Source organism: Gopherus flavomarginatus, chromosome 1 (assembly GCF_025201925.1).
Source record: "Gopherus flavomarginatus isolate rGopFla2 chromosome 1, rGopFla2.mat.asm, whole genome shotgun sequence".
NCBI lineage: Eukaryota > Metazoa > Chordata > Testudines > Testudinidae > Gopherus > Gopherus flavomarginatus.
This window is the reverse complement of record NC_066617.1, coordinates 211,980,251-212,052,339: the sequence shown is the minus strand read 5'-3', so window position 1 is coordinate 212,052,339 and position 72,089 is coordinate 211,980,251. Positions and strand designations below refer to the sequence as shown.

The 72,089-nt window shown below is 45.8% G+C and overlaps 1 protein-coding gene across 1 annotated transcript; it reads right to left on the bottom strand.

Annotated features, from left to right (window-relative positions):
- Window positions 1-31,801: 31,801 nt before the first annotated feature.
- DIPK2B (divergent protein kinase domain 2B) lies at window positions 31,802-60,050 on the bottom strand. Its single transcript, XM_050936648.1, has 5 exons — window positions 59,655-60,050; window positions 49,036-49,300; window positions 40,789-40,962; window positions 33,957-34,245; window positions 31,802-32,743 (listed from the first exon to the last, which is right to left on the bottom strand). Exons 1-5 carry the CDS (start codon window positions 59,879-59,881, stop codon window positions 32,403-32,405), a joined length of 1,296 nt encoding a protein of 431 aa, XP_050792605.1. The 5' UTR covers window positions 59,882-60,050; the 3' UTR covers window positions 31,802-32,402.
- Between the last annotated feature and the right edge of the window lie 12,039 nt (window positions 60,051-72,089).

Here is a 72,089-nt window from a genome sequence, read left to right as displayed (position 1 = left end):
TTTAGTTCAGCTAGAGCATGCCCCGTGCCCCAGGTTTTAAGTCGTACAACACTGGTAGGTGATCTGTGCCACTGAGTGATCTGCGCATGGACTGTCTACGCTTTTTGAGGGAAACCCATCTCAGCAATTGCTGCAAGATTTGCAAGTTGTTTAAGCCTTGGATCAAGAGACAAAGGGACATTAGGCTCCAGGCCATCCTGATGGAGTCAGTGCTGACTCCGGCTCCGGTGCGCTGCTCCAAGTTGGCACGGTGCACTGTGGTGTCGGTGCATGGCAACCCTTCGGCGCCATCAACTAGTTGACACCACTCCCCATCCATGGGGCATGCCAAGAAGGCTAGGAAGAGGCTTTCTTCACTGCAGCACCGGAGTAAACCCAGGACAGAGGCTAGACCCAGGTCAGGCAATCTTCGATCCTCGAGGCCTTAGACCCAAGTCAAGCGGAATTGCCCAGCCCATTCGGAGCAGGCCTCTGTGGATGTCCAGATGCCCTCCACACCAGAGGCCCTGCAGGTGATCCAGAACATTATGTCCATGCCAGTACCAGAAGCACTGCCGATGCCACGGCTGCTGGGATCTCCGCAGTCGCCCCCGTCTTGGTACCGGTCTCGATCGAGGGAACATTCCCAACACTGTTCTCCGCCCAGCAACCATTCAGGGCAAAGTCCATGTGGATCACTCTCGACGCCCACCAGCTGTCTGTTTGGGTTCTGTTTGACTGAGACTCTCGGCACCGCTCCATCTCGAGGAGCAAACACCAATGGGACTGAGGTAGACATTACCAAAGGTCCTTATCTTGGAGGGGCTATCACAGCCGGTCACAGCACGAATGTTGACATCATTCCTGTTCGGCATCCTGCTCCAGGATCCCACCACAGCAATGCCTCCAAGCCCTGGGCGTCAATCACCAGCATCTCGCCATCGCAGGTCCGCCCACCAGAGCTGATTGCGGAGCATCTGTTACTGATGGTACTGGTCCTCCATGTTGGGATCGCAGTCCCGTGGTCAGCATTGCTCCTGGCGCTCCTCTTAGTCCAGGGACAGTGGCAGGTCGTATGTCAGCCCGACCTCCCTTTATAGTCGTCCATCGATGGGCCAGGCCAGCCAGGCCGAACAGCCAGCTCCGCCAGTGCCACAGCAGGTGCAGTGGTACCAGGCCTTGTGACCAGTCTAATGGTACCAGTGGGCACATGGCCCCCAACGCAGCCCACAGACCTCTGAGGAAGGAGTGGGTGGGACGTACATCCTCAGCATTGAGCCCGGAGACTGACCAAGTCGTGGACATGCAAGGTACCGTGCCGGCCTCCTCACCCTCCCTGGATGAGGTGATTACAGCCCCTCCTCCCTCTGTCCCACAGGAGGACTTTAGGGCCCACCAAGAACTCTTTTAAAAGATGGCATCAAGCTTACACCTTCAAGCAGAGGAGATGGAGGAGCCCTCGGGCTCCCTGTTTAATGTGCTGTCCTCCTTGGCACCGGGCAGGGTGGCCTTGCCCGGTGAAAATTTCAAATGCCCTGTGGCAAACCCTGGCCTCATTGACCCCCATTTCTAAGAGAGCAGAATGCAAGTATTTTGTACCCACCAAGGGGCATGAATACTTATACACCCACCCTACTCCTAACTTCCTGGTGGTCGAGGCAGCCAGCCACAGGGAATGGCAAGGCCAGCCAGTCGTTACCCCGAAAAATAAAGATTCAAGGAGGCTGGACTCATTTGGAAGAAAAATGTATTCATCCCTCAAGCTTCCAGTTATGGGTGGCAAGCCGCCAGGCTCTCTTGGGCTGGTATGAGTTGAATCTGTGGGACTCCCTGCCCAAGTTCGAGGACTCCTTCCAGGAGTGTGATAGGAAGAAGTTCAACATGCTGGGGGAGGAAGGTTCAGTGACTGCTAGGGAAACCCTGCAGGCAGCTTCAGATGAAGCGGATATGGCCACGCAGTCCATGGCCTCCGCGGTGTCCATGAGACGGGCTCCTGCTCTCTGGGCTGTCCAGCGAGGCACAGACCTCCCTGCAGGATCTCCTGTTTGATGGCAAAACTCTGTTTGCGGAACAAAAGGATACAAAGCTGGTGGCGGTCTACCTTCAGGCGCTGGGGGGTCCAGATCTTCCCCTATCTGGACGACTGGTTGGTCAAGGGCAGCCTCCCTATCACAGGTGCAGGATCACATGGTACTCCTTCTGTCCAAGTACACCGCTTTGGGCCTTTTGGTAAACAACACCAGGTCCACGTTAGTTCCAGTACAGCGCATAGAGTTTATTGGGGTGGTCCTGGACACCTCGTCAGCCAGAGCCTCCCTCCCACCGGACAGGTTCGAGACCTGAAGGGGCTCATCAACATGGTCACAATGTTCCCGGTGACAACAGCCAGACCATGCCTCCAGCTCTTGAGTCATATATCAGCGTGCACGTATGTGGCCCGTCACGCCAGACTCAGGATGAGGCCCCTCCATCCCAGGCCAGAGACAGGATGGACAAAGTCCTCATGGTAACCAAGCCAGTGATCACCTCCCTACGGTGTTGGCCCTCCAAAAGAAACATGCTCCAAGGGGTCCCGTTCAGGGGCAGAACCCCATCGCTGGACCTGTGTCCGTGGCGTCAGACGTGGGATGGGGTGGGGGCTATGTGGGGAACTTTCAGACACAAGTTGTGTTGTCGGCTCAGTAACTGACCGTCCACGTAATCGTCAAGGAGTAGAGGGCGGTACGGCTGGTGTGCATGGCCTTCTGCTTGCACCTGGAGGGCTGGGTGGTCAAGGTCCTCACAGGCTCAATTTTCTACAACACCAGGCAAGATGGGGCCCGATCCTCTGCCCTCTGCCTGAAGTCCTCAGGCTGTGGGATTTTTGTATAGCCCACGACATCTGCCTACAGGGCTTCCATCTGCCAGGCGTCAGGAATGCACGGGCAGATCTCAAGTGTGGGGAACTCTGCAGGTGGACTTGTTCACAACTCGGCAGAACCATTGTTGTCCCTGGTTCTGCTCCAGGGGGGCGCTGGGATGGGGCACTATCTCCGATGCCTTCTTCCTGTCCTGGTCGGGCCAATTTCTCTGTACCTTTCCCCCATTGCCGCTGATCGGCAAGGTCCTGGAAAAGATAGACACTGGCTGCCCTGATCCAGCTTATTCTGGACTACCTCCTTCACCTTAGAACCCAGAGCCTGGCGCCCTCCTCAGTCAAGGTGCACCTGGCAGCCATATTGGCCTTCTGTCCACCAGTGCAGGGCCACACAGTATTCTCCCATGCTATGACTGACTGATTCCTTAAGGGGTTGGATCTCCTCTTCCCATATGTTAGGCCCCCTGCCCCGCAGTGGGACCTAAACCTGGTGTTGGCCCATCTCATGGGGGCCCCATTTGAGCCGCTAGTCATGTGCTCCTGGTCACACCTCTTGGGTGGGCTTCCTGGTTGTGATGTCATCAGCTAGGCAGGTCTTGGATCTCAGGGCCCTGACCTCCGAGCACCCGTACAGTGTTTTCATAAAGGTCCAGCTCCGCCCACACCCTTCGTTTCTCCCAAGGTGGTCTCTGCCTATCACATGGGTCAGGACATTTTTCTGATGGTCCTCTGCCCCAAGCCCCATGCGTCCAGTGAGCAGCACCACCTCCACACGCTAGATGTGTGACGGGCTCTGGCTTTCTACCTGGAGCAGACTAAGCTGTTTAGAAAGTCCTCACGACTGTTCATTGCCTCAGCCAAGCGCATGAAAAGTTAGCCGATCACTCAGCAGCTCTCCAACTGGATCACTTTGTGCATCCGTACCTGTTGTGACCTGGCAGGAATCCCTCTGCCACCGATTGTGAAGGCGGACTTAAGTAGGGTGCAGGCCTCGTTGGCTGCCTTTTTGGTCCATGTCCCCATTGAGGACATTTGTAGGGCTGCCACATGGTCATCTCTCAGACCAGGGAAGACGCCGCGTTTGGAAGGGCCGTTCTCCGTCCCGAGAGTTTGTGAACTCCTTCCCACCTCCAACAGATATAGCTTGGAATCACCTACTGTGGAATATACATGAGCAATCACTCGAAGAAGAAAAGGCAGTTACCTTTTCTGTAACTGGTGCTTTTCGAAATGTGTTGCTCATGTCTATTCCACATCCCTCTCTCCTTCCCCACTGTCGGAGTTGTCTTGCAAGAAGGAATTGAGGGTTGGGGGAACACACAGCGCCCCTTATACCGCACCATGGAGGCGCCACTCCAGGGGTCACTGAGGCGCTTTCTTATGGGTACTGCTAGGGCAAAAGATTCCAGCGCTGGTGCACATGTCAAGCACACACACCTACTGTGGAATAGACACGAGCAACACATCTCGAAGAACACCAGTTACTGAAAAGGTAACTCTTTTCCAGACAAGGTTACACTCAGGCCACATCCAAAATTCATCCCTAAAGTAACCTCTCCTTTTCATATGAATCAGTCAGTCCACCTTCCAATCTTCTAACCCAAGCCTCACCAAGACACTAGGGAGGCTATACCATAAATGTTAGGAGAGCCCCTAGCATTCTACCTCAATAGGACAAAGGCCTTCAGGAAGTCCCCTATTTGTTTTTTTTCTCTGTGGCAGAAAAATCCAAGGGCTCAGCAATATCAGCCCAAAGACTCTCTAAGTGGGTCTCAAATTGCATCAAATAGTGCTATCAAATTTGTAACACGACTCTCCAATTCGATCCATATACCAGGTGTGGCCAAACTGTGATTCATGAGCTGCATGTGGTTCTTTTACAGTTAAAGTGCATCTCCTGGAGCCCCGCATGGACTCTCCCCACCCCATTCTCCACCTACAAAACGGCTGGGGGGGAGCTCAGGGCTTCTGCCCTGTGGCAGAGTGGTGGGACTAAGGGCTTCTGTCCTGCAGGGAGGAAGGTCTGAGGGCTTTAGCTCTGCGGGTGGGCTTCAGGGCAGAAGCCCTGCACACTGACAGGCATGGTTGTGCATGTCTTGCAGCTCATGAACTTATGTGGCTCGGAGGGTCAGCAAGTTTGGCCACTCCTGCCATATACTTTCCACAAGATGGATCTCATCTGTCACTGTCTTCAAGGATGTCCCTATCTCAGAGATCTGCAGAATGGCGACATGGGCGTCAGTCCACACCTTTGCAGAACACTATGCAGTCACTGGGGACTCTGCCTCCGATGCCCTCTTCAGCTCCAGAGTACAGTAGTCTGTAACTAACCTCACTCCGAAGTCTCAGCTTTCCCAAAGGAGTACTGCTTGGGAGCCATCTACATTGGAGCACCCACAGGGACACTACTCGAAGAAGTTGTTACTCACCTTGTAGTAATGATGGTTCTTCAAGACGTGTCCCTCTATGGGTGCTACACAACCCACGCTCCACCCTTCTACTTCGGAGTTCTGTGGTAGAGAAGGAACTGAGAACGGTTATCCCATGTGTCCTGGCTACCTCATGATGTAGCACGAAGAGAGACAGCTCATGTGCGTGCCCAAAATACAATGCTACCAAACTTCTGCGATCAGCAGCACAGGGATCCAGATCCACCTACAGTGGAGCACCCATAGAGGGACATACCTCAAAGAACTATCGTTGCTGCACAAGGTAAGTAACTTCTTAGGCTCTAGCTTAGTTTCCAGCAGTTGATATAGCAAGCCCACTACAAGCAGCTAGGGTCAGGATTGGACCTGGCTGATGGGCAACCCAGCAGCCTGTTGGATGTTTTTTGTACAGAGGTTTTACATCTCATCTTGGTTCATCTCTCTCTGCTTAGTCTAATGGTGTTAGCCAATGCAATTGGGAGCTTGGATATAAGGTGACTACGTTTTTAAAGGGAAAAAACGACATTTCAGTAATTGTTCATTGAGTATCTAGTTGTTACAAGGATGAAGAAAACATTCAAACAGAATGAGGGCACATCTACACTACAAAATTAAGTCAAACGAAGTTAGGTCAACATACAGTTGCTGCAGTAATTAAATTGCTTGTGTCAGCAGTGCACATCCTTACTAGCAGTGCTTGCATCGATGCAGAGAGCAGTGCACCATGGATAGTTTTCCCAGTGTGCAACTTGCCACCATCTAGAGCAGGGTATTTTGGGGGAGGATTTGCAAAGCATCCTGGGGGCAAACTACTCATGCAGGAGCGACTGGGATCATGGTTTGAACATCCCGTGATGCAGTTTGCACCTTCCCATACTATTATCTGCATCCCATAATGTTTATGCCTCTTTTCAAAAGCCCCACAAACCGGTGTGTCTGCCATCTCTCTGTGAGAAGCATGGATCCTGCACTACTCTTCAGTATTGTGCTAACCATTACAAACACAACGCACCTGGTCCTTCAGTATTTTCAGCTGCCAGAGGAACCACGAGGGATATGATGATGCCTTTCAGGCTTCCTTGCTGACAAACAGAGAAACAATTCAAGGTGGTTGTTGATGTTCATGGAGCAGCTGCAGACAGAGGAGCTCTGGTTCTGGGTCTGAGAAGCAAGCACTGAGTGGTGGGATCACATTGTTATGCAGCTTTGGGATGAAAAGCAGCGGCTGCAGAACTTTTGGATGTGCAAGGCCACATTCATGGCAGTGTGTGTGGAGCTCGCCCCAGCCCTCCACCTCAGCAACACCAAAATAAGATCTGCACTGACAATGGAGAAGTGTGTGGAATCTAGCCATGCCAGATTGCTACTGATTAGTTGGGAATCAATTTGGAGTTGGGAAGTCTGTTGTGGGGGTTGCTGTGATGTAAGTGTCCAGGGCCATTAATCACATCCTGCTACAAAGGACTGTAGGTCTTGGCAATGTGCAGGACATTCTGAATGGTTTTGCAGCAATGAGGTTTCTGAACTCAGGTGGGGCAAAATATGGTACACCCCTCCCTGTTTTGGCACCCTACCACCTTGCCATGGAGTACATCAACAGAAAGAACTACTTTCCTATGGTATTGCAAGTGACAGTGGATCAACAGGGATGTTTTACCAACATCAGAGTGGGCTGGTCAGGGAAGGTGCATGATACGCGCATCTTTAAAAACACAGACCTGTTCAGAAAGATGCAAGCAGTGATATTCTGGACCTGCAGATTACTATTGGGGATGTTGAAATGCCAGTAGTGATCCTGGGAGACCCAGTGTAGTCCTTACTCCTGTGGCTCATGAAGCTGTACACTGGCCACCTCAACAGCAGCAAGGAGCACTTCAATTACAGGCTCAGCAGGTGCAGAATGACTGTTGAATATGCCTTTCGCAATTTGAAAGGGCTCTGGCCCTGTCCACTCTGTGACAAAGTTCCTCCTCTACCTTGGTGGGTCCTGCGCTTATTGGCGGATTTGTTCACCTCAGTGATCTTCCCTTCTGGTGGAACCAACAGTCTGGGTCAACTCCTCCTGTGTCTGATCAGGAGTTGGGAGGTTGGGGGGGGAACCCGGGCCTGCCCTCAACTCTGGGTTCCAACCCAGGGCCCTGTGGGTTGCAGCTGTCTATAGTGCCTCCTGTAACAGCTGCATGACAGCTACAACTCCCTGGGCTACTTCCCCATGGCCTCCTCCAAACACCTTCTTTATCCTCACCACAGGACCTTCCTCCTGGTGTCTGATAACGCTTGTCCTCCTCAATCCTCCAGCAGTACACTCTCTCACACTCAGCTCCTTGTCCTCTTGCTCCCAGCTCCTCACACACACTCCTTCTCCTCTGGCTCCTCTCTGCCTGACTGGAGCGAGCTCTTTTTTAAACCCAGGTGCCCTGATTAGCCTGCCTTGATTGACTGCAGGTGTTATAATTAAAGTAGCTATCTACACTGCCTTCTAGAAAGATCTTAATTGGCCCCAGGTGCCTTGATTAACCTGGAGCAACTGCCATTTGGTTACCAGGGTACTAGGGATTTGTTTAGCCTGGGGCTAACATACCTGTTTCTCAGTACTTTACAGTAGCCATGTGGCCTTGTCCCATCACAACTCAAGAGATTAGACTTCAGTGAAAAAAAAATATCCCTATGGTTATAGTTGCCTGCTGAGCGCTTCATAATATATGTGAAGCAAAGGGGGGAAAGTTTCCACAAAAGTGGAGCATGGAGTTAGAATGCCTAGCTGCTGATTTTGAGTAGCCAGTTACCAGGGCTATAAGAAGAGCTCAACAGGGAGCTGTATGGCTCAGCGAGGCTTTGAAAGACCATTTCAATAGTGAGTCACGGTAATGTGTGGTGGTGTTATGTGCCCTTTTTAGCACCCTGGTATGAACATTGTAATGAGTGCTGTGTGTGTGGTTATATAACGTTACAAATGAACCTATTACTATTATCTTTGAATGATGTCAGCCCCAGCCACCATATGTTGTAAACTAATAAAGATGAATTAAGTTTCCATAAATAGACTCTTATTCCAAACACATGCAAGCAAACATAATTGTAACTGAATGAAACTGTATAAATACCAGGGGAAAACTTTGAAGAAGAAAGAACCATCATTATCATTATAAAAACACATACACTGACCTGTGAGAGAGACGATTGTTGTATGTGTGCCTGTGATTGTGTGTACTCTCCCTTGGGGTGGAGTGGTAAGGGTACTGCAATATAAAAACAAACTGCATACGCACCCAGAGGTTCCTTCCCCTGCGTTGGGCTCGCTGGTGCTGGACTGTTGGGAGTGACTCAACTGCTCCGGCGTCAGAAAGAGGTCCTGGCTCGTCGTGCCACTGGAACCCCTAATTGCCTGTCCCCCATACTTCTCCCTTTCCTCATCCAACACCACCTTCTCCTCACTATGCATTGTGGGGGCCTGTGACTCCATCTCTCCCAAAGTATCCATGAGGCTCTTGGCAGTGGTGGTGGTCTCCCCCACAGTAGGATGGCATATAGCTCCTTCTTGAAGCAGCATGTTCGCGCCTCCGCACCAGAGTGGTTTTTTGCTTCCCTTGCCTTCTGGTATGCCTGCCACAGCTCCTTGATTTTCATGTGGCACTGCTGAGTGTCCATTGCATCCCTTCTCCCCTGTACCCCAAGCGATCTGCTTATATATGTCGACCTTTCTGTGGCTGGTTAGGAGCTGTCTCTGCGTCAGCTGAGCAGTTGCTCTGTGAGCTCTCCATGCCTACCAAACAGGAAATGAAATTTCAAAAATTTGCAGGGCTTTAAAAGGAAAGGGCTGCTAGGCAGTGATGGTCAAAATGATGACCAGAGCGGTCACAAAGGGGCATTGTAGGACACCTCCTGGCACGGCCATCCCTAGAGGGGTGTGGGGCCCGGAACAACCCCCGCTCTCCACCCCAGGCCCTGCCCCCACTCCACCCCTTTTCCCAAGCCCCCTCCCCTGCCTCTTCCTGCCCCCTCCCCACCCCCATTCCACCCCAAGCCTCCGCCCTGCCTCTTTTTCTAGCTTCCGCCCCCTCCCCTGAGCAATGCTGAGAGCCAATGGGACAGAGGGGCAGGCTGGGGCCGGGTTACTTGCTGCTGCTGGCGCTAGGCCCTCTGCTAGCCTCCCAGGCCACCCTGGACCCTGCATCTCCCTGAAGCAATGGGCCCCGGAGTGGTTGCCTCAGTCTGTCCTATGGACGGGACAGCTCTGGAGGCCACTAAAGTCGTTGTTACTAATGCAGTGCCTACACTGACACTGCATCAACCTAAATACATAAGCCTAAGCGCTATGGCGCTCTCAGGGGTGGAGTTATTAAGTTGGCGTAGCAGGCAAGTTATACCAGTGGGAGTCACATTTTACCATAGACACTTACAGAGTTTGGTCAATGTAAGATGCCATGTGTTGACCTGTATGTCTAGTGCAGACCAGAACTGAGTGTAACTTAGAGACTTTTCTCCCTTTACATACTTTAGTGTTTCACAAATTTTTGAAAGCAGTGCCCTTTCAGGAAAACGAAGCCGTGCCATGTGCTGTTAAAACATTTCAATTTATACACCTTCCATAACCCACCACCTTCCCACCCCCATTTGGGCAAATGCTGATTTAGATTTTCATACTTTCTCTCCTTTCTTACAGTCTTTGATAAGCACGGAAATACTTTAAATTTTAACATTAGCTATCATCACGGGCATCTGATTTAGTACCCCTTGAAATTAATGGGACAATTCACACCTTGCAGCTATTGTTTCAGCGTCTTTGCAAACTCAGGCATTTTCATTCGCTTTTTCTTCTTAGTATTATAGGGTTTCTGTTAGTTTTTTCTTCCCTGTTCAAAAAGAGAAAAAAAAATTGTTTTACTTCACCCATCCCTCACACACATACTGGGAATTGCCCCCAGCAGAGGGCAGGGCATGTCTGGCTCCCCCATGTTTAAGAAATGCCTCTCCTGCAGGGAAGCCATACCAGTAACAGATGGACATTCCTACTATGTATGTTGCCTTACAGAGGCCCACATTCCACAAGCCAGATCCTCTCTTCCCCCCCCCCCCAAATGGGAACTAAACTGAAACTATTCCTTATGGAGGGAACTTTTCAACCTGCGACTGACCTAGGTCCTGAGTCTTCTCAGTGATGCAAGTAATTTCCGCAGCCTTCTACCTCTAAAGTGCATGAACTGAGGAAAAAGCCTTCAGATTCCTCATGCAAAACCTCCAAAAAGAGAACTGTTAGCCCTCACAGTGAGACCCTCCAGCACGTTGTCTTTTCAGTACCAACAGCTCACTTTCTTCCACTGATCAGAAATATGCACACAAAAATTATAACAGACAATATAGCATGCAAGTGTTACATAAATAGTCAAAGGGGGTGCCAGACCATCCTGCCTGTGTACAGAAGAGCTAAAGCTATGGAATTGGTGCATTCACCACACTGTCTTAATATCAGCAGCCTGCCTACTGGGAGTACAGAATATAACAGCAGACGGTCTCAGTTGCAAGTTCTCACATGACCATGAGTGGGAAATGAACCCAACAGTGCTCCATAGCATATTTTATCAATGGGGGCCCCCGACAATAAAGTTGTTCATTGTTTCCCTGAACAGGAAATGCCCACTCTATTGCTCTAGAGCTGGCCTCGGGAAACACTCATTAAGGGACGCTCACCTTCCATGGGACAAAGGAATCCTATATGACTTTCTCCTCTTCCCTCTGCTGCTGAAGGTCCTGATAAAAAAATAAAAAGAGCAAAAGCAAATTTGTACTGATTGCTGCCATCTGGCTCCCACCAAGTCCACAAATCCCCCTTCAAACCCAATCCTTACCTCCTATCTCAGAACAAAGGACAAACTTTCCATCTGAACCTGCAGATCCTCTGGCTCAAGGCTTGGCTCCTTCATAGTTCCAACACATAGAGAGCTGATGCTCTGAGGAGGTGCAGGAAGTGCTATTACATAGTAAAAAATTGGTTACCCAACGCACTTACCTGCAAAAGTGGACTAGATTTCAGGTTTGGTGCAATTCCAGACGAATTACCCCAGCATCTTCCATCCTCCCTATGGTGTTGGACTACATACTGGATCTCAAGCCATCAGGGCTATCGCGTTTTTCCATCAGCAAATAGAGGGATACTCTGTTTTTGCCCACCCAACTACAAGGAGATTCCTCAAGGGCATAGTGAGTCTCTATCCCCAACCTAGATACCGCACTCCAATGTGGACCTAAATCTAGTGTTAAAGAGCCTGACTAGACCACCCTTTAAACCTATGGCCAATTGTTCACTTGCATACCTGTCAATGAAGACTTCATTCCTGGTGACCATCGTGGTGAGAGGGATAGGGGAGATAGCAGCACTAAGGACATCCTCACCCCACCCCTTCACAATATTCTTTAAAGACAAATTTACTCTTAGCCCACACCCAAAGTTCATCCCTAAAATGACCTCATCTTTTCGCCAATTCATCTTCCAACCAATTCATCTCCCAACCTTTTACCCTAAGCCTCACCGTGACAACAGGGAGACCATACTACATTCCCTACACATTAGAAGAGCCCTAGCCTTTTATCTGGAAAAGATGAAGGCCTTTAGGAAATCTCCTAAGCTTTTCCTCTCCATTGCAGAAAGATCAGCAATATCAGCCAAGAGACTCTCTAAATGGGTTTCTAACTGTATCAACCGCTGTTATCATGTTTGTGAGGAGTTACCTCCATCCAGAATCCCCCCACACTCCACAAGATTGGTTTCCACCTCTTGTCACCTTCCTCAAGAATGTTCCTGTCTTAGAAATCTGTAATGGCAGCCAGTTGGGCGTCTGCACATACCTTCACAGAACACTATGTGATTATTGGAGACTCTGTTTCCAGCTCGGCAGTGTTGTAATCTATAACAGACTCGACTCTGAAGTCCCAACCTCTGAGTGGTAGGTGCTGCTCAGGAGTCACCAACAGCAGAACACTCATAGGGACACTACTCGAAGAAGAAGAAGAAGAGGAGGTTACTCACCTTGTGCAGTAATGATGGTTCTTCAAGATGTGTCCCTATGGATGCTCTGCAACCCACTCTCCTCCCCTCTACTTCAGAGTCCCCCAATTAGGGACTGCGGTAGAGAAGGAACTGAGGGTGGTTTGCCTGCACAGCACTAATTAGGCTCGAGGCAGACCATGTGAGGGGGAGAGTGCATGTGCAGGCCAAATGACACCTCTACGAAAGATGTCCAGTCAGAAGCACAGGGATGCAGACATACCTACAGTGGAGCACCCTTAGGGGGACACATCTCGAAAAACCATGATTTCTGCACCAGGTGAGTAACTTCCCTTTCCTCAGGTCAGAAACTGTTTCTTACTCTACGTAGAATGCCTAGCACAATGGAGTCTTTTCCTTTTCCCATTTCTCCTTTGGAGCTTCTAGGCACTCCTCCTCCTCTTTATCATCATCATCATCATCAGGGTAAATACCAAAGGGACATGTCTTTGAAAAGCAAGTGCTCCTTGATGCTTAAATTCACTTAAAGCCGGCCCTGGCCCAGACAACCGCTCCTCCGTGATCATCCTACTCTGAGACCTTGGAGTCAGAGGTGGACTCCTATTGTTCCAGTAGGTCCAGATCCCGTTGTGATCACCAGCCCTACCTGGCACTGTGGCCTCTGCAGTGGTAGCCTTCAACACAGTGGCCCTTTTGGACACCCTGGGCGTATCACCAGGGACAGGTCCAAGTCAGCCTCATTGTCCTTGGCATCCTTCACCTCCCACCCCGCAGCAATTCTGGTACCACTGGCAGCGGCACCGCCAACACCACTGTTGCCCCCTACAGCTCCGGCACCAATCCTCCCATCAGCAGCATGGCTGGTGGCTACAGCATCAATGCCACTGACATCGACAATATCGGCACCGCCGGAAACAACAACTTCAACACTGCCTGACTTGGCACCAATGTTTCTGTCCCCCATGGGCCCAGCACCACAACTTTTGGAATAGCATGTGCCACGAGATCTATGGGGTGCTGAAGGGAGCGAGCAGGGCCCTGCTGCCAGGCCTCTCCTCCTCATCCTCCCCAGATGAAGCTGTGGCAGGGACATCGATGGCCCCAGTTCTGGAGGATAACAGCGTCCTCCAGCAGCTGTTACATCGCGCTGCCCAGAACATGGGCATATAGGCGGAGGAGGTGGTGGAGTAATCCAATCCAGTCGTCGACATCCTTGTACCCCTCAGTCCCTCTCATATTGCCTTTCCCTTAATAAAGACAATACAGCAACAACAAAAACCCTGTGGCAGACCCCTGCATCTCTGGCCCCTATGACTAAGAGGAATGAAAAGCTGTTTTGTCCCTTCTAAAGGATAGGAACGTTTATACACCCACCCACCCCTGACTCCCTGGTGATTGATGCAGCCAATCAGCGAGAGCACCGGGGCTACCAAGGCCCCTCCCCTAAGGATAGGGAGGCAAAAAGACTCGTGAGCAGATACGCACACAACACCTATGCTGTGATGACCAAGTTTGTGGAACTGCTGCCACAGGACTCACGCGCAGAGTTCTCAGCATTGGTGGAGGAGGGAAAGCTGGTCTCCCAAGCTTCCCTATAGGCAACATTGGACTTAGCAGATGCAGCTTCAGACACAATGGCCATGGGGTTTGTAATGAGGAGCATAGACTCCGATTTCTAATGGTGCCGGTGGGTGCTTGACCCCCTCTGCCCCTGGCCTGACTCCACCCCTTTCCCCACCCCCATTCTAACCCCTTCCCCAAAGTTTCTGCCCCCTCCCTGCCCCTGTTTGACTCTTTCGCCAAGTCCCCACCCTGGCCCTGTCTCTGCCCTGCCTCCTCCCCTGAGAACACCACATTCCCGCTCCTCCCCCTTCCCTCACGGAGTTTGCTACAGCTGTTTGGCAGCAGTAGATGCTGGGAGGGAGGAGCGGGGATGTGGGGTGCTTGGAGGAGGCGGTGAGGCGGAGCGGGGAGCTTGGCTGCTGGTGGGTGCAGAGGACCCACTAATTTTTCCCCATGGGTGCTCCAGCCCTGGAACACCCATATAGTTGGTGCCTATGATGAGGAGGGGTTCCTGGTTGCAGGTCTGCCCCATGAGGTCCAGCAAACAATCCAGGACCTCCCCTTCATGGGTTCAGCCCTCTTTTCCGATAAGATGGATAAGAGACTCCATAGGCTGAAAGACTCAAGAGCAGGGGTTCTCAAACTGGGGGTCAGGACCCCTCAGAGAGTTGCAAGGTTATTACAAGGGGGGTTGCGAGCTATCAGCCTCCACCCCAAACCCTGCATTGCCTCCAGCATTTATAATGCTGTTAAATATATTAAAAAATGTTCTTCTTTGAGTGATTGCTCTTGTGTATTCCACAGTAGGTGTGCATGCTTGCCACGTGCATCGGTGCGGGAAGCTTTTCCCTTAGCAGTACCCATAGGGGGGAGTACCGCTGTGACCCCTGGAGTGGCTCCTGTATATATTGTGCTATAAGGGGAGCCGCGGGCTCCCCCCACCCTCAGTTCTTTCTTGCCGACAGTGAAGGTAGTTGGAACTTTTGTGCTCAAGCTTAGGGCCTTAGTTTGACAATAAGAGGATGGTCTCGAGTCAGACCTGTGGCTTCCTGTCAACTTCTTCCTGCAGTGGCAGGCCTCCATGACAGACAAGAAGGTCCTGGAAATACGTTCGCTGTTCTGCTGCAAGCTGCATTAGGGGCTGCCATAGAAACAGAGAAATAAGTCAGGTGGCTCCAAGCAGCCTCCCACAATAGCAGATGTATGTCCACGGTAGGGAACAGAATGTCTTTGGAGTCCTATAGCTTTTCATCTTGTTGTTGCCCTTTCCTCTGCCAGCCTGTGTACCTGCTCTACTCTCTAGTCCATCCAGTCCCTTCTGTTCCTGCCCATCAAATTAAATCTGGGTTTTATAACCATTTAGAAACGGTTCATCTGGTAAAATCTCTCAGGCACATAGGTGCTGGAGTACAATATCCTGTTTGGAGACTCACTGCTTACATATTCCAGCTACATCAAGCACAGTAAAAAGCTGTTCTGCTGATTCTTTGTGCTCTGCTTCACTTTGGCTTTTATCATATTTTCTGAGACTTCCTGATCATCCACTGTTTGTGGTTTGGGCTCCCTTTAAGGAAAAATAATCCCTTTCACTGGAATTTACTAGTATTTTAAGATTGGTGTTTTTAATCTGGAACCCTCTTCTGTTTCTCCTTCCCAAAATTAAAGAATGGGGACTCGATGATTCATTTTTTAACAGTGGGAGTTCTTTTTTGGCTCAATTCGGTCTGGTGCTTCCTTTGACAACTCAGTCCTTGTTACACTTTTCAGGTAATAAAGTCTAAGGTCTAAGCCGAACGTAGGTGCAGTTCACTTTCCACATCCTCTGTAGTGAAGACATGCAAAGAAACTATTTAGCTTCTGTGCAATGCCTCTTGGTCTTTTAACTCCATAATGGTTCAGTGGACACACTAACTACACCGTCTGTTTCCTGGTTTTGGTATACTGAAATAACTATTTGTGTTTGTCTTTGGCTGTTTGCTCTTCCAGGTCTTTCTTAGTCCTCCTAATTTCCCCCTTAAATGTTACTTACCGTAATTTATGTTCCTTGATATAGCTTCATTGGGACTGGATTCTGTTTTCTGAAGGAACAGGAGTACTTATGGCACCTTAGAGACTTACAAATTTATTTGAGCATAAGCTTTCGTGGGCTAAACTCCACTTCATCGGATGCATGCAGGGTATGAAGGGTACCTGTTTAACTCAAATAACCTGCTTGAACCTCGCCATTTTACTGTACTGTGGGGTGTTTTTCTTGCCTTCCAGCTTCCTGGTTTTAGAGGTTTCTGTGCCTTCTTGTGTCTCTTTTATGATATGCTTCAATAGCCTCCTTGCTAAGTCAGGGACAGAAGGAGAGTTGCAAACCACCAATCCATACCAAAAGTAGTCCCGGTGTGTGTGTGTGTGTGTGTGTGTGTACGTACACACACACACACACACACACACACACACACACACACACGAAATTCTGAAAAATGTTCCAAAACAAAACATGCCCCACAGGTCCCTGGCAGCCACTGGCTGACGTTGACTTAGTTGGTGTCAGCTTTGCTGCTACCACCCACCACAGAAGAGCAGCTGGGAAACTGACAATAATCGTATAAGTTTCAGTCAACAGTGTCTGCAATTTTGAGGCACCCTATTATGTGGGCTGCCCCAGAGCTGAGGACATGCAGTGCAGCTGGTTTACCAGGCTATGGGAGTCAAGCAGTCGGAGGAACCATCTGTCCCAGGCATCTGTAAATCCCAAGGTCCCTGGGACAATCCGCCAGGTGAGGATACCCAGGAGCTGTGAATGCTGGAAGCCTGCAATCCCCAGCAGCCCATCAGGCAGGAAACCAGGCAGGGTTCCATCAGAGGCCCACCTGAGGTTTGTTAAAAGTTCAGTGAACTGATACATTTCCACAAAACATTTCAGGTTTGACAAATCAATGTTTTCCAAAGAAATTCTCTTTTTTTCAGAAAATGTCTGACCAGCTCTGGTTCTGGGCCCCTTCTGGAGAGGGGGTTAGAACGTTCAAGTCTATGCAACTGAACTCAACATTTTCAGTTCAAGAAGCTGTGTGAACCAAACATGGCGAGCTTTGCACAGCCCAACATTCTATGCCCTATGCCCAAATTCCCAATAAGAAAAATAAGCTTTAACAAAACAAGGTGGGTGAATGGGCTGTGAGTATCGTGTGTATTTTTGTATAAGGAAGCAATTTTCACAAGTTCGGCTCCTGGATTTCCCCAATGCCTACTTATAAATATTAAGTATTTTAGGCTGTGTTCCCAAAGCTAGCACCAAATCGGTGGTGTGTTAAGGCAACTCTTCTTCATAGCTGAACAAAGATGAAAACAAAGAGCTAGCAGTAAATGCACATTACTCTTTGTGCAGTATTTTTAATAATTCAAAATGAAATAATACTTGGCTCTCATATAGTCCTGTTCATCTGTAAAGCGTGATGTGTTAAAGTAACAGGATTTTTTCTTAAATGGACAATGTTTTGTTAGACCTAATATTCTATTGTCTGGTACTCTAAAAAGTAATGTCACTTGCTCAAGAAAAAAGGTTAAATATCTTCTGAAGTTCTTTTGATGTTCTTAAACTATTCTGGCTACAGAATTCTGCTGTGTTTTATTCAGATTTAAGGATCTGTAAAAAAAAATTCTTCTGCTTCTGAAATTTACAATTACTGCTTTCTTATGAAGTTACATCTGTTCACTGCTTTGCAGGGGGGACCTGGGTGGATTGGCAATTATTAAAATTTTGCCATTTTGCTGCGTATCAAAATGTCCCTCGATAGGAGTTTCTGTGTGACTGTGCCTCAGAGGAGGAGGAATGTATTCGCAGGGCACCAGTAAGTGTAATTTAGCTTCTTTACCTTGTCTACCTCTGTCATGGTATAATCCCCCACTCTGAACCTTAGCGTCCAAAAGATGGGGTACCAGCATGAATTCCTCTAAGCTCAATTACCAGCTTAGTACTTGTAGCGCTGCCACCAACCAGGAATTCCAGTGCCTGGTACACTCTGGTCCCGCCAATACCTTGCCCGGGGACCCCCAAGACCCAGTCCCTCTGGATCTTAACACAAGGAAAGTAAACCCTTTTCCCTCACCGTTGCCTCTCCCAGGCTTCCCCTCCCTGGGTTACCCTGGAAGATCACTGTGATTCAAACTCCTTGAATCTTAAAACAGAGAGGAAAATCCACCTTCCCCCCTCCTTCTCTCTCCTCCTCCCAGACTCTCCCTGAGAGAGAAAGTAATCCTAACACAGAGAGAAATTAACCTTTCTCTCCCCCTTGCCTCCTTTCTCCTCACCAATTCCCTGGTGAATCCAGACCCAGTCCCCTGGGGTCTCACCAAAAAAAAACTATCAGGTTCTTAAACAAGAAAAGCTTTTAATTAAAGAAAGAAAAAACAGTAAAAATTATCTTGTAAATTTAAGATGGAATATGTTAAAGGGTCTTTCAGCTATAGACACTGGGAATATCCTCCCAGCCTAAGTATACAAGTACAAATTAAAATCCTTTCAGCAAAATACAAATTTGAACTCCTTCCAGCCAAATACACATTTGCAAATAAAGAAAACAAACATAAGCCTAACTCGCCTTATCTACCTACTACAGAATAGTACTTACTATTCTGGACATATAAGAGACTGTATCAGAGAGATTGGAGAGAAACCTGGTTGCACGTCTGGTCACTCTCAGAACCCAGAGAGAACAACCACCAAAAACTAAGAGCACACACAAAAACTTCCCTCCCTCAAGATTTGAAAGTATCCTGTCCCCTGATTGGCCCTCTGGTCAGGTGACAGCCAGGCTCACTGAACTTGTTAACCCTTTACAGTCAAAAGAGACATGAAGTACTCCTGTTCTATTAACCCTTAACTATCTGTTTATGACAGCCTCTCTTAGCACAGGGAGATTCAGACTGGAAAGCTGGGTCTTATTAAATATTTGACACAATCCTATTTGTTGCTAGAATTTTTAGTAGATAGTGTTGCAGACATATGCATGTGTGATTTTGGAGAGTATGAATGTAAAATTAAAATTAACCATTTATGTGGATTTTCACTGGGACTATATCTATGACTGTTCCCTTCTGTTGGAATTTTTTCCTTGATTCTTTTTTGTTGTTGCTTTAAGTGAGATGTGTAATGTATTTGTGACAGGGATTTACCACAAGATACACCCAACACAGTCTTGGTGTGTGCTACTCAGGCCCTTTAATCTATCTAGATTTTCCAGAAATTTAAACGCTATATTTCTGGGTACTGGAAGGTTAACACAGTGGCATTTCTGTGAGTGAGAATTTGAACTAGGAAGTAATTAGTCTTTTAGGGTTTGGGCAACTGTCCTAATTCCTTGCCCACCTGCTCAGGAATTTTCAATTTAACCCATTAGAAAGTATCCCATTTGCTTCATTAAGTGGACATTTTGCTCTCTCTAAATCACTGCTTAAATACTGGTAATAGTTAACACATTATAACTAGGACAGAATGTTTGATACAGTGGCTGTACCTGATGCCATAGTTCTTCCAGTGGGCAATAGCTGCTTCCTCTCTTCTCCTGTCCCTAAGCAATCATCTCCTTGCTTTATTTTTTAGCAGATATATTTCCATACAATCCATGTTATTTTCTTTTAAATGTATCCACCCTGTAGAAACTTGAGGGAGAATAATGCTTAAATCTGTGGAAGCATGTTTTATCCAGAGCAGAATGAATGCCCATAGTTGAATTTGCCTCTTGTTCTTCATATATACAAGCGTACACAAATAATAGCAGTGTGGGAGGCTACAATCCTGTCGGAGAAGCTCTGGTCATTCTTACTGGTCTGATTATTTTTCACAGAATGTAAAAAGCAGGTAAAGTGCATTTTAAGGTATTGTTAGAGAAATTAAATTGACGTGCCTTTATCAAATTGAATGTTTAAGTCTGAAAATAAAAACAAAAAGGTTGGCATGACTGATGGTCCTTTTAAAACACACAATGCACTGAATTTTATATATGTCATGTCTATGGGGGTTAGTCATAGAAGCTTTCTTCATATGTAATGGAACAAATGAACAATGTGAGGCAAGGGTTGTAGTTATGTACATTGTTGCTCAGCAGTAGTATAGGATTTTAAAACCTGCTTCGCAAGTTCCCATAAAAGCTGTGCTGCCCCTGGGAATATAGTGATGTATTCACTTTCTCTTTTAAACCACTGCAAAAGTCTTTGCCCTTTCTAAAAATCACAGTTGCGGTTTATACTTTAAGCCACAGAAAGAAGATGTTAATGCTTGTGACTCTGGCTGATCCTGAGGAGTTTTAACTTCAGAACTGACCGGTTTCTAAGGTGGCCTGGTCCACGCTACGCAGTTAAATCGATTTAAACAGCATTAAATCGATTTAACGCTGTACCCGTCCACACTACAATGCACTTTAAATCGATTTTAAGGGCTCTTAAAATCGATTTCTGTGTTCCTCCCCAACGAGAGGAGTAACACTAAAATCGATATTACTATATCGATTTAGGGTTAGTGTGGACGCAAGTCGACATTATTGGCCTCATTCTTTTACAGTAGCTACCCACAGTGCACCGCTCCAGAAATTGACGCTAGCCTAGAACCATGGACGCACACCGCCGAATTAATGTGCCCTAGTGTGGACGCATAAAATCGACTTTATAATATCGGTATTATAAAACCGGTTTTAGTTAATTCGAAATTATGCTGTAGTGTAGACGTACCCTAAGGTTCAGTGAGGCCTGTGCAGGCATTATCAAGGAGGGTTTGTGACTGGAGGAGGTGGAGTCAGGTCAGTTCTCTTGAGCAAAGCTAAGCTTGTCATCTGTCTCTGATAAGGAAAACTTTTCTTTCCTAGTTCCCATGGTTCCACTGGTCCTGCTGATTACTCCTGGGGCCAATGTGAGCAATCAAAACCCCCCCAACCTCGCTGCTAGAGTGGTAATTAAAAAACAACCTGCTGTATTTCAGCATTTCTCTGGTGGCGAGTGTGGCCCCCAGGAGTAAAGAGTATAATTGGAAGAGGTTAAATTCTCTGGGAATAAACATTTCCTCAGTACAAAGTAAAGCCCTGTGGAGAAAGAAAAACATCCTCAAACTCTGCTCCAGAAGTGGAGGAACCAAAAGACAGCAAGAAAAATCAAACTATAGGAACAGATATTCTTTTCTAGGCCGAAAATTTGCTTATTCACACTGTCCCTTTTTCTCTTACAGCTTTTCTGTGGGCAATATATATTCAATATTTTCCCCTCATTCATCCACCAGAGACCACTCTTCATCGTCTTGCGTTCTCTTTTAGGAGGCTGCCTCTTTTTTCATTATGAAAGGTGTAGTCTTGTTTGGTGGTTGGATTAAATGTTGCCCACTCAAGCCATGGCTAAGAGCCAACCCTTCTGGGCAGTTCTGTAGTTGTCTTTTCCCGTTTTCTAAAACATGATAGACTAGACATTGAGTTCTCAATGGAAGCAGTCACTGGGTGTGGCTGTTTTCATCTAACTCTCCTGCTCCCTGAAATTGATTTTAGTTAGTTTGGTTTTTACTTGGGGATTGCTACAGAGATCCTATTAGTTCTGAATTAGTCACTGAGGGGATAAAAATAGCAAAAATTACCAGTTAATCGAATTCATGCATCTAAGTGAACAAGTTCAAAATCATGGAGTGTTGCCAACTCTCCTGATTTTGTCATCAATTTTATGTTAGTCTTAAGGCCCTCGTTTCCAGATTCATATGACTGAAAGAATCTCAGCTCGCGCTCTCTCTCTCTCTGTTTCTAGAACGCCTCGTTATGGGCAATAGCTTGCAAACATGATCCAAGTGCATCCAGAATGCAAATAAAAAGCATCTACAGTTTATTATTCTTAAAAATCTCATGATATTTTGGGCCTGACCTAGGATTTTATAACTCCTGGGGGTTGAGAATTCTGAGAATATCCCATTCTGCAGAGAAATAATTAAAGATACAAATATTTTGAAAGAAGTGGTTTTGCTATATGGGTTAGGTTTTCCTTAAATTTAAATGGGTCTTTTTGTTTCCCATGATGTTTGTGACCTTGAGGGGAAAGGCTTATAGTCTGTATGACTATTATTGCTTCCATTATGGGGAAAAATAGAATTACTTTTGACAGATGTACTAGTTGCACAAGTATGGAAGGTTAAACTGGTGACGAGCAGGATATGGTGAAAAGAAACTTTAGAAGGCTGTCAAACTTTGTTCTTCTTTCTCTATTTAGACAAGCAAGAATAAATCTATCATTTCTGAGTTAGTCATTCAGTGAGAGATACAGAAATCTAATTTACAGGTTTAAAATTTAAATTTTCATGAATAATTTTAAGCACTTCCTTGCGTGCAAATAACTCAAAAACCGATTCAGTTCTAGGAGAGCCAAATGTGGCATGTGTTTTAGTACTAAATGAGTGCCGGTTGCTTTTCCGCATTTGGGAGGAGAAAAAACTTTCATTTGAGATGTGTAAAGTTTACTTGCAAATGATGATGTCACCATGTGCATCACTCCATGTTAATAATATTCAGACAATGTACGTACACTCAGTCCTGGAGTCTTAAAAATGCACCCGTCCTAAAGCAAGGGAGTTTGTCTTTATAACAGGAGGCTAATGTTGTTTAGCTGCAATTCATTCCCTGCATGGCATGTGACATCCTAAACCCCCAACAATAGGAATCCTCAATGCTTAGCTGTCATAACTCCTGTGCCCTCAGTCTGGGAGAGCTTGGATGCTGCCATCTGGATGAGCGACTAAACCAGCATAGTACTTTGGAAAGAATCAAAGGATCTATCCATGTTACCACTGTGGAGCTGAAATCACTAAAGTTCACAACCTACTCAAATGTCCAATCTTGTCTCTAAGAGACAATTGTAGTAAATTGGAGCCCAGCCCCGAGGCAAGAGGAAAACCAAGGACAAGGTAAGCCTATTACTCGGGGGGGTGAGGGGGGGAGGAAACTAACAGAAAACATGGAAATGGCAGAAGTGCTAAATGACTTTTTTGTTTCACTTTTCACCAAAAAATTTAGTAGTGGATGTTTAACATAGTGAATGCTGGTGAAAATGAGATAGGATCAGAAGCTAAAATAGGGAAAGAACAAGTTAAAAATTAGACAAGGTAGATGTCTTCAGGTCACCAGGGACTGATGAAATGCATCCTATAATATTCAAGTGTTATAAACAAGATACAAAAAGTAGCTTTTATACTCTATTCCACACTGGAGTATTGTGTCCAGTTCTGGGAGTCACATTTCAGGAAAGATGTGGACAAACTGGAGAAAGTCCAGAGAAGAGCAACAAAAAATGGTTAAAGGTCTAGAAATCATGACCTATGAAGGAAGATTGAAAAAATTGAGTTTGTTTAGTCTGGAGAAGAGAAGACTGAGAGAGGACATAACATTTTTCAAGTACATAAAAGGTTGTTACAAGGAGGAGGGAGAAAAATTGTTCTCCTTAACATCTGAGGATAGGACAAGAAGCAGTGGGCTTAAATTGTGGCAAGGATGATTTTGGTTGGACATTAGGAAAAACTTCCTAACTGTCAGGGTGTTTAAGCACTGGAATAAATTGCCTAGGGAGGTTGTGAAATCTCTGTCACTGGAGATTTTTAAGAGCAGGTTAGACAAACATTGGTCAAGGATGGTCTAGATAATACTTAGTCCTGCCATGTGTGCAGGAGACTAGATTAGAAGTCCTCTTGAGGTCCCTTCCAGTCCTACAATAATGCAAAAGGCTTTGAGATATGCTATGTAAGAACCCAGGATACACAGAATACTTGGCAAGAGGGATTTTTCAGAGCCAGCTGATATCATCAAGGACGACATTTTATGATCACAGTAATATTTATAGCAGCAAAGAGTCCTGTGGCATCTTATAGACTTACAGACTTTTTGGAGCATGAGCTTACATGGGTGAATACCCACTTCGTCGGATGCATGTAGTGGAAATTTCCAGGGGCAGGTATATATATGTAAGCAAGAAGCAGGCTAGAGATAACGAGGTTAGTTCAATCAGGGAGGATGAGGCCTTCTTCTAGCAGCTGAGGTGTGAAAACCAAGGGAGGAGAAACTGGCTTTGTAGTTGGCAAGCCCTTCACAGTCTTTGTTTAATGCCACAGGACTCTTTGCTGCTTTTACAGATCCAGACTAACATGGCTACCCCTCTGATAGTAATATTTATGTAACCTCTGGCACATAAGCCAACCTCAGAAGTCAATCCTAATCCCTAAATGTTGGCTATGTTTGAACAGAAAAATTAACATGACGAGTGGGAGCAGTACAATTGAGCAGGATTTCAGCTTTCTCTAATTGAAAAATAAACTTGCATATCTATGTGATGGGAATATTGCATGGTTCATAATAGAAGTTATCAGGCTTGTTTTACTTTCTGTACTATTGTATATTTTCAGTACTGAAAGGTAGAGATTCCAAAAATATTTGCATGTATGTTGCACATTTTAAAAAAGCATATGAACAGAGGAAAGTCATTCAAAATACTAATGCTGTTTTATTCTACTTCTCTCCCTTTCCCTCTCTCCTTCCCAGCCAGGGACTGACTGACAGAGAGACACAGGCATCAACTTTCCATTATGCTGGGGGTGCTCGACCCCAGGCCCTGCCCCAACTCCACCCTTTCCCTCAAGGCCACACCCCTGACCCACCTTTTTCCACCCTGCTCCTTCCCGCCCCGTTCCATCCCCTCCCCTGAGCATGCCGCATCCTCGTTCCTCCCCACCAGCCTCCTGCACACCACAAAACAGCTGATTGCGGCATGCAGGAGGAACGGGGAGGGAGGGGGAGATGAGGTACTGACAGGGGGACTGCCAGTGGGTGCTAAGCACCCACCATTTTTTCCCTGTGGAAAACAGAGTTGGCACCTATGCAGAGAGAGATCATATTTCCACTTCTGGAAAGCATTTTACACTGGTAATTGTTGGTCCAACAGAAAACAAATCCATTGCATTACTTAATGGAAGTGTGTCGTCTTTAACACAATAAATGAATAAGTTAAAGTACAATATGCTGTAACATGCTCCGTTCAAAGACCCACTTGAACAAATGCTGTTAGCATATGCTGTGCATTCAACAAAAGAATGATCTATAAAAGACCATTGTACATTAGTGGTTGGGACAATGCTCTGGTAGCTATCTTTATCTTAGAGTTGGTGGGCGGGTAAAGGGGTAACTAGCTTAGCATTAAGAACGTCATTGAAAGAACCCACAAGAGAAGAGGCAATTCTTGATTTAGCCCTAAGTGGAACACAGGATCTGGTCCAAGAGATAACTATAGCTGAACCACTCAGTAATAGTGACAATAATTTAATTAAATTTAACATCCTTGTAGGGAGGATAATACACACACACACACACACACACACACACACACACACACACACACACACACACACACACACACACACACACACACACACACACACACACACACACACACACACACACACACACACACACACCCATCACAGTAACATTTAATTTAAAAAGGGGAAATTCCCAAATCTGAGGACACTTGTTAGATGCAAATTAAAGGAGCTGTCGCAAGGGTTAAATGCCTGCAAGCAATATGAAGACTATTTAAAAGCAGCATAATGGAGGCTAAGGCTAAATATATGCCCCTGTGACACTCTGTACTTCAGGGGTGGGGGATGACACCCTTCACCCCCAAGTTCATCCTTATAATATGATTGTGTGGTAGCCAATGCAAAGTTGATCATGTTGGGTGTCTTCGGAAGGCTCATGATGCACTGAGCATTGTTGTTACAGTAGTTGTTACTGTAATTGTTACAGCAATTTTATAGTAATGTTATAGGTTGTAATTTCATCTATATAGTTATGAGGCTGAAAATGTGTCCTCATAGCCTAAAACAAGCCCAGGAAAAACCTCTGCAAAAGCAGAGGGGCAGTTCACACCTCATCAGGGCATGTATGGGACAAACCCAGCCCAGCCTCACAGGCGCAAACGACACTGGCCTAGGCAGCAACAAAGGATCTGTTGGACTCTTGAGTGAGTCACCCCCCTCCCCCTCCCCTGGTCCTTTGGTCCCTTTGGGACTGTGATGAGGTAATGCTCACCTGACTTTGAAGGTGGGGGGGAGGGTAAAGCCGAGAGTGAAGAAAGAACCTGATAAAAGGAAGAGACATTTGCCATGCTCTCCCTCTCTTCCACCTCCATCACCCTACACACACCACCACCAAGCAACTGAAGCGCTAATCAAAGGGGAGAGCTTTGCTGAAGGGTGGGCAACCAGTCAACCTGTGGTGAGAAGCATCTAAGTTGGTAAGGGCATTGAAAGTGTGAAGATCAGCTTAGAATGTGTTTTGCTTTTATTTCATTTGACCAAATCTGACCTGTTATTCTTTGACTTATAATCACTTAAAATCTATCTTTTGTAGTTAATAAATTTGTTTGTTTATTCTACCCGAAGCAGTGCATTTGGTTTGCAGTGTGTCAGAGACTCACCTTGGGATAACAAACTTGATACATATCAATTTCTTTGTTAAATTGACAAACTCATATAAGCTTGCAGCATCCAGCAGGCACAACTGGACACTGCAAGACAGAGGTTCCTAGGGTTGTGTCTGGGACAAGAGATATTGGCTAGTGTCATTTGGTTGCACAATTCAAACAGCTTACATGCCAGAGGCTGTGCATGGACAGCCCAGGAATGGGGGTTCTCACAGCAGAGCAGGGTAAGCCTGGCTCCCAGAGTCAAGAATTGCAGTGACTATTAGATCACCGGTCCAGATAACACCAGGGGAACGTCACACCCCTCAAATCAGAAAAGACAGTAAGAGGACCAAAAGAATGTCACCATGACTAAACAGCAGAATAATGGAGGCCATTGGGGGCAAAACAGCATCCTTTCAAAATTTGGAAGTCAAATCCTAGTGAGAATAATAGGAAGGTGTGCAGACCTTTTACACTTCACCTGTAAAAAAACAAAAAGCAGGCCAAGAAAGAATTTGAGAAGACACTAGTTAAAGACAACAAAAAATAGTAAGAATTTTCTTAAAGTACATCAGAAGCAGCAAGCCTGCCAAACAGGTAGTGAGGCCGGCTGCTAGATTACTATGGTGTTAAAGAAACACTCAAGGAAGACACGGCTGTTGCAGAAAAGCTAAATGAATTCTTTGCATTGGTCTTTACTACAGAGGATATCGGGGAGATCCCCTCATCTGAGCCATACTTTTTAGGTGGCAAAACTGCGGAACTGTCCCAGATTGAGGTGTCAATAGAGGTGGTTTTGGAAAAAATTGATAAATAGTAATAAGTGACCAGGACCAGCTGGTATTCACCCAAGAGTTGTGAAGGAACTCAAATATGAAACTGCGGAATTACTAACTGTAGTATGCAACCTATTGCTGAAACAAGCCACTCTAGCAGATGACTGGAAAGGAGCTAATGTAACACCAATTTTTTAAAAGTGCATCAGATGAGATCACAGCAAGTACAGACTGGTGAGCCTACCTTGTGTACCTGGCAAACTGGTAGAAACTATAGCAAAGAGCAGAATTATCAGACACACACAATAACATGATTTGTTGGGAAGAGTCAACAAGGGTTTTGCAAAGGGAAGCCATGCCTTGTCAATCTATTGGAATTCTCTGTGGATGTCAATAAGGGTGATCCAGTCAATATAGTGTACTTGGATTTTTAAAAAGCTTTTGACAAGGTCCCTCACAAAAGGCTCTTAAGGAAACTAAGTAGTAATGGGGTAACAGAGAAAGTTCTCTCCTGAATCAGTAACTGGTTAAAAACAGGAAACAAATGGTTGGAATAAATGGTCAGTTTTCACAATGAAGAGAAGTAAACAGGATATATACTGGGACCTGTACTGTTCAATTATCTGGAAAAGGGCATAAATAGTGAAGTGGCAAAGTTTGCAGATGATACAAAATTATTCAAGATAGTTACGTCTAAATCTGACTGCAAAGAGTTAAAAGGGATCTCATAAAACTGGGTGACTGGGCAACAAAATGGCAATTGGAATTCAACATTGATAAGTGCAAAGTAGTGCACACTGGAAGAAATAATCCCAATTTTACACACACAGTGATGGGTTCTAAATGAGCTGTTCCACTCAAGAAAGAGATGTTGGAATCGCTGTGTATAGTTCTTTGAAAACTTTGGCTCAATGCTCAGCAGCAATCAAAAAGGTGAACAGAATGTTATGAACTATGAGAAAAGGGATAGAAAATAAGACAGAAAATATTATTATGCCATTGTTCAGTTTACAAAAAGAGATAACTAAGGGTACATATGATAGAGGTCTATAAAATCATGAAGAGTGTGGAAAAATGCATACAGAAGTGTTTTTATCCTTTCCCACGATATGAAATTCAGGGGTCATCTGATAAAATTAAGAGGCAGCCAGTTTAATAGGAAAAAAAACGAAGTACTTTTTCACACAGTGCATGCTTAATCTGTGGAACTCATTGTCATGGGATGTCCAAAAGTGCCCCTGGGTTCAAAAAAGAACTACATATACTCATGGAAGATGGATCCATCAATGGCTATCAGCCAAGATGATCAGGGATGCAACTACATGCTCAGAGTGACCCTAAATGTCTGACTGCCAGAAGCTGTGTGGGGAGGGGTCACTCCAACTATATGCTCCCCCAAAAGTTCTGGTAGCAGCCACTGTCAGAGAAAGGCTAGTTGGTTTAGCTGGACCATTGGTCTGACCCAGGATGGCTGATCTTATGTAACTGATCGAGTGAAATTTGGAAGAACAAGAAGGATTTAGGAGAGAAGTGAAGGAAAACAATTATTTAGGGTGGATGGAAAAAGGGGAATAACACTTGCTAAAGGCTCGTATATCCAAGTGCTGTCCGAGAGAGACATGAGCTTATTAGAATATGCCATTAAAGAAGCTATTCCAGGAAAGCTATATTTGTATTGGTAGACTCTGTTGCCACAAAGCCGACTTTTAAACAAAAAACTGGGACAAAGGACAGTGAAGAAGTCTCCAGTAGAGCTAAAACTCAGGATTTCTTGCTTCATGGGAAATCTCAATATTTCACAATTTGGCTCCATTCTCAGTCAGAACTAAATCACATTTTCCAAAATTTCTCACAAACTGGAAATCTTGGAATAAAAAAAATTCACTTCAGAAACACTGACACATGCTGCAGATCCTGGAAGCTGTCCCAGGCCCTTCTGGCAGGGAGCCTGGAAGCCCTGAGAACACTGTTGCTGAGCCAGAACTCCCAGGACTTTTGGACTCCCAGGTCTGCAGCAGACTGCTTCAGGGTCTCAGATCCTGGAAGTCCAGGGTCCTCTGCCTGGGGGCAGTCCACAGAAGCTTGCAAAATGTAGGTGCCTGTGTATAAAGGAAGCATTCTGAAGGAATGCTAAGTTACGGCAAAAGTTGTTGCATTTATTAGCCCCATCTGGAGACAACGGCTGCTGCTTATAGGACAAAGCACATTTAAAGTTATGTCAGGAACAGTGTGTAAGACCAGCACAAACTTGCTGTCAGAAATAACTCAGCTTTGAGGAAAAAGTCTCTCAAGAGAGAACTTTTAGGAGGGGTTAGGTTTAAAATAATTGCCATTTATAAATGAATTTCACAACCTTTTGGAGCCTGGCTTACTAATGTTTCAAGGCCTGATTGAATCAGTTTCTAAAGGGTGGGCAATGATTTCCTGGTCTGACTGCCAAAAAAAAAAAAAAAAATTGGCAGTGTCAAAAGAACAAAGAAACACTCTTTAGAGATTCAGTTTAGGACAGTGATTGCTCTGTAAGCCATAAACTAATTTTGTGGCTGGCACATCACAGCCCTACTCTTATGTGAGTCCAATCTTCCTATGTCACCACACTCAAAGGAAAACTTATTGGAAACAAAGCTCTAATTCCTTAAAAAAAACAAAACATAGAAGATTAGGGTTGGAAAGGACCTCAGGATGTCATCTAGTCCAACCCCTGCTCAAAGCAGGGTTAATCCCCTGGTAGATTGTTACTCTAGTTCCCTCAGTGGCCCCCTCAAGGATTGAACTCACAACCTTGGGTACTGCTTTGTTACATTTCTATTGAGGCAAATCAAGAAAAGCTTTTATGAGCCTGAAACAAAATCCACTGAAGTCAGTGGAAAGACTCCTATTTACTTCAATGGACTTGGATCAGGCCCTGTAAGAACAGATGCTGTATGTCTAAGAGCTTCTCTTAGCTTAAAGTTGTTCTTGTGCATCTGGCAATGCAGGACTATTGCAGTTTTCATTTTTGTGTATCATATTTTAGGATACAATGTTAGCTGGGCTGGTATCTGGGGACCTGATCCTCCTCCCACTGAGGCAAATGGAAAAGCTCCCAGCTGTCAGTGGATGCAGGATTTGGACCTGAAATAAGCTGCTGCTCCTGGTTTGAAAGTAGGGCAAGGGATTTCCAAGGAAGAAAGAGATTTTGCAAGTGTTATGGTGCTGCTGGCCACAGGCTCAGGCTGTGCTATACCATGGCACCAAGTGATTTCTCAAAGAACTTGCCACAGTTTTATGGCTTGGAAATTCTCTGGCCAAGATCTTTCGCCCACCTCTTCCTTGACATTTTGTAGCCTGCCTTACTCTGTTGAGTTGCATTAAACCCTTACTTCTATTGCTCATTGGAAATCAATTTACTACTGATCCTAGAGTTACCTTCACTGGTGGTAATTAATTTTTTTCTGATAAAACTACGTACAAGATTTTGTTACTCTTTTTAAATGCATTGTTCCTTGAATACAAGATGGCAAGGCAGTTCCCTCTTCACTAGAGAAATTCTTGCTACTGATGGTAGGGGGCAGACATATTTAATTTGTTTAATTATCAAGTAAAGTCACAGACTGAAAATTTTTTAGATAGAAAGAGGTTAAAGAAAAACTGTTGGAAACAGATTGCTAATCAGCCTTCTGGGTCTAGGTGAACAGTACTTTCTCCTTACTGGAACCCAGCCATGGTGTAGAAATAGACTGAAGTCATAGAAAAGGGCTGCACAATTGCTTTTACTGTATATTAAAACATTTCTGCTGTGATAACATCTGGGCCTACAGCTAAATTTGCCTTCAGATTATTTAAAAACGTTTCCACTTAAGAGAGAATGGTACACTTACTGTTTTGTGTCAGGAGTGATAATGGGAAAGTGAATTCACTGTCATGGATCTGATTTTCACAAGATCAGGCATGTAACTGAACATGCAAAAATGGGACTATATTTGCATGTCTAATTTATGCCTATAATACCCTGTTTTAATCTACAGTCATAGTAATCTACACACACAATTGATGCTTGGAGCTGCTCACAAGCTGGGGGGTGGCAGCTTTGCAAATGCCAGCTGGTGAAAACGTAGGCACATACGGGCTTAGGTGGCAGCTGGGTTTTGAGACCATCAGTGGTGCCTATGTCAAGTGGATGTAGACACTTATCTTTGGCCCTAACTCTATAATAATGCTCCCTCACCATGCAGGGGTGTTACGAGGGCAGTTAATCCTCTATCAACACAACTGCGAAGGTACAAATGCCTTGAGTTAAACCATAATTTCTAGGGAAAAGAGATTTTTCAATGCAAACATGAGGATTTAACTAAATGAAGATTTACTTGAAGCCAGATGGTGTCCGCCTTCAATAGAGTTGCAAGTGAAATACAAGTATTTTGACTGTTTTGAAAATTGTATTGGGATTGTATTGGGGGGAAAAGTGAAAAATACACAATAGTTGAGTCATATCTGAGGGCTTTTCTGTCTTTAAAAAAAAAAAGGGATTTGTTAGACAGAGGACTATGTTAATGCAAACCTAGGTGCCAGCAGCGTACTCACAGGGCACTTAGAGGGCAAGTCTTTGGTGTGCTTCGCAGTTCATACCTGTGTAGTCTGCACTACAGTGCAGTGTAGACACTGCCTTACATGCCAATTGCCATCTCTCAACCCAGCAAAGATTAAAAATTGTGCTATGCAATTGGGAGTTAAAGAAAGGAAGACATAAAAGAAAGGGGAGCTTTCATCTCTTTAATGCTATCTATTGCTTCTTTCCATCCCATATAACATCAAATTAATTGGCAATCATAATAGTAACATCATGGTAGCAAACGGATCAGATAATTCAATTCAGAGAAGATCATTTTTATGGCATTAATATAGCCCCGCAAGGACAGTCTTAAATGTTTCCATCCATCTCATATAATTTGTATAGTCTTTATCAGCAGGATCTGTGTTATCTGCCAGTATACGACTCCACCTAGTTGTGACCAAGATGGCTTAGTATTTAATTTTTCTTTATGGCTGCCATGGAAAATTCCTCTAAGACCAAAATGCATTAATAAGATTTATTCATCTCTTAACTCGGGTCATTCAAGAAATGTTATAACACTTAAGTGAAGACTTCACAGCATAGCAAATACACCAATGTGATGTGTCTGAGTCAGATGGAAACAAACCCTGCATGTGTTGTGCTGCCTCTCTCTGGTATCATGCTAGGAAGCCAGGGCTTCTGTGAATCCTCCTGTCATCTCCACTCTGAAGCCTCTTCACTTTCTGTGAGAGCTGAGCTGTTTGCACACCACTCCACTCTTTCAGGAGGAGCTTTCTCTCAGCCGTTAGTATTTGTCACTGTATTTGCAGTCAGGGTAGCGGTAGGCAAAATGGGAATCGCAAGATTGCAAAGATTTCAAGAGCTCTATCAACTTTCCAGCGGAATCACTGACTTCCTGGTCTGCTCTGAAGCTGTCTGCACAGAGCCTTAGGAACCTGTCTATTTTCTCCTGAACAGGTTGGAGGAATTTTCCCTTTAGGAGCTTAGGCAGGAGCTCTTGACACACCATGATGAGGCTCTGCTTCTCTGTGACTGAATTGCAGGAGGGAAATGCAGACTGGCAGTCCGAAGCCAAACAGCTAAATATGTCTTTATACTCCTGTTGCCCATCAGTCAGCTGGAGACCTAATAAAGGCAATAAAAACATTTGTTAGAAATGTACAAATCTTTTATAGTCATATATGCTTGTCATTTTGGTAAGAAAATGTCATTTAAAATAGTGTATACCTATGTTAATAATAACCCAGGTTAATTTAGCACCTTTTGTCCCAAAGCACTTTGTAGGCTGTATGTATAGGGTCATTTTCCACACTTCTGAAATGCATATATGTCTCTGAAAAGTTGAGGTGAAAAGAACTCATTGCTACCCCGCAGTGTTTTATAGACGGAGGAGAAGAATAATGCATTCCATTAAAATAGCAGAGGAACTTGAGTACAACCTAAATACTGAGCTGAGACTTGAAGTCCCTATAGAAATTGCCGCAAGTACTTAAGGCCTCAATTTTTAATTTCATCCCAAACCAGTAAGACTCAACAAGAGGTGATCTGATTGGAGCTGGACCAATAATGTGAAAGAGAGAGAACTGAAGGTTTCACTAGAAGATTTTCACAAAATCAGTATACATTTGTAACTACCTGACGATTATTCAGATGACTGCATAAGCTGAATACATGTTTTTAAGTATGGGGAAAAAAAGAAAAAAGTGAAATATGTTAAGTTTATTAGACGAATACTATTTGCCCAGCTCTAATTTTGATGGTGTCTAACTTCACAGTTTGCCTGGTGAAAGGCAGAGCTTGAACTGAAGACAAACTGACAGAAAGGGGTTTTCCTTTGTTAATAATTCTAAAGTCAATGGGATAAAATGGCCTGGAAGGATCTAAGGGATTTGGCCAAATATTTAAAACTGAGATAGGCCTGTGAAGTTTCTGTCTGCAAATTAATTTTTTGTGACACCAGTTTTTAAAGAAAGAAGTGGAAGCTGTTGAATGTTAGCATTCAAATATTGCTGTGTCGTCCACTGTCGCTAGGCACAGATATTACCAGTGTGTAGCTGTGTAGTGCTACAAAAACTGTTCCAACACTCTTTAATGTAGTGGTAGTCACAGCACCATTTACAGTACCAGTGAAAGGTCTGTAATACAGAGCTAAGCACTGCAGGAGCTGGTTCTGTTTTTATTGGCAGTAAATTTCTCCTCTTGAACTTCTAATTATCCAATTTACTGAGCAATTTTTGATGTTTTAAATAAAACTAGCATAGCAGGTGAAAGATGTTTTTTCTCCTGTCTTGCTAAATCCTCCTATGACAGATGCTTATTCAGAGATCATACTGAGTACCTTCCTGCTTGTCAATGATTCCCAATGTGCTGGCATCCCGGATGAACAGAAGCCCATTGTTAAAAATGCCAAATGTGCCAGCATCAACATTGACGAAATAAAAGAAATAGTTCATGTCATTGTTCCTCATGGAATTGACAATAGAGAGGAGCTGGAGAGCCAGATCTGCTGCCACCTCAGGAGGAGAGCTGTAGAACTCCTTTAAAGGTCTGGTGCTGGCAGTGACAATCAGCCGGCCACAGGACCCCAAATACTTTGGAAATGGCCATCCCTCCGCTTCTGGGAAAATCTGTGGGAAGAGAAGGAAAATAATGGATCTAGTCACTGTAAATTCTGAGGTGTGTATGCGGTGACGCACACATACAGAGTCTCCAGGATTATGCAGTAAAGTGTGTGTGTGTGTGTTCGCGCAGTGAGGTAGTCACCCTGCTCCAGTTAGGAATGGGTTAAAAGCAGTCAAGGGAGGCTCTTTGGGGAGTCAGTCATAGGTGTGGTTGCACCAAAGTAGAACACAGTGGGAGACAAGACTCTTGCTCCAGCTGGGGAGCAGGGAGGACCAGGCTGCCTGGGAGACCAAGCAGAGTACCTGAGGAAGAGCAGAGCTGGGGAAAGGCAGGCAGAGCTGAGGAGCTCTGTCCTGGTGAGTCCCTAGGCTGAGGCCTTGCTAAAGGCCAGGAAAGGTACTAGGGCTGCAGCAGAGCTGGCCTTACCATGAGGCAAACTGAGGTGGCCACCTCAGGTGCCAGACTGTTAGGGGTGTGTGCACCACTAGGATCCAGAGTGTAGAAAATTGTCTGCTGCGGGTGCATATGTATTCTCTCTGCTCTAGATGCACAGAGATGGTGGAGTGCTGTGCTGGAGGAAGGAGGACACGAGACATTAACAGACACGCAGGAGAAAAAGTGAGAGGGAATGACAGAAAGCAGCAGGAGCTGCAGGGAGAGAGAGGAGGAGGAGCCTCTTCTGTACCTGAAAAAAGTGTAGATCAGAGAAGAATGTGGTGGAGGAGCAAGAAACAGCTGCTGCTGAGTTTAGTTCAAGTCTAGATGATCCAGGACTGTGGACCCACTTAGGCAGTAGCCTGAGGGACTTCCTTATACTGTACGGGCCACAGCAAGTGAAAAATGTCATGTTCCCCAAAGACAATGAAAATAGAAGATTCCATCCAACACATTACTGGTGTGAAATCCCAAATGGTGACAAAGTGGAGAGGCCGTGGCTTATGTACTCAAAAACCCAGAATGCTGCATACTGTTTTTGTTGCAAACTCCTCCTAATGTTCCAGCCACATTGGGTTCTACAGGAACAAAGGACAGGAAAAATCTGGCTAGAAATCTGGCATGCCATGAAAAGGCAGCAAATCACCAGAGAGCATTCCATAGGTGGAAAGAGCTGGAGATGAGATTAGGGTTAAAGGCCACTGTAGATGATCAGCATCAAGAGAAGATTGTGTCAGAGTCTCTTTACTGGCAAAATGTTCTGAAAAGGCTCATTGCTTGCTACCCAAAATCTAGCACTGCGTGGCACTTCAGATCAGCTGTATGTGCCAAACAATGGAAACTTCCTTAAAATTGTGGAGCTGATGACTGAGTTTGATGCTGTACTCCAGGAGCATCTAAGAGGAGTCACCACCCAAGAAATATACACACACAATTACCTTGGAAAAACAATTCAAAATAAGATCATAGAGTTACTGGCAACAAAAGTCAAACAGAAGATTGTGGCAGATCTGAAGTCAGCAAGATATTATTCTGTTATTCTGGACTGCACACCTGACATCGGCCATATGGAACAAATGACTTTAATGGTGCATTTTGTAACAAAAACAGAACCTAGTGAAAATGTCCCTGCAATGGTGACTGTCAGAGAGCATTTTCTAGAATTTATTGACACTGATGATATTACAGGAGCTGGTACAACAAATGTGCTTCTTAAAAAGCTAGAAGATATGGGAATTGCGATAGCTGACATGAGAGGTCTGGGCTATGATAATGGTGCCAACATGAGAGGAAAGAACAGCGGAGTGCAGACAGAGATCGAAGAGTTAAACCCTCAAGCTTTTTTTGTCCCATGCAGTTCTCATTCATTTAATTTGGTGGTCAGTGATGCAGCATCAGCCTCTAGTGAGGCTGCTGATTTTTTAAATATAATTCAAAGCATCTCTGTATTTTTCTCTGCATCAACTCATTGATTGCAAATTTTGAAGCAACATCTGGGAACATCCTCTCTGACACTGAAACCACTGAGTGCCACATGATGGGAAAGTCGAGTGGAGGTGATAAAGCCTATCAAACACCAAACTGGGAAGATAGATGATGTCATAGTTGCCATTATGGAGGATAATGCTATGACAGGAACTGTTCATGGGAGACAGTGGCAGAGGGAAATAGAATCACCAGAAACATACATAACTTCACATTTCTGTGTGGCTTAGTGTTGTGGCATGACATACTGTTTGAAATAAATGTTGTAAGCAAGAGACTCCAAGGTGTTGATCTTGATATATCTGGAGCAATGGAACAAATGGACAAAGCAAAGTCATATCTACAGTCTTACCGGTCAGCGAGGGATTTCAAAATGTTCTGAAGAGTGCACAGAAGTTGGCAGAGGAACTTCACACTGAAGCTATTTTCCCACCCATTCAAGAATACAAGAGTCACTGAAGATGAAGACATTTTGATTACGAGGCACGGGATAATCCCATAAGAGACCCCAAACAACAATTCAAAGTTGAATTCTTTAACCAGATGCTAGGTTGTGCAATACAGTCAGCTGAAGAACGTTTCATGCAGCTCAAGGAACACAGCAGTATATTTGGGATGTTGTATGATATTCCAAAACTCCTCACTATACCTGAAGACGACCTACACCAGCAATGCAGGGCACTAGGGACAGTATTGACATATGATGACGTGTGATATTGAGGTGAGTGATTTAGGTGATGAACTGAAAGCCCTTTCAAGATACATTTCAGCAGGATCAACTCCAAAGGCTGTTCTGGAATATATGTGCACAAATAAGATGACCACCCTCTTTCCAAATGCTTTTGTTGCTCTGCGCATACTTCTAACACTTCCTATAACAGCTGTCAGTGGAGAACGCAGCTTCTCCAAGCTGAAGTTAATAAAAACACATCTACATTCCACAATGACACAGAAGAAGCTGGTTGGCCTTGCAACCATCTCAATAGAGCATGAACTGGCCCAGACTGTGGACCTTCATGAAGCAGTTCAGATCTTTGCAACCATGAAGGCACGGAAAGCACCACTTTGAGTATTCAAACAGATTAAAATGCCAGTGTTTGCTATGCAGACAAGAAAAGTTACATTTGCTGTTCAGGCGTTTGAAAGTTAAGTGTTACTTAAATTTTTGAACAAGGCATTTTAAGTTGTTAGTTCTCCTTTATTGGGGTATGTAGCAGAGCAGTACCGTGAAAAGAGTAGAACAGGAAGAAGGCAGAATTGAGACCTTTCAAAGTTTTGCCCCAAGCGAGGGGACATGGGGGCATCATTTGAGCTTCCTACCTCAGGTGCCAAAATGTTGTGGGCCAGCCCCAGGGCAGCTGGGGCTAGAAAGGCAGCAGGTCCAACCCCCGTTGCTGGTGATGAGTGGTCACTTCAGACTGCAGTTTGCCCCTGAGTGATGGGGCTAGATGAGGACTGGCAGTGGGTCACTGAGGCAAGGTGGGCTTAGGGGATTGGGGTTCCTTGGGGATGGGAGACCCAGAGTGTGGGAGCATTGCTGTGGGGCAGCACCCCAAAGTAAAGGGGCACCAGGGTCCAGGAGGGACATGGGACCTGAAGTGTTATAAGTGGTGGAGACCAGGGAGAAGCAGGCACCAGTAGGAAGACGCCGGTTAGCAGGAGGTGCTGGAACTGAGTTAATTCCCAGATGACCAGCAGGAAGCACCGTGGTGGTGAGTGCCCACCACGCTACAGCGTGTGAGATAGAGGGAGAGAGTTTGTATGGTTTCACGTGGGTGGTGTGGCACGGAGAGGCCAGCGAATGAAAATTGAAAGTGTTTTTGGGTGGTGCACTGTCTTTTGCTAAATTAGCAGCCTCTGCTGTGAGGGCTCTGATTGCATTAAAGGATTATTGGATTCTTTAAGAAATTGTATTCTAAACTCATGATTTTTGTCGGGAATCTTGCAATCTGGGGGGTTTTCTTAAAGCCCCTAATTGGTGGGATTGTGTTATTACCTGAAAGTTGACTGACTTGTATTTTTTTAGAAAAGCAATTTCTAGCCCTGATGGCAGCAATGAAATATCTCAAGACAACTAAAAATAACCCCACATTTATTATTTTTAAATATCTCATAAATGTGAAGCCAGTGTAATGTTTGGTGGGGGCGGGGCGTGATTCCATATTATTGAACACTTGAGATTGACAATACTCTGGTCTCATCATAGTGTTGCCAAGTTTTGTTATAAGTGGTGTTTCTTCTTAAAACACCAGCTCCTGGAGTCATGGGAATAGGTGAGGGCCTTGGCTGTCACTTTTTTTAAATAGTTCCTAGTGCTCATGGTTTAATAGAAAAGCATGAAAATCTGACTCCACTGCACTTTAAAGACTAAACACTGAGACGCAAATAAGAACCCAAAATGTATTATTTTTTTAATCCTGACTTTTGGGGCCTGTCTAATGATTTTTGAACATGTGGCATTTGGACGGCAATACCAGATATATGTCTGATGCTACAATATATAGTCAGCACACATGCGCATGTACACACATACAATGCTCCTGAGATAAAGAGCAATTGCAGCACTATTTGATAAACGGCGGAAGCCTACAATATATTTATCATGTGCCTTTGGCCATATTACTTCACCTCTGCCTGCTGATCCATCTTCCACCCCCAAGACAACTTCCACCATTCCAAAGCCCTGAGCTGTTTCAAACCACTGCTCTTGTTCTTTGAAATCAATCTGCTGCTGTTTTCCGTTTTTCATCCCCTAGTGTGGAGTTACTCTTCTAAAATTACCTGGAACTGAAGCTTGGACCAGCTGCAATTTTTTTCGTGTCATGAATGTAAAGTCTGAGATCTCATGACCCAGAAGTTTTATACCATTAGGAAAGGGAAACTCAGAACTCTCTGGAAAGGCCAAGATAATGATATACTTTAAAGTCATGACATTTTTAGGCATAGAAAAGCTATTTTTAGGTTATTTTTGGATGGCTCGTGCTGAGCCCCATACAGTTGGAGCTGTGGTAATTCAGGTAAGGTGAGGGGTGTGGGGAGGGGCAGAAATAGTTAACATTTTTCACAGATTTTCTAAACCTTTTATAAAATAGTTTCCTGTAGCATCCCCAGAATACATGGCTATGTGATATAGCTTAAAGATTCTGTCTGCATTCATGAGGCTGGACTCGCCTCTCACAAGCAATGCAGTTATCATACCACATCACATCAAGAGGGAATCTCTTTCTTTCTTAACCTCACAAACCCAAAGGTTTTGGTTAGATTATTACTTTTCAAAAGTAACTTTCTTTTAGGCTCCCTAATGCATTTTGAAACAGGCACTACAGAGACAGAACTTCTTCTTTTGATTAAGCAGACGTCCTGGTATGCCAGTTCTGTGTTCCTGAACTTTATTAAAGGCTGCCGTTCCCTTTTCTGGAAAGACATTTAGGAAATGAAATCTATCCAGAAAGATGTAATTTTTCTTTTTATAAAGTGATTTTTTTAGCTACTAAATTTTGAAGTGGACTAATGAGCATTGTCGAGATAAAAGCTTACCCTAAATGCTCCCTAGTGTACACCATCATAGTGACCTAGCAGGCTGAGGTAAGCAGATCTCCATGATGACATAAGCAAAGTTTGCTGAGAATGTCAGAGATGATCTGAACATACACCACTGGCAGAGTGAAGAAGAAGACAAGTGTCTTTGTGAGTGACCAGGAACCAGATTTCAGAAGAACTTGGCACCCAGTCAACAGCTCCCAGGTAGTGGCAGAGTTTCAAAACTGCCCAATATCTGCCATCTCCCACTGAGAGCAGATGGGAACCGAGCATATTTGAAAGTCTGGTTCTGGAGATCAGCCTCAAACCTGCAGTCTACCCAGATTTTAGAGGTCACTTCTGGGCATGAGTGAGAGTGTGGGACAGTGCTGGGAAGGTGTATGGATCTGAGACAACTGACAAGGATGGGGAGTCAAAAAATAGCCTCTCACGGGAAGGGTGCTGTAGGAAAAGGGACAATATAGGGGTTGATATGAGTTGGCCATGAGGAGTAAGAAAGAAGTGGACAGTGCTGTGGAGGGGGATCAGAGGTTCTCTCTGAAATGGCTCTTAGGAAGAGGAAAGAGGATGATGCTAATCCAAACGTAGCACTCAATTTTGATTCAGTCCTACTGTGTCTGATGTATGTAAAACATGAATATTAATGCAGTATTAAGGCTGAGGAATCACATAGCAGGAATCAACCATAACTCTGACTCCTTGCGCTAATCCATTAGTCTGGGTCTCTCTGTTTAGATGATCAATTATTTGGGATTTAATGCAATATATTAACAATACAAATGGAACATGACCCCCATTTTGTTGTTTCCTTGCATTCCAATCCACACAGGTTCTGATTCAGAGGTGTTGAGCCACTGCAGCTTTCTCTGCCTTCAAAGGGAGTTTCAAGTGCTCTGCATTTATACAAATCAGGCCCAGATTCTTCAGAGTTGACTTAATTTTTTTGCCTCAGTGAGGTACAAGGAACAATGGCAGTCCATAAAGCTTAGCATGATAGTGAAAGAACCTGCTGGAGGTCCTGAGCAACTGGAGAACATCATACTTGAGATTGGTTTCAGGATATTTCACCATAGGGAGAGGCACTATACCTGTAACAGGATGGGATGTGCATTCACTGACAGTGTGTAGAGGAGGCGTAGTTTGTCCCGATCTGTGAGGTGATCCATGTAGATACTGCCAGCATCTGGTACCTCAGCATAGCGGCGCACTATTCTGTCTAAGAGCCGCTGTGAGGGACAGCGCAGCATTGGACTAGGTAACCCCTGGGAGGAAAGAACAAAGGTACTTGGGATGACTATACTTGGCAGCTGTAAGAGTTCATAATATTTCAGCCTAGTAGGATCTGCTCTATATGCTATTTGAGAACTCTGCCAGCAGGTTTGTACCAGATCCCCCTTACAGCTATCTTTATAACAGATTCCTCTCAATTACTGTTAGAAACGTGGAGCAGTTTAGGGGTATTTTACAGTAGACTCTTCTTTAAACACTGAACTATCTTGGCTACAGTCCCATGTTTTAGACTTTCTCTAAGCTATGTATTCATGAAGGTATCTCAAAACGCGACACAGTTTCTGAAAAATCCAATCCAACCTGGAGGTATCACTCCTGTCTGCCTCTGTGTCAGTATATTGAACTAATTTTGCTTTTAGGGTCTGTGTCCCTCTGTGCAAATCTCTGTAGTGAGTGGTGTTCATTCACTGGTATTCTCCATCTTTCTGGAGCCCACTTCCTTCTTTCAAAGAGCATCTTCCAAGCACATCCTTGTTCACCTTAGCCTATGGCTGATCTTTTTCTATATTATTATTCAGTAGGGATGCTAGATAAAATTTAAAAACTCATATATGCATATTGTATGTAGGTGCCTGTATAGGATGTATTCTCTTTCTGATAAGGTTTACATATAGGTTTAAATAATTTGCATATAGTTTTAATGTCTTGCTTATATTTGCAGATACCAGCAACAAATGATTCTCAGGTTTATGGATTCATCACATGGTAAGCTGCATTTTCTATATTTGAATATCTGAGTTATAAAAGTACCTAAAAATCTGCAGCTGGTATAAATGTCAATGTTTATTTACACTGATGTACTTCGACATAGCTTAATTTTTAAAACACATGCACTTTACTTTGTCAGTTATGGAGAAACTACATGGAGAATTAACTCTGACAGTATCTAAATGTTACTAGTCCTCTTATATTTCTCTCTTCCAGAACAGCATTAGCAAGAAGATATTTATTCTTTGTCTAACACAAAATTAAGCAGAAAAATGGCAATTCTGTCTTACAGTTCTCTCAGACATGTTATTGCTGACTTCGAGTCACTTTTCCTTTGGAAGAGGAGTGAGGGGGAAAAAAGAGCCAAGCAGAATTATGTTAAATGGTTGATAAGTGGTGACAAAGTTCTCTTGCAGCTGACAGTGTATGCAAATATTTGCAGCCAAAGTTAGAAATCCCTGCTGCCTGCAGGAGTTTGTAATGCAAACATTGAGACCCATAACTACATGCTGTAGGAGCAAAAATGGTGATACCTTTTTTTTTATTGCTTTAAAGTAACTTCCAACTTCATAGCTCATCCTATTATATGAACTTGGCAAGGTGATCAAGGCTGTTCACTTCCCATGTAATTATTTTTGGGATATCCTAATTAAAACTGTGACTGGCACTTTTTTCCAGTACAAAGATCAGAATCCTATAGCTGTCTTATTCACACCACTCAGGAGGGAGCAGATAAGTGAACCTGAAATATAGGTCAGTATGAACATGCAGGAGTATCCAATGTATGTTTGTCATTAATTTGGGAGCCAGAACACACCCACTTGAGTTAAATGATCTTCAGACTGTGCTCATTCATACTTTCTGACTTGAGGCAAGTGCTATTATTGGCATGGAAACAGAATGAACAAGAGTGAGGCTGGAAGCTGAATAGGTGAAGTCCCTGTTTCCCACATTTATATCAACAATTAATACAATTTCTTTATATTTTACTTACTTACCAAAGACCTTGGTCCAGCAAAGCACTATTCAGGTAAATAGGCTTCATTAGCTTCAATAGGTGTACTAACATGCTTAAAGTTTAGCACATCTTAAGTGCTTCACTGGAGTGGGGTCAACATTTTTAGGGGGAAAGAACAGTGCCATCTCTGCTGCTGAAAAGAGAGCCAATTAAAAAATTTAAATCTAAAGTTGTAAAATTGTCAGACAGAATCCACTGACTGGACACACACCTGAAGATCTTGCAATTCAAAGCGCTACAGATAATTGGTTTATGTACAGAATGTCTTAAGTCCCTTGCAATGTCTTCTCACCCTAGAAACTAAGGCTAAGTCTACACTGGAGGGTGGGGGTCGACCTAAGATATGCAACTTCAGCTTTGCGGATAGCGTAGCTGAAGTCAGCGTATCTTAGGTTGATTTATCTGGCCATGAGGACGGTGGTGAGTCGACCACTGCTGCTCCCCCGGTGACTCTGCTTCCACCTCTCGCCGCAGTGGAGTTCCGGAGTCGATGGCAAAGCAATCGGGGATCGATTTTATCGCATCTACTGTAGACGCGATAAAATCAATCCCTGATAGATCGATCACTACCCGCCCAGTGATCCAGCGGGTAGTGCAGATGTACCCTAAGGCTACATCTACACTACAGCCTATGTCAGCATAACTTATGGTGCTCAAGATGTGAAAAACCACCTCCCTGAGCGGCATAAGTTACGCTGACATAAGCATTCCTGTGCACAGCGGTATGTAGGTAGGAGAGCTTCTCCCGCTGACATAGCTTCTGCTGCTTGTGGAGGCGGTTTTATTATGCCGATGGGAGAGCTCTCTCCTGTCGGCACAGAGCGTCTACATGAGATGCACTGCAGTGGCGCAGCTATATCACTGTACATAAAGCCTTAGACATGCCAAATCATCTAACAGCATGTTTTGGCGCTGAGTCGCAGTGCTTGGTTTGGCTTAAAAAAAAAATCCCACGTTTGTGTCTAATAAGGGACTGACCCAGCTATATCAACTTTCACTCAAATGGAATTTTTTCCTAGTCCATGACATGCAGCGGAATACAAATTGGTGTGTGTGTGTGTGCGCGTGCTTATTTGTGCAAACAGACTCAGAGCTCTTCCTGACACAGAAGTGACCTCTGCAACACAACCGTCCTGTCTTTATACTGTCACAATCACAAAGTACTACCAAACATTCAAGGAAGGGATAAAGTCAATCCTGAATCACTGCCATCTGCAGTTAATACTAAGGATTGACTGCTATGTGTATTATGTGAATTAATACAATTAGAAATGAATCCAGGCTGCAAAAAGCTTGAATCTGGATTTCAAACCACCCACAGATTTTGGGTGTTTGAATCTGAGACTTTGGTTCAGCCTATGGTGGAGATAGAGGACTATTGCAAAAATCAGGATCTTGTTCCAGCTTCAGATACCAGCATTATCCTTCTCCAGTTAAAGTTCAGGTCTGTTCAGACCTGGAGGTTTGGTTCAGGCACATCTCTAGTAACAAGGCAATAAGTAAAAAAGAGTTTTTGGTCTGGGAGATGGCTACAGATCAAAAATACTTTCCTACAAAGGACTAGGCATTAGATGAATGAACCACTTGCTGACATTTAATGAGCAAAGTAAGGCTTTAAAGGTTGCTCCTCGGGCCAGATACCCAAAGATGATGGTTATGTGGTGGAAGCTGGACTATCAGGCTGATTAACAGCTTCACATTATAATTTATATGTGCAAAATCGGCAAGTTAAAAAACATGAGGGGTTTTTCTTGTACCTATATTGTTCACAACTTTGTGCCTCAAGCCTTTTCTTTGCTGGTCTTGGTTGTTAGAATTAGAAATTTGCCCTGCAGGAGATCTCTGCTGAAACTCGTCTACTTTTTTATTGTTCACCTCACACCGAAAAAACCAAGCAGCACGTGATCTGAACTCTGACGCTGCAAGTGATGAACTCTGGAGCTTGAAGCAGACAAAACAGCATGTTGCTATTACTACTGTACAGGCTAATACGTGCAATCCAGTGCTGCACACAAACACAGAGTTAAATCAGGATCGTCTCTGAGGCAAGCAAGATTTCAGTACTGATACATTTGTAGCTTGCAATAAAGATTTTCACTGTGGCAGATGAAATAATCATTGTGGCAGGCAGCCCAGTTGATAGTTGGGTCAGGCAAGGCAGTCAGTGAAAAGTGAAAAATATTATTTCATGGTCTGTCATTTTGATTCAAGTATGTTAAGGTTTGTCATAATTTTCTGTTCTATAAAAGAAAATTACTTAAGCCCAGTAGTTTCTGTCAGATCTCGTATATATCCAAAGCTACAGGGAGGCTGGTGCAGCCACCAGCTTAGTGACCATAGTTTGATGGGGAATACTGCTACCTTGACTACATCAGTAGAACCCTGAGCGTTACCAAAAATGCCAATCACTGAATAGTTCTTGTGTTAAGTGTTTGCAGTCGTTTATCATCTCACAAAACAAAGCATTCACCCCGACATTAATTTGTACTTCAAATACCATACCACTGAGATCACAGCTCAGAGGGCACACCTCTGGAGCTCTTGCTGTTTAAATCTCAGGAGGGGTATCTGAGAGATCTCCAACCTCCTGCAGCTGAACAGGTCAGAGAAATGCACAGAAAAACCGTCATCCATTTTACAGTAGGACTAAACCAGAAAACCTGGCTCTGAATTTCAAATACCTCACATTTCAGGGATGTTTGGTTCAGCCCATTATAAAGAGTGGTCATTAGTAAAATTTGGATCCACGTTTGGCTTTTAGGGGAAGTATTTACAATCTGGAGTATTGGTTTGGGCCCACCTTTACTGAGAATTAAAAGTCAGGGGAAAACAACTGCACTTCTAAAGGAGACCAAGTTTATATTTCATTCAAACCAAGTGATGTCAGTTTATGCTAGTCTGCTTCATTTTCAGATTCAAAGACCCATGCAGCTGTGAAAGCTGCAATCCTAGATCAGTGTGTGAGGTGTGTTTTGTTGATTTCAGAGCACAGTGCCCTACTTTGACTGACAGGACCAGAAAGGTTTGAAAACTTGCTGAAATTTGCTCAGTGAGTTTGTTCTTGAGTTTGAATGATGCCCTGGCCTTGGCACCAGCAATTTGGCTCTCGGGCACGAGGGAGCCTACATAAGTTCAGCATTCTCAGATGTGCACAGAGGAAATTCTAGACTGTAGGAGGAAGTAGGGTGCAATGCCAGGGGGTGCGCAAACAGAATTCACCTTGTGTTCGGATTTTGTTTCATGTGACGTGTGTTTGTGACACAGTCCAGCCCAACTGAAACAGGGTTTCAGAGAAACTGAGGAAGTGTGGGAGGACCGAGGGGGCTTTATGTAGTGGCAAGAGCCTTTGATAAGACAGGGACCCCAGGGAGAGGAGTAGGAGGTGAATAATTAAACATCTCTATAGCAGATCTCAGGAAGAATTTCTCCATTTTGAAACATACAGGTTTCCTGAGTTCAGTAGATAGATATTTTAAGCACGTCAGTTTGTTTGGCCATTGATTTAAAGTGATTCTGCCCCACTGTCATTACAATGCCCAATTTTATACACAACCTCTCATGAAACTTGCTCACCAGATGGGTTTCACCAGCTTGCCCTGCTATACTATTGGGTTTCCCACCTCAGCACCAGTAAAACACTCCACACTGCCATCTTGTGGAGAGAGACTGCATTAATGCACGTGGAAAACCATTCACGACAGGATTTCAAAAGAGACATTCATGTAATGCAGCTGATGAGAAAATGTGAATCTTAGATAAGGAATTTTTTTGAACATTTGCTGTAACCCCCAGTTGCCTTTCCTTCTCCTCTTTTATACGACTGTTAGATGAAGCACAATATATCTTCCCAAAAGTGTGTAGCCTTTTACCAAAGAGATGTTCTGTTCTGTCCCGGGTTTATTTTGTCTTCTAGCTCAAATGTGCTCATTTTTCTAGCTGCCAGCTCTGAGAGTCACACTGGGCTCCTTCCATCTTGTTGCCAGTAATAAAGGTTCTGCTCAACCAATTAGTCCCACAGTGACACCTGGGTAACTCTTGTGCTGTCAGTGGTTTGCACAGGTGCCCCTTATCGCAATTTAGTCAACAACCCTGTTACTGATGATGCCTATGGATTTGCAGCTCACTCCGTCTCAGCTGTGCTTGCTCTGCAGACTAGCAGGAGTAAAAAGCAGCAGAAACTCCTTATTGCTAGGAGTCAGCAGAGCTGAGTGAATGTGCCCAGGGAGCGGATCTGGTGGGTTACAGGCTGACATTTTTATGAGGTTCCTTTTCAAAGCAGATCCCCACTTTAGAGAGTGACCCTTTCTAGCACACACACTCAGCTGAATGATCTTCCTTCCATCCCAGTCACCAACCCGCTCCTTTCCCTCCTTTTTTAGCAGTCACTACAACCCTTTGCTCATGGGGTGAGTGGTGTCGGTCTCTTGTCTGAAAGCCATCTTCAGCAAAAGGCAGCACCCTGCCACTTGGCTGGAGTGGGAATGGCGCCTTCCTCACACACACTGCAGCAGGAGCTCAGTGCTTCTCCAGAGCTGGTTTGTTTAAAACCTGCTCCTGCCTTTTCTGCTTCCTGGTTATCAGCTTGCACCATATGCTTTTTATCTCTCTCATCTTCTCCTCCTTCTCCCTAGTGGCAGTAACCACCCGGCGGCTTCCCTGAAGCTGTGACTGACACACCGGTCTCTCCTTGCTTACCCTGTGACATTTAAGGATTCCAATAAAAAGCCTGCAAACTTCCTCTTGCATGACACATGTTGCTATTGATGGCCTAGAGATTAAGAAATAGGAATCCTAGTCCGGTGCCTCTGGGCTACTTCCAGGCCTGTGGAGTGAGTCCTGCAGTGCCCCGGAGTTAGGATGCATGTGCTCTGCCTCTGAGGGAATCTTGGGTCCCCCTTAGTGTGGTGCTTTCCTCTCATGCAGCCACAATGCGCATTGGGATCAGCTGAGAAGGCAAGTGTTTCCTGACCGTCCGGTAGGGAGGGAGTTAGTGGTGACAGACAGAGAATGACAGAGAATGATGCTGTCCTCCCCAAGGGCTGCTGAATGCTATAAATCCCCTCTCCAGGAGTCGGGGGAAGGCTGACCTTTCAAAGGAAAGAAACAACTGAAAAGCAGTTTTTTTAAAAAGCCTAGTCATTTATCCAGTGACAAGGGGAACCGATAAATAATCATTGAAGCAGGGTTCAGTGCTGGCAACTTTCTTAAAGCCTCAGCTCTTAGAGTCAGGTGATTTACATGAGAATCTCTACTTTCATTGGAGAAAACAAAATTTCTAGCCCTCATGGTTAAACAGAAAAGCTTGAAAATATGCCCCTTAAAGCTCAAACCTGGTGGTGGTGGTAGTGGTGGTAGCTGTTAAAAAACATTATTATTATAATAATAATTATTATTATTTATTTTATTTTAAATCTCAGGATTTTGGGAGGCTTGACTCATGATTTTTTAATGCATGTGGTCTGACATATTGGAATGTTCAACAAGTAGATGGCTCAGACAGGATCCCAGTTTGGATCACAGATCAAAGCTTGATCCTATTTCTCTAAAAGGTCTAATCTGATTCCTGAATTAAAGCACTCCAAACAGTGGGAAGATTCAGATTTTGAGCCCTTGCAATTAGGGATGTTTGTATCTGGACTTTAGAGTCTGTTCCATTATGGGCCAAGTCACAGCCTGAAGAGTAGAGACTTGTAAAATCAGCATGCTTCTTAAAAGCTTGCTGCACATCTGTGTTCCCTGCTCACTTTTCATAGTCCTGGTGGTGTCCCAACTCTCCTTTACTTTAAAAACAATCCTAGTTTTAAAGTCTTAGTTGGTTCATTCTACCTCTCCTCCCTGGGGCTTAATTTTGTTCTCTCCAGCCATTCTCCACTAGCACTTCCTGGCAATCGTTTCCTGTGGGATGCTTCCTAAGGGGTTGATGGACCAGTAGCAATCAGCAGAGAAGGCAGAATGGAACTGAAGAAGCTTTGTAAAAAGCTACCAGTTCTAGTCTTGATCATTACAAAAGAAAATTAAAATGGACTGGTTTGGATATTAACCTCTGATTAGTTTTTATGTGGGAATCATCCACGTGGCACTGAAGACACTTTCCCCCTCTTCTTGTGTCCCCACTACAGTGCTCTGAGAGGGTCAAAATCCTATTTCTTGTGGAGCCCCACAAGCTTAGAGCTGTGAGTCACAGTCCTTGATTCTTTATGAAGTTTAAAAAATAAACAAAGGAAGCAATCAGAGAGTCCGCACAGACTCTGTTACAGGAGGTAACTGCAGTAGCTGCCAAATTGGTGTGCTCCTCATTAACAGGACCTTGCATACTCACCTGCACAAGGTCTGGTGTGAGGCGCTTTGCTTTCAGCCACTTTTGGAATCTCTCCGTCTTCCTCAAGACATGCTCGATGCTGCAGCTTTTTGCCTTGGAAAGGGAAGCACAGATTCTCTTGTCAGCTTGGTCATGCTGGTATTTGGTAGTTAGCCTGGAGATCTCAACCAGCCGCCAGCTTTTGGCATCATCTGTGTAGTTCCCGGAGTAACTGGGAAGGTAGTTGGGAGGCAGTTTTAAATGAGAAGCGAGCCAGTTGTCAAACCTGTCAAAGCAAAGTAAGTTCCCAGCAGAGAGACTGTTAATAAACCACATGATGTTGGACAATTCAAGCACAATTTCCAGTTTTCTTATTTAAACTCCAGGGGCTAGAAAAAGTATTTGATCATTTCTAAAATGTTTTAAATTGCAGAGGGGAATGGTGAAAAGGACACTAGTAAGTTTAGGAGGCTCCACATTTGTTCTAGTGCTCTCTCCCCACTCCTCAGACCTGTTGGCAAACCTTTCGGAAATTCATGTGTGCTCGCATATTGTGTTTTGTTGAACAACAAAAACTCAACCAGTAGCCTTGTACTTACGAGCAGCCCTACGCTAACAAAAGTGTGCACATTCAATAGAGGAAAGACACTTCTGGTAACTAAGTAGATTCTCATTTCATGCTTACAGCTGGTAGTTACAAACAGTGGAGGAAAATGAGAGTTATTATAGTGCTAGGAATTGGATAGTAGCCCTTTAAATAGTTTAGGAGCACTCTAGTAGCCAACCTGCCCTCTAATGCAGAAGCCACCAGAGCCCTGCCAGAGTTGCAGTGTACATATGTAGCTAGGCCTGGTATGGTTTTGTGTAGTTAGTAAACACTGTTATTTGGAACCCAGCTGGGTCCTTGTAGCTTTATCATCTCATAATGCTGTGCAGAGAACATAGATGCTACAGTTATAAACGATTAAAGGTTTAAAGCACCCAAGGATTGCGCTGTACCTCAGTGTATGGTGCTGCTGTGGAAAACAAAAGTAAAACTCTAGAGTCTCAAGGTACCTGTGGAAGAACACGTAGGTCTGTAAGTCTGTGTCACTGTCCAATGGTGTTGATACCAGGGATATGAGAGAGACAAGGTGAGTGAGGTAATACCTGTTATTGGACCGACTTTTGTTGGTCAGAGTAACAAGCTTTTCGACCTGACACACAGCTCTTCTTCACGGCTGGCCCAGATCTCTATTATCCCCTCCATTCAAACTTGCTACAGGAGCTTTAATTTGCGCAGCAAAGGCAGCATGGACCTTTCTTTAATATCTCATTAGAAGGATTCAATGTATCAGCCCCCTGTCGTGTTGCGCTTTTGGGCCCAAACTTTCAGAGCTATGTACCCCAGTGCCATGGGTGCATGTGTAAGTCATCTGTTGCACACGGCCAGTTAGATCCCTTACTTGTGTATATACACAAATATCTGATTTGCACGTCTAATTGTGTTATGTATGTTATTAAGCCCCATGTATCTTTGATGTCAGCCTTGGATATGAACCCAAATCTGAGTTCAGGTTGTGAACCCATGATCACTTGTCCAGGAATGAGGAGCATTGCCAGTTAAATGCTTTTTTGTGGACTTCCTGCATTATCATTGCATCACCAGTGTCTCGCGGTTGTCTCATCACTACAGTTCGTACGGGGAGTAGTGGTTGTCACTGCTGGTAGCAGAATGGATATGTCCCAGTTCCTTTCCAGATATTCCTACTGTTATGATACCATATGATCGGCCATGCTGCATCGGGTGGTGATTTTGTAAAGTGAACAAATACTCGCTGAGGACTGAATTGTGTTTTTCCACCCAGAGGACAAGTGTATTAAACAGCACCAATCAGTTCCTATTTGAATGGCTAATTAACTGTCTTTGCGCCCCTGTTTTCTTTCCCCACAAATCTCTGTGATGGTGCATGTGAAAATGGATAGTGCAGAGGATTCCCCAGCAATCTTGATCCACGGTATGTAGAGTGGAGGGAACAAAATCTGCAGCAGATGCCACAGTGGGGCCCTCTAGATGGAGAAAAGGACTATGCAGCAGAGCTGGTCAAAACTCAGAGTTTCCACTCTGTGGGAAATTCTGACATTTTGACCTTTCTTTTCATCCTGAAATGGGAAGAAAAGTCAAAATTTCCCACAAAAAACATTCTGAAATGTTGGGTTGGAAATACAGAAGTGTCTTTATTGAAATCACCTGATGAAGCATGCCTGATCACATGGCATCACTTTTCATTTAGGCATGGTCGAAGCACTTCATTTTTACTATACTTCTGAGGTTTTTTTTTATTTTCGCTGAATGAGTATTTTCCGACAGATAACTGTTCCATTGAAAAATTCCAACCAGCTCTGTTCTGCTCCCTGCTCTGGGTAGCTGTTTTTCTGCCATGAGCCTATGGGTCACCCAAGAAAAATGGACAGCCAGAAGAGGGCAGAGCCATGCTAAGTAGCTGGCTTCCCCACCCTCAAATGAGGAAAGCTTCCTGAAAAATTAATGTTGCTTGGGACGAAATTAACACAAACTGTGCCCTGGGAGTCTTCTCCACAGCATTACAGGGCACAGCTGGAGTCTGGCAGCCAGTGACAGCATGGCTACTGGTCCTGCTGTGCTATCATAGCCAGGGCAGGGTGCCTCATGGGAGCGTGAAGGGGAATCCTTTCATAAAGTTGGACAGGAGTTGGAGGACTGGGTGCCTGACGTCCCCACTTCTTTGGGAGCAGGAAAGTGGGGGGAAATGTTCTGGGTATGCAGCTTCAGTGTAGCCATGGAGATTTTTCACTAACTTGTTCCCCTCCACACAATATTGCACAGGAGGGGAGCATATGGGCTGTGTAATTAGATTCTGGAGATTTTTCTACTATCAGCCCCCTCAGCCCTGCCCACACACACATTTCATATGTAATAATTTAGGGGCACAGCTGAGTATTTTGCAAGTAACACACTCGAATAATGTGGCTTGAACTCTAAATTTTTGCTAGCCTAATGTCAAACATGCGGTGCCAATAAAAATGTCCTAATTCTAATCAGGCCTGGGAGCATTGGAAAGCATTTCCTAATTGCATTTCCACATAAATTAAGGTCAATAATTTGAAGCTAAAATAGGATTGGCAAGAGACTCCATTGAGGGTTGAGTGAAATAGATGAAATGACATTAACAAAATAAACTAAGTTTGAAAGCTACAGAGGAAACCTTCTTGACTTTCAGTCAGGAAAACAGCACAGAGAAATAATATGGGAATTAATTAGATTGTCTCTGCTCTAGGATCCTACTTCAAATGTTAGTATAATCCATTCCTGGTTGGTGATTTCTAGAGTTGAGAGAATAATTTGCCACATAAAGAATTACACCAGAATATTAGCCTTTTTCTCCAGTTAAATTCCTTCATTTTATTGTTTCAAGCAGTGCCATCTTCCCTCCTTGCCCCCCACAAAATAAAGTTTTGCTTTTGTACAAACTTTTGCAAGAACTCATTTAAATTGAGAATATAGAATGGGAAGGGACCTTCTGGGCCACTGATCTAGTCCCCTGCTGCTGCTACAGGTGTACAATCACAGTCATCAAGCTCCATTTTAAAACTACTTAAGTTGGAGTGTGTGAATGCTCACAAACCAAAGCGTCACTCACCAGCAATGGTTCCATTCAAGATGTGCAAGTCAAATTGGGTCACTGCTAGTGAGATTGGAGGCTTTTAGGCCTTGGCTTCACACATGTTCCCTTGGAGTGTATTGGTGCTATATTGAACCATAGGGTAGAAGGGAGCACAAGGGTCATCTGGTCTAACCCCCTGCCAAGATGCAGGATTTTGTTGGGTCTAAACCATACACAACAGATGGCTATCCCTATCCAGCCTCCTTTTGAAAACCTCCATTGAAAGAGCTTCCACAACCTCCCTAGGCGTCTGTTCCATTGGCCTACTGTTCTGACAGCTAGGAAGTTTTTCCTGAGATTCAATCTAAATCTGCTATGCTGTAGTTTGAACCCACTGCCTCTTGTCTTGCCCTCTGTGGCAAGAGAGAACAACTTTTCTCCATCTTTTTTATGGTAGCCTTTCAAGTATTTGAAGACCACTATACATCCCCTCTTAATCTCCTCTTTTCCAAACTAAACATACTCAGTTCCTTCAGCCTTTGCTCATGTGGCTTGTGTTCCATCCCTTTGATCATCTTTGTCATTCACCTCTGGATCCTTTCCAGTTTCTCTGCCTCCTTTCTATACATTGGTGACCAAAAATGGACAATGCACTCCAGCTGAGGCCTGATCAGTGCCGAGTAGAGCGGTATTGTCACCTCTCATGATTTGTATGCTATGCCTCTGTTAATGCAACCTAAAACTGCATTTGCATTTTTATTTATTTCTTTTTTTTGCAACAGCATCACATTACTGACTCATGTTGAGGTTGTGATCCACCACAACTCCCAGATCCTTCTCCAAGCCAGTTATCTCCCATTCTGTACTTGTGCATTTGGTTTTTCTTCCCTAAGTGTAACATCTTACATTTGTCTTTGCTGAATTTCATTTTGTTTTCTACAGGCCAGTTCTTCAATTTATCAAGATCCCTCTGAATTTTAGCTCTATCCTTCAAACTGTTGGCAACCTCTCCCCCTGCCCTATGGCTTTGCATTTTCTGCAAATTTGATCAGTGTGCTCTCTATTCCTACACCCAGGTCATTAATAAAGATATTAAAGAACACTGGACCCAGAACTCATCCCTGTGGGACCTCACTTGAGACTTCCCTCCAATCTGACATCATTCCATTAATAGTTACTCTTTGTTTGTGGTTGTTTAACCAATTATGTATCCACTTAAAGGTAGTTCCACTGAGCCTGCATTTCTCCAGCTCGCTTATAAGAATATTATGTGGGACTGTGTCAAAAGCCTTGCTGAAGTTCAGGTATATTATGTCCATTGCCCCCTATCCAACAAACCAGTTACCCCGCTGAAGAAGGAAATCAAGATGGTTTGTTCTTAGTAAATCCATGCTAGCTGCAAGAGATTACCCCTTCATCCTCCAGGTACTTGCACACTGAATATCTTATACATTGCTCGAGTAGCTGACTGGTTTATAGTTTCTGGCTCCTCCTTTCCCCCCTTTTAAAAGATGGGCACTACATTAGCCCTTCTCCAGTCTTCTGGGACCTCTCCTGTCATCCATGAGTTTGAAAATATTATTGACAATGGCTATGAGATTTCTTCAGCTAGTTCCTTCAGTACCCTCAGGTGAATAGAATTAGGCCACCCAGACTTGAATTCATTCAAATTGGTCAGAAGATCTCCGATATGTTCTTTATTTATCCCAATCTGCATCCTTTCCCCTTTATTGCCTGTGGTAACTGGATGAGTCATCTGGTCACATGTTTTTTGTGAGAAGACTGAAGCAAAGTAGGTATTGAGCAGCTCTGCCTTCCTATCATCTTCCATTACCAGTTCACCTTCTCCACTGAGCAGCAGACTCACACCATCCCCAATCTTTCTTTTTGTCTGATGTATTTGAAGAACCGCTTCTTGTCTCTAATGTTCCTTTCCAACTGTAACTCATTCTTTGCCTTGGTTTTCCTGATTTTGTCCCTACATGCTCACGCTATTCCCATGTATACTTCCTTGATGACATGCCTCTCCTTCCATTCCCTGTGTCTGGCCTGCCTTGTCAAATGTCATGGCTTAAACAAACACTAGCCTTTTCCCCACAGTTGCTCAGGTGTGGTTAGTTAACACAAGATTCTAACCAGAGGCCTACTTAGAAAGATTAGCATTAGAGGTGGAGTTTGGCTGGAACTTGAGTGTTCTAAACTCTTATGCTTGTAGGGCTTGAGGTTCAGGGAAATGTGGAATCTAAACTTGGTCTATGTTAGGGATTTTTGTCAAATATGAAATCAAATCTCCATCTGTACCTCAAATCCCCAATCAATACGCAGCCCCATTGTGCGAGGCGCTGCACAAACACAGACACAAGCCCTGCCTTAGACAGTACACGATACAGTAACTCCTCACTTAAAGTCATCCCGGTTAATGTTGTTTCATTGTTATGTTGCTGATCAATTAGGGAACATGCTCATTGAAAGTTGTGCAATGCTCCCTTCTAACATAGTTTGGCAGCCGCTTGCTTTGTCTACTGCTTGCAGGAAGAGCAGCCCATTGGAGCTAGCTGGTGGGGCTTGGAACCAGGGTGGGCCGGCAGCCCCCCATCAGCTCCCCGCTACCCTAAGTTCCCTGTGCAGCAGCTGAGCAGCAGGCTAGCAATTGTAGCTGTCCCTCCTCCCACTGCCATGTGCTGCTCCTGCCCTCTGCCTTGGAGATGCTCCCCGAGCCTCCTGCTTGATGGGCGGGGGGGGGGGGAAGGAGGAGGATAATGTCAGGGTGTCCCCCTTCCCCCTGCTCCTACACCCTGCTCGCCTCTGCTTCTCCATATGGATGGAGAGAGATAGAGAAAGCCTGGGGCAGCAGCTGCTGTCTCAACTTCCTGATCCACTTAAAAAGACAATGCACTTAAGAGTGGGTCAGCTTACTTAAAGGGACAGTGTGCATTTCTCTCTCTCTCCCACACACAGGGTGTGTGTCTCTATCTCTGTCTGCTATGCTGTCTCCCCTTCCCTCCATTCCTGCTGCCTCGTAGAGTGTGAGGCTACATTAACAACATGATAACCCTTGAGGGCTCAGCTGAGTGCTAGTTCATCATTTAACACAGTGGTTCTCAAACTGGGGGTTGAGACGCCTTAGGAGGTCATGAGGTTATTACATGGGGGGTTGTGAGTTGTCAGCCTCCACCCCAAACCCTGCTTTGCCTCCAGCATTTATAATGGTGTTAAATATATTAAAAAAGTATTTTTAATTTATATTGGGGAGGGGGTTGCACTCAGAGGCTTGCTATGTGAAAGGAGTCACCAGTACAAAACTTTGAGAACCACTGATTTAGCAGCAAGGCATTCCCTGGGAAATATCCCACCCTCTTCCACCCTCTAACTTCACCACCTCAACCAAGCTTCACAATCATCATAGCATATTAAATTATTTAATACGTATACTGTGTACATATCTATATAATTTATAGTTTTTTGTCTGGTGACAAAAATTTCCCTTGAACCTAACCCCCTCCCCTTTACATTAATTCTTATGGGGAAATTGGATTCGCTTAACATCATTTTGCTTAAAGTCGCATTTTTCAGGAGCATAACTACAACGTTAAGTGAGGAGTTACTGTACATGCTAACACAGCCACAATTGGCAGTAATTTTTTTAAATTTTTGAGCATGGGTGTGGTTTGTGATTTGAATAATTCAAATATGCATGTGCATTGGATCTGGTGCCCAAAGGATCATGCAGATACACCTCTATCCCGATATAACGTGACCCAATAGAACATGAATTTGGATAAAACGCAGTAAAGCAGCACTCCTGGGGGGCGGGGCTGTGCACTCCGGCAGATCAAAGCAAGTTCGATATAATGCGGTTTCACCTATAACACGGTAAGATTTTTTTGGCTCCCGAGGACAGCGTTATATCAGGGTAGAGATGTATAATTAAATGGCTGCCTCGTCAACTGAGCAATATACAGGCACATGAAGTCCAATACTGATCATTAGTTTGAGTACGAATGAATGAAAGGTTCCTTAGCAAATCTTAAGGCACAGTAACACAATTCTGGGGAATCTGACTTTGTTTTAAGTACTCCTGTATTTGGCATCATGTATAGCCAGCACACTGATGGCATAATGTACTTTCCAGTTATAAAGTTTCATCAGTGCGTGGGGCCACAATAATAATTTGCTTGCCTATAATGCCTTTCTGCTGAGGATCTGAAATTGCTTGTCAAGCTAATTAAGCCTTTCAACATACTTGGCAGGCAGGGATTAGTACGTTCATTACAGACTGATCCATTTAGGCAAAGCTAGGTTTAGTGACTAGCACAAGACCAAGCCGTGAGTCAGTAGCAGTGCTGGGAAGAAAACTCAGGCATCCTGTTTCCCATCCTCACGCACAGATCACATTTCCTTGATGGTTAATCCAGCATGCAGGCAGGCAGTAGCTCCCCAGACCGATGGAAAAAATGAACTAAGCATGCTGTAACTGAAATACATACATTGCTTCGCTGATGATGCTGTATAGCTTATGTATGGGGGGGGGGATTTTCAGAAGCACCTAAAAGATTTAGGAGCACAAGTCCCATCGACAGTCTCCCCCTATTTCTCTTAAGAATAGCATTTCTGTGTTGGGAATTAGTTACAGGACTAGATTACAGCTAGTTGTTTAAAAAACCTTGTGTCTAGGAAGCCAAGTGGAGTGGCAGTGTTAACCACTGCAGAAAAAAAAATGGTTAAAGCTAACCAGAGTTTTAGATTTAAATGTTTGTTCTTTTCAAAATGCTCCCAGCACAAACATGTCTTGTTACCACTTTGCAGCGCTGAATTGAACAAACTGTAACTGCCCCAGAGAAGTTAGTAATTTTTGCTTTGCTACTTTTAGCGAGACAACCCCGCCCTTGCCAAGCCAGCAATGAACTCCTCCTTTAAAGAATAGCCACCATGCTCCTTAGAGATTTGCAGCGGGTTCATAGGAGGAGAGCTCTGACATTATGGATCCTCCATATAGTTCTCAAAGGCAAGGTGGAGAGTGAAAATGCCAGTTACAACTCTGCTTAGGCGCCTCTGTGCTAAACTGTCCAGGAGGAGAGGGTGTGAGCACACTGCCAACCCTCTACTCCTATTACTACTAATAACCCAGAGGAGTAAAGCAAATGTGTAAAACTCCTTTGGCAGGCTGCACAGCTGAGCAATCTTGTACTAAGGTACCAACTGGGCTGTCGCACAAATATCTTGAGCTTACGCCTGCTTAAGCTGCTCCAGGCAGTGCTGGTCTTAAGAGGGGTGCATGGGAAACTGTTCTGGTCCCTCATACCAACATTCTCTGTCCCCTGGGGTTGTGGAGCGGTAACTACTAATACTCCCACTCCAATGGCTGCAGAGTGCCAATGCTATTACTAACACATAGGTTTAGAGTGTGGGTGCTGGTGGTGGCCTGTGAGCTACAGGTGGTCAGACTAGATAATCCGGTGGTCCCTTCCAGCCTTAAACTCCATGGCTGTATGTGTGGAAAAGGCAGAACAGTCTCCATGTGATTGTCCAGCCTTAGTGCCGGATTAATCATCTGTGCTTCTTGGACATTCTGAGACCTGCTGGTGTTATCCTAGGGGCCAGACCCTCAGCTGATGCCAATCAACGTTACTTCATTGAAATCAGTGTGGCCGTGCTGATTTATACCAGCTGTGGATCTAGCCATATGTATTGTACATTCTCTCTGCTTTTGGGGGCAGGGACTGTACTTCATTTGTCAACTGCCTCCCACAATAGGGTATGGTCCTTGTGGGGGCTGCTCTGCCCTACTTTAGTACAAATAATTGGACAGGAAGGCTCCTTTCTGCTACTCTGACATCGAGTAGAACCTTATTCTGCTTGTGGTCCCACTGACTTGCTGTGTTGGGAGCTAATCAATGTAGGAATGCCAGACTGATTAGGATTGTAAGCTCTTCAGGGCAGGGAGCATCTTTTTGTTATGTGTTTGAACAGCACCTTTCACAGTGGGGCCTTTCACCATTACCACAGGGCAAATAATAATCATCGATGATCTTATAGCATTGCTAAACTTGTCTGAGAAAAATCCTAATGGTTTTACTATAGCACATTTTATATAATAGCTTAAAAATAAAAATAGTAATTTGTCTAGCATTACTACACTTATATTCCTGTATTAAAACCACAATTTTACTACAATGATTTCCTCCACACCTGGGGCTCTTAGATCTATAAAAGAGACGTGCTTATAAATCATAATAAAAACAATAAACCTTTCCCCTGTAAATCTTTTTTTTCTCCTCCTCTACCATAATAACATTTTTTCCTAGTGTCATATGGTGTGTTATGCTTTTGAACCTGAAAATTGTAAGATCAATCTGATAACTGCTTGGGTGCATGTTTAATTCATCTAAACATATGTGCAATATCTGCAGTGGTCCTCAAGTTCTTAATGAAAACTCCAGATGCAATTGGCCCTGATGTGCAGAAGTACCTGTTTGTCTTTGTGCTTGCAGATTTAGATCTTGGTTGTACTTAACTAACAGGTGCATGAAATTCTACATATTTCATGTGGTACATATGGTGCTAACATTTCAAAAATGTAACTCTTAATGTTTATGTCACGTTTACAGTGACTCAATGCAGTCTACCAGTAGCTTAAATTTGTAAAGACAAATTCTCTTTGGTCAGCTGCTTAGCAGAAAATAATTCCAGAGACAGCTAAGTAAACTGGCATACTATTTCTCCCCCTTCCCCCACTCCCACTATTCTCTTGAATTGGTTCAATGCCAACTTATCAGCAGAAAGTTAAAGTTGAGAAATGTTACTTAAAAAATCATATTCAGGGCTCAAATCTGGTGGTGATTGTGTCATCTTAAAAATACTAATATACATTATTTATAATAACTTGACACTGTAATGGAAACCTGGGGATAAGTTACATTTTGAGGAGTTTTTCACTAAAGTACTTGGAAATGTTAACAGTCAGTTTTCATGTTACTATGCAGAATGTTTTCAAAATTATTGTGCTGAGTTTCTGACCTTATTTCTTCTTTAAAGAATTTCTTGCAAATCGATGTTCCGATACAGGCATTGCATTTATCGAGTCCCAGGAAAGTCCGGCCAAAACTGTAGCTGGGTTTGACATGGGGCACAGAAGAAGGAAAAACTGTTGCTTCTAAGGAAGGACTCCAGTTCAGGGTCAAAAACTGAAGCAGTATCAATAAACCTAGAACATTAGAGCAAAAGTAATACATCCAGCGCCCCATCTATGGTACTTGCAAGCTCTGCCTTCTTTGATGCTATCCCACCCTTCGCTCTTTGTGCTTTAGATGATCTCAGTTTGCAATTGTGAGTCTCTAAACACAGAGAGAGGGTCTTGGTCCATGAGAGCCAGAAACTGTCCCCATCCTGACAGCTGGTTGCTGATTCTATAAGTTTGTGTTCTGGGTGGGAAAGAATATGGTGTGTGGGGGAATGGGGGGGGTGAGGAAATGCATGGAGGATGCAGATAACTTGGGTTGCCATAGTTACCTTTCCTCTGCTTGGTGCAGCTGTTTCAGGCCCCAACACCCCACCCATCACCACATTAGAAAGTAACAACAAGAAGTTCTCATCTATACAAATGAAGGATATCCGTAGCACAGGCGTAGGGTATACAAAGGACACTTACATTGGAACTGCCTCAGCTGGAACAACAGTGCACCAGAGGCATGAATTTTAACGTGAGCAAAAGGTTTAAACATTGTTTTGTTCGTTCAGTGTGTGCGCATGGGGAAGGCACACGTCATAGGCCGTTGCCGAGTTCTAGATTGTGTCGTTTCTTAGAAATCCACTCTGCTCACCTTTCCCCTTCTAACAGTGGAGCTTCAGTGGGGGTTGAACAGAAGAATTGCCCTTTTATTGTTTCTCAGTAATTGAAAATCTGCAACCTGGTAATCTTTTAAACGACACAAACTGTCCTAGAAGTGAATGTTTTGTGGTAAGTAGGATAAATGCTTTTGAAAATGTTACCCCTTTTTTTTAAAATTGCCCAGATCCTCAAAGGGATCTAGGCACCTAACTCCCATTTGAAAAAGGGCCTAAGTTCCTAAGTCACATAGGGTATGTCTACATTTCAATTAAACACAGGTGGCTGGCCCATGTCAGCTGATTCAGGCTTGTGGGGCTCATGCTGTGGGGCTATAAAATTGCAGTGTAGACATTTGGGATTGGCCTGGAGCCCAAGCACTGGAACCCTGCAAGAAGGAGGTTCCCAGAGCCCAGGCTCCAGCCCAAGACCACACATCTTCATTGCAATTTTATGGCCCCACAGTCTGAGGCCCATGAGCCTGAACCAGCTGACAAGGGCCAGCTGCTGGTGTTTAATTATAGTGTAGACATACCTCTAGATTGTCAATGAGACTTAAGAGCTTAAGTGCCTAATTCAGTTAGATGCTTTTGGAAATTTTACCAATAGCCTCACCCAAAATGGGGAGAGACCAGGGGAAAAATTGGGAACTGGCAATGGTTTTAAAATGCAATTATACTGATTACTTCCGTTTTATCCAAAACCCTATTATCCAAATCACCGCATTATCCGAATTCCTGGCTTGTTCCCCAGAATGAGATAGGTACAAGCCGAAGCATGTACCTCATGCTGGGGGACAACCCAGGGATTCAGATAATGCAGAGACGCCTGGTCAGAATTGCAAGGAAGGAACCCCCGGCTGCAAGGGAGGCTACCCAACTGCTAAACGGCTTCTGCCTCCTGAAGTATCTGAACTCATGATTATCCAAATGAAATCTGTCTCCTGCATGCTTTTCTGATGATTGGGCTGACATTGTAATTCATATTACATACAGTGAGCGATATTACAATAATGCTATTGAAGTTTACTCCACTGCTCAGCTTTTCCCACTACTAGAACTTTACTTCTTCTCCACTTACAGAAAACAGTCCCTTTCACTCCTTCCGGGCAATACCTCTTCAGTGGTACATTGGTCCCGTGTTAGCATCACCCCTTAACCAGCTATTCCCCATGCTATATACATTAAATCCCATCTCTCTGTCTGTCTTTCATCCTCTAGTTCCTTTTATCATTTTAGTTGCTTGTCTTTGAACCCTAAATTGTCACTGTCCTTTTGACAGTAGAGACTCAAAATTCTTGACTCCCTGGTGCGTGTTTTAACCCAGAAACCATTTAGTCTGTGGGAACAGAGAGGATTTCATTTCCCAGGGCTGTCAATTTGGCCTTTTCTGCAAGCGCTATATTCATTTACATTTATTAAGTTAAAATATCTATACACTAATAATATTTCTCTTCTGTGGCTGACTACATTGACATTTGTATTGCTTTTGCACCATTGCCTAGGTTAGGAGTACAGAGAGCAAAGATTATTTTTGCAAAGTAATATTACATGTATATGTTCTTTATTACTGCATACTACAGTTGCATCACTTTTCAGTGTCATAAAAGCATGAATTCTTTGACTGGGGGAATGGGAAGAATACATCTGCCAGCTTGCTACTGCCATTTTGCATTTACTTCTTGGATTTGAGCCCCTTACGCTGCTTTTAAATTTCCATGGGTTTTTTTGTTCAAACTCATGCTGTACTCGAATGGAGACAATGTGAAGAGGTATCATTAAATTATGCCGACAAAACTGAAAAGGAAACTTTTTAAATTCACGCTTACTCAGGGTAGCTGTAGAATGGCAGCCAGGGATCTCTAGCTCCCCAAAATTCCCTGAAGAGAACTCTCCCTTTTTCAAGATGTAGGAAATGTCAAACACGCTCTTTTTCAGTAATTTGATACTTCAGGTATTGCAATACTTTGGTTTAAAGTCAGTCTCCAGGGATATTTTTAAATGGTTCACATTAGGTCTGATCGTCAGAGGGGCTGTGCGCTCTCATCTCCCATGGACTTCAGTTGCAGCTCCAGGAACCGAATTCTTCAGATCTGGCCTAGTAACTTTACATTGCCTCCACACAACCTGGCCAGACACGTTACATCGTAAAATTAACTAAACAAGTGCAAATGCTTCATTGAGTCAGTGGAAAGTCTCATTAAATTAAACATGATAATGAAACCCCAGACAAATCCAAATGCCTGGGTGACAGTATCAAAGTCACACTGAAATGACAGAGGGAATTGTTTGCCCTGCTGCACCCTTTTGGTGTCACTCAGGTGCTGCAAAGGGAGCAGAAACCTCCCACAGCGCCCTCATTGGGGACAACCTCCTTAGCATGGAGGAATCCCCACAGAGTCAGCGGAATAGCTCCTGTGCTGCCCATCAGCCCCTGTGCAGGGAGAGAAGCTTATGGGGCAGTGAGGGTGAGGGGAGCCGCTGGAGCACAGTGTAATCCAGCAGTCCCCAGGATGCTCTAAGTTGTACTGTGGCAGAGCATCACTGAACTCTAATTGGGTCCCTGACTGACTGCTTGGTTGAAGCTGGGTGCAGCAGAGACTCTGCCTTACAATGCTGTGTCTTCCCTGGGGCGGTGGGCAAGAAAGGAGTAAAACAATGTGGTGTTGAATGGTTTGGTGTGCATGTGAGCACTGACCATTTCAGGTTTTTTTTAGCGTTGTGCCCAGTCTGGCAGCAATTTGTGTATGTCAATCAACAGGGAATGCAGTGTGATGACAGCCCTGGAGAGAACATGAATGGTGAATTGTGAACATCGTCCCTCTTTCTTTCCTGTGCGATTTCATCTCAGAGCTGAGTTTTGCTTTTGTTCCTTTACTGAATGCTGGGACAGGTACAATCCACTAGTGTCATCCTTTACTCAGCTGTTATCAGTACGTATTGCAGCAGCCCAGGGCATGGTCTGACCTGCCATCACCAAGTTACACTTTATACGGGAATTCACATCTTCCAAGTACTACAAGCACTAATTTATTATCTCAGCACCCATGGCAGACAAGTAACTATTCTTCCAGACCCCACCTTCCCAAATACCAAAAAATACCAGAGGAGCCCTACAGGCTGTCTTGAAGATCAATAGATTCAGGCTGTTTTGAACTGAGATGTGGCCCATACAGGGTGGCTAGATAGCAAGTGTGAAAAATCAGGATGGGGATGGGGGAGGGTAATAGGAACCTATATAAGAAAAAGCCCCAAATATCGTGAGTGTCCCTATAAAATTGAGACATCTGGTCACCCTACGCCCATAGTGGAGAGGCCCTCATGGTGTCAGGAATCCCAGATCTGTTCTATCAAAGTGAGCCTGGCTTGAGTGTCATTCGACCCTGCTGCTTTCTGTAGCTCAAGAACTGTGGCAGAAAGACGGTTACTCACCTTTGTAACTGTTGTTCTTCGAGATGTGTTGCTCACATCCATTCCAGTTAGGTGTGCGCGCTGTGCGTGCACGTTCGTCGGAAACTTTTTACCCTAGCAACTCCAGTGGGCCGGCAGGTCGCCCCCTGGAGTGGCGCCGCCATGGCGCTCGATATATACCCCTGCCGGCCCACCCGCTCCTCAGTTCCTTCTTGCCGGCTACTCCGACAGTGGGGAAGGAGGGCGGGTGTGGAATGGATGTGAGCAACACATCTCGAAGAACAACAGTTACAAAGGTGAGTAACCGTCTTTTCTTCTTCGAGTGATTGCTCACATCCATTCCAGTTAGGTGAATCCCAAGCCATACCTAGGCGGTGGGGTCGGAGCGAGAAGTCGCGGCATGGAGCACTGCAGATCCGAAGGCCGCATCCTCTCTAGACTGCTGGACCAGGGCGTAGTGGGAAGCAAAGGTGTGGACCGATGACCAGGTCACTGCCCGACAGATTTCCTGGATGGGCACACGGGCGAGGAAAGCCAGCGACGACGCCTGCGCCCTGGTAGAATGCGCAGTCACACGGCCCGTAGGCACATGGGCCAGCTCATAGCAGGTCCTGATACAGGAAGTAACCCATGAGGATAACCTCTGCGAGGAGATAGGAAGCCCCTTCATGCGGTCCGCTACTGCCACGAAAAGTTGGGGGGATTTGCGGAACGGTTTGGTCCTCTCCACATAGAACGCGAGAGCCCTACGGACATCAAGCGAGTGGAGCTGCTGCTCCCTGCCTGAAGAGTGAGGTTTCGGGGAAAAAACCGGGAGGAATATCTCTTGGTTGATGTGGAAGGTCGAGACTACCTTGGGGAGAAAGGCAGGGTGTGGCCTCAGCTGCACCTTATCTTTGTGGAAGACTGTATACGGGGGGTCTACCACAAGAGCCCGGAGTTCCGACACCCGCCTAGCTGAGGTGATAGCTACTAAAAAGGCAGTCTTCCAAGAGAGATAAAGTAGGGAGCAAGTAGCTAACGGCTCAAAGGGGGGCCCCATGAGCCGAGACAACACCAGGTTAAGATCCCAGGTTGGAGCAGGGAGTCGGACGTTAGGGTATAAACGTTCCAGCCCCTTAAGGAATCTAGACACCGTCGGGTGAGAAAAAACGGAGCGGCCATCCCCACCCGGGTGAAAGGTGGAGATAGCTGCCAGGTGGACCCGCAACGACGATATCGCTAGACCCTGTTGTTTGAGGGACCAAACATAGTCTAAGATATTGGCCACCGAAACTTCCATAGGGCGGAGACCTTTCTCCACGCACCAACAGGAGAAACGCTTCCACTTGGCCGAGTATGTCGCTCTCGTGGAAGGCTTCCTGCTGCCCAAAAGCACCTCCCGTACCGGTGTGGAGCAGCGCAGTTCAGAACCGGTCAGCCACGCAGGAACCACGCCGCTAGGTGCAGCGACTGCAGGTCCGGGTGACAGAGAGTCCCGTGCTCCTGGGTAATCAGGTCCGGGTGAAGGGGCAGGGGGACTGGGTCGGCTATGGCCAGGTCCAGCAGCATGGGGTACCAATGTTGCCTGGGCCACGCCGGGGCTACCATGATCACGCGAGCCCTGTCCCTGCGCACCTTCAGAAGGACCCTGTGGACCAGAGGGAAAGGGGGAAACGCGTAGTACAAGTGGGTCATCCACGGAATAAGGAAGGCATCCGCTATAGACCCGGGCTCCCTGCCCTGAAAGGAGCAGAACGCCTGGCACTTCTTGTTCCCCCCGGACGCGAAGAGGTCCACACGGGGATAACCCCACCTCTGGAAGATGGAGAGGGCGACGTCCGGGCGAAGGGACCACTCGTGCGATAGGAAGGATCTGCTCAGGCGATCCGCCAGCGTGTTCCGTACTCCGGGGAGGAAGGAAGCCGTGAGGTGAATGGAGTGGGCTACACAAAAGTCCCAGAGTTGCATCGCCTCGTGACATAGGGGAGAGGATCTGGTGCCGCCCTGCTTGTTGATATAGTACATGGTCGTCGTGTTGTCGGTAAACACCGCGACACAACGACCTTGAAGCTGGTGACAGAACGTTTGACAAGCAAGGCGGACCGCTCTCAACTCCCGCATGTTGATGTGCAACCTCACCTCCTGCGGGGACCACAGGCCCTGCGTTCTCAGGGTTCCCAGGTGGGCCCCCCAGCCAAGATCTGAGGCATCCGTTGTCAGGGACACCAAGGGCTGAGGTGGGTGGAAAGGGAGCCCCGCACACACTACGGACTGGTCTAGCCACCAGTCGAGAGAATCTAACACCCCCTGGGGGATTGTGATCAGCATGTCTAGCGGCTGCCTTGCCGGCCGGTAATGTTCGATGAGCCACAACTGGAGGGGCCTCATGTGGAGCCGAGCATAACCGGTCACAAACGTGCATGCTGCCATGTGGCCTAACAGGGTTAGACATGTCCGTACTGATGTCAAGGGGGCTGCCCGCAATCGCTGAACGATCGCCGACAATGCCTGGAACCTCGGCAACGGCAGAAGAGCCCTGGCGACGGTGGCGTCCAGGACGGCCCCGATGAACTCCACCCTCTGCGTGGGGATCAGGGTGGACTTGTCCATGTTGATCATGAGGCCCAAGGTAGCAAACAGGCCGATGATCACGCGGATGTGGCTGCAAACTTGCAGTTCCGACGTGCCCCGAATTAACCAATCGTCTAGGTAAGGGAACACGTGGATACGACTGCGCCGAAGATGTGCCACAACGACTGCCATGCATTTTGTAAAGACCCTCGGGGCCGTAGAAAGGCCAAATGGGAGGACTGCAAATTGGTAGTGAAGGGGGCCCACCACGAAACGAAGGAAACGTCTGTGGTGTGGCCAAATGGCAATGTGAAAATAAGCGTCCTGCATGTCGAGGGCGGCGTACCAGTCTCCCGGATCCAGGGATGGGATAATGGTCCCCAGGGATACCATGCGGAACTTCAACTTCACCAGGTATTTGTTGAGCTCTCGCAGGTCGAGGATAGGCCTGAGGCCTCCCTTGGCCTTGGGGATCAGAAAGTAGCGGGAATAAAACCCCTTGCCTTTCTCGTTTTCCGAACCGCCTCTATAGCTCCTTTGTTGAGGAGCGTCTGTACCTCCTGTCGAAGGAATTGCTCGTGAGAGGGGTCCCTGAAGAGGGACGAGGAAGTGGGGCGGGAAGGAGGAAACGATGTAAACTGCAGGCGGTATCCCGTCTGCACCGTACGCAAGACCCAGCGGTCCGATGTTATTTGGGTCCACGCCGGAAGGAAAAACGAAAGGCGGTTGGAAAACGGGGGGGAAGGATCCGTGGGGGAAACTGTTACTGCGCCCTCGGGCGCACCTTCAAAATGAAGGCTTGGGTCCAGGCGGGGGCTTAGAGGAGCCTTGATTCTGCCCCCCTTGGTTCCCCGAATGCCTACGCCTTCCATTCCTGCCACGGCGCCTATTGAGGTCCTGCCGTTGGCAGAACTGGGGGTATGGCCTGCGCTGCTGTTGCTGCTGTGGCCGGAAGGGTCTGCGCTGCGTTCCCGGCGTGTGCATCCCTAGGGAGCGCATAATGACCCGATTGTCCTTGAGACTCTTAAGTCTGGGGTCTGTCTTTTCCGAAAACAGGCCCTGGCCTTCGAACGGGAGGTCCTGGATGGTATGTTGGAGCTCCGGTGGAAGGCCAGAGACCTGCAGCCAGGAGATACGGCGCACCGTTACCCCCGAGGTGAGGGTGTGGGCAGCCGAGTCTGCAGCGTCCAAAGAAGCTTGCAACGATGTTCGTGCAACCTTCTTGCCCTCGTCTAGGATGGCCGCAAATTCCTGGCGGGCGTCTTGCGGCAGCTGCTCTTTAAATTTGTCCGCTGCCACCCACGAGTTAAACGCGTACCTACTGAGCAGGGCTTGTTGGTTCGAAACCCTGAGCTGCAGGGCCCCAGCCGAGTAGACTTTGCGTCCAAGGAGGTCCATACGCCTGGCCTCCCTGGATTTGGGGGCTGGAGCTTCCTGTCCATGACGCTCCCTGTCATTCACCGACTGCACCACCAGGGAACACGGTGTCGGGTGGACATGGAGGTACTCGTAGCCTTTGGAGGGGGCCATGTACTTCCTCTCGACGCCCCTCGCCGTAGGGGGGATGGAGGCCGGTGACTGCCAGATTGTATTGGCGTTGGCCTGGATCGTCCTAATGAAGGGTAGGGCGACCCTGGTGGGAGCATCCGACGAGAGGATGGTGACAATCGGATCCTCGATCTCAGAGACCTCCTCGGCTTGTAGGCTCAGATTCTGAGCTACTCGCCTAAGGAGGTCTTGGTGCGCCCTGAGATCCAGCCGGGGGGGGGGGCTACTGGAGGAGGTGCCAGCCACCGCTTCATCAGGGGAGGAGGATGAGGAGACCCCCGGCAAGAAAGTGTCCAATGGGGGGTCCCCCTCGGCCCTCGCCTCTGTCTCAGGAGCCAGAGCGGAGTCTTGCTGCTTGGACCTTTCCTCTCCATCCGGGGAGGGAGGGGGGCGAGACAACGAGGCTTCTGGCACCCTGTGCTCTGCCGTCGCAGGCCTAGCAGGAAGCTGTTGGGGGCCCTGGGCTTGATGGTATGCCCATGGGGTCCAAAACCCCCACTGCTGCGGGCCTTGGTCCTGTTGCGGCGGGTCCTGAAAGAGCGCCGCCTGCCGGTCGGTGCCCAGCGCATACCCGCTGTCTGTCTGCGAAGACACCGACGGCTGCCTAGAAGGCCACGGCGGGGCCGACCCTGGCTGGTAAGGGTCTGCGCGGGTCGGCAGCGAAGATCTTCTCGGTGCCGGGGATCGGTACCGGGAGTCATAGCGGTGCCGGGATTGGGACCGGGACCGGGTTCTGTCTCGGTGCTGGGATCTGGACTGGTACCGGCTGCCGCTTCGGTGCCGGGATCGGGACCGGGACCTGCCACCGACGCGGTGCCGGGAGGTCGACCGGGACCGGGACCTGCCACCAGCTCGGTGCTGGGAGGTCGACCGGTGCGGCGAGTGACGGCGGGACTGGCTCCTGGAGTCACGGTGCCAGTATCGGCGGCTGGAGTCCGACCGCGACCGTCTGGAGGTCGATCGGTGCCGCGAGTGCGACCGGTACCGCCGAGGGGAGCGGTGCCGGGACTGCGAGCGGCGGTGGGATCTTGATCTGCCGTGCCGTCGGGACCTGGATCGCGAGCGCGAGTCCCGAGACGGTGCCGACATCATGGGCTTGCCTCTAGATGCGACCCGCACCGGAGGTACCGGGGATGGCAGCTGAGTAGGCTCCGTTAAGGCAATAAGGTCCCGTGCCGAGGCGAAGGTCTCCGGCGTGGATGGGACCAATAGCTCAACCCCAGATCTTATGGGGGAGCTTGGCGGCACCGGACTCGACGGACCCGCCGGGCCCGGAGTCGACGGTGCCGGCGGCGCCGCGGCCGATGTCGAGGCCGGGCGCTCCAGTCGGGTCTGCCTGGCTGGAGTAGCAGACGCTGACGGTCTCGGCTCTGCACCCGGTGCCGGAGAAGGTCGGTGCTGGGGAGTCTTCCCGGTGCCGGTGCGATCCGGTGCCGGCGCCGAGATCACGGCCTGTGAAGCCGCCGGGTCAAGTGCCGCCTCCATGAGGAGAGTCCTGAGTCTTTGGTCTCTCTCCTTTTTTGTCCTGGGCTTAAAAGCCTTGCAGATGCGGCACTTGTCCGATCTGTGCGATTCCCCCAGGCACTTCAGGCACGCGTCGTGGGGGTCGCTGGTAGGCATAGGCTTCTTACAGGCCGCACACTGCTTAAAGCCCAGCGAACCAGGCATGAGCCCGGTGCCGAGTGCCGGGAAGGGCTACAGCCCCCTGCGAACAACTATCTACAACACTATTTACACCTAATTACTTACTAACTACACTTAACGATCTAACTAACAACTATAACTAACGAGAGTTAACAAGGAGAGCTAGGGACGTGGAGGACAGCTATGCCGCGCTCCACAGTTCCAACGACCGACACGGCGGTAAGAAGGAACTGAGGAGCGGGTGGGCTGGCAAGGGTATATATCGAGCGCCATGGCGGCGCCACTCCAGGGGGCGACCTGCCGGCCCACTGGAGTTGCTAGGGTAAAAAGTTTCCGACGAACGTGCACGCGCAGCGCACACACCTAACTGGAATGGATGTGAGCAATCACTCGAAGAAGAATAAATGTTCTTCATTTCATCTGTGAATTGGAAATGAAGGTGCATAGCAGGAAATAGACAAATCCCCACCTGCTCTTCATAAACCGCTTGTAAGTAAGGATGGACAATACAAGTTCAGAGTAATAAAGGAGGTTGCTTCCCATACCACAGTCCCTCTCCTTCCAAACAGGAGCAAACACCCTGTCCTTTGATCAGATCAATCAATTATATTTCTAGGAAGACCATTAGCCTACTATCTCAGTGTCAAATGACCTGTTATTGAGGCTAGCTCAGTAGGTCTCAAACTTCTGTACTGGTGACCCCTTTCACACAGCAAGCCTCTGAGTGAGACCCCCTCCTTATAAATTAAAAACACTTTTAAATATATTTAATGCCATTATAAATGTTGGAGGCAGAGGGGGTTTGGGGTGGAGGTTGACAGCTTGTGACCCCCCATGTAATAGCCTTCTGACCCCTGAGAGGTCCTGACCTGTATTTCTCCTATAGTTCTCTTCCAGGGCCAAAACATACGACAGCAGTACTGCTGTCGTATCAGCAGAGGACTGGCTTGTTGGGCAAAATAAGGTTCACCTGGTGGGCTACAACGTTGCTGCATCTCCTGCAACATACATGTACCAAAAACCAAATAAATATAAAGCTGGACCATTGCTATTGGGTAGTGAGGTGCTGCTCTGGGCCCACTGCCCCTGTCTATGTCGACACCTCCATCCCCCACCTTACCACCTGGGTCTTGCTGCCTGAATGACCACTGCAAGGCCCTGGGAGATGAAAGGGCAAATCCATTGCAAGTATGTAGGTCAGGGCTAGGGTTGCCGCCAGTCCCTTATTACAGGGAACTTTTTTTCAACAAAAGCAGGAGTTGGTGAGAGCTGCAAAAAGTAGCAAGAAATACCCCTGGGGAATGTAGGTGAGTATTGCTTAATAATGATAATATCAGGAGGGGTGTGGCTGAGGTGTTAAGAAAACGGTCCCTTATTTTTGGAGTGCTGTGCAATGTTGGCAGGGCTCAGGGCAGAGCCTGGCATGAGATGATGATTCTAAAAGTGCTTTCAGTAGTAATCAGCTCCAAGATAGCAAAGTGCTACCAAGTGACCAGTACAGACAGAAGCGAAAGTAAGTCAGTCTGGTCCAGAGCCAGCTGCGGGCAGCCCAGAGCCCTTTGAATCCCGGCCATGGCTCTGGCGGCCAGGCAGGGGCCAGGATTTAAAGGGCTCAAAGCTCCCCACGTCTGTGGGCAGCCCAGAGCCCTTTGAATCCTGGCTGCGGCTCTGGCGACTGGGCTGGGGCCAGGATTTAAAGGGCTCAGGGCTCCCCTCAGTGGCAGGAGCTCTGGGCCCTTTAAATCCGTGCCCCAGCCCCACAAAGCTTGGGGTTACCCCCAGCTGCTGGAGCCTCGGGCCCTTTAATTTTCCCCGAGCTCCGGGGGGCTCCCAGCCACCTCTTCAGCTGGGAGCCCCTGGTTGATTTAAAGGCCCTGGGGCTCCCAGCCACAGCTGTTGCCCCAGGGCTTTTAAATCTTGAGAGGCCACGCCTCTTCTGGATGAGGCCACGCCTCTTCTGGATGAGGCCACGCCCCTTCTAGATGAGGCCACACCCCCTCAGGACTCCGGCAGTACCAGTAAGTCCTGTAAGTTACTTTCACCCCTGCGTACCACTCAATATCAGACTGCTTCACACTTCCTTTGTGATTCAGGCATGACATATGGGTTAATAATTCGAGCTAACTGACAATCTTTTTGAGTTTGTCAATGAAAAATGGTTTTTTGAGTACTATGAAAATGGGAACATTTTGAATGCTATAAACATTTTTAATGAAAATTTTCTTCAAATTTTTTGGACTAAGTGTTTCTAAATGAATTGATCTGAAGCAAATACATTTGTTCTAATTGGCGCTGAAATAAAAAAAAGTTTTACATTTTTTGTCATCCCTTCCTCCAGTATTTCTTTTCACTTTTTCCCCCATAAAAGGGAGGGGAAAAGATGAAAGGGAGAGTGAGAAGAGGAAAACAAACCAAAAAAGGAAAAGGGAGAGGAGAGGAGAGGGGAAATCCAAAAATGAAAAACGTGAAATT

What these genes read in the sequence shown, in the direction of transcription:
- DIPK2B (XM_050936648.1), bottom strand. Translation starts at nt 59,881, where the DNA reads ATGGGGCGCTGGATGTATTACTTTTGCTCTAATGTTCTAGGTTTATTG. An exon ending in TTCTTTAAAGAAGAAATAAG is followed by an intron (nt 49,301 to 59,654) that starts GTCAGAAACTCA and finishes TTGCTTTGACAG; the next exon opens with GTTTGACAACTGGCTCGCTT. An exon ending in CACATCCCATCCTGTTACAG is followed by an intron (nt 34,246 to 40,788) that starts GTATAGTGCCTC and finishes CTCTTCCCACAG; the next exon opens with ATTTTCCCAGAAGCGGAGGG.